General features: G+C 45.4%; 1 protein-coding gene and 1 long non-coding RNA gene across 12 annotated transcripts; one reads left to right on the forward strand and one right to left on the reverse strand.

The window, feature by feature from the left end:
- The first annotated feature begins 36,222 nt into the window (after positions 1-36,222).
- Positions 36,223-36,657, forward strand: LOC141025822 (uncharacterized). Its single transcript, XM_073501748.1, has one exon. The coding sequence runs from the start codon at positions 36,223-36,225 to the stop codon at positions 36,655-36,657; it is 435 nt and encodes a 144-aa protein (XP_073357849.1).
- Positions 36,658-37,014: 357 nt separating this feature from the next.
- Positions 37,015-41,587, reverse strand: LOC141025530 (uncharacterized). Of its 11 annotated transcripts, none has more exons than XR_012187169.1 (9): positions 41,048-41,587; positions 40,888-40,944; positions 40,262-40,445; positions 39,726-39,780; positions 39,152-39,269; positions 38,089-38,169; positions 37,776-37,998; positions 37,526-37,653; positions 37,015-37,371 (listed from the first exon to the last, which is right to left on the reverse strand). It is a non-coding gene; the product is annotated as an uncharacterized lncRNA (long non-coding RNA). The 11 variants fall into 11 exon arrangements; XR_012187170.1 differs by lacking the exon at positions 37,776-37,998 and adding an exon at positions 38,507-38,622; XR_012187173.1 differs by adding an exon at positions 38,507-38,622 and having other exon boundaries at positions 37,526-37,998.
- Positions 41,588-72,089: the final 30,502 nt, after the last annotated feature.

Genomic DNA, 72,089 nt, shown 5'->3' on the forward strand with positions numbered 1-72,089 from the left:
CGGGTCAAATTTGAACTGTAGTTGCCTTGTAGTTTGCTCTTTATTTTTTACAAAAAACATTTCTAGGTACATAAGTATCTATTTAATCAGAGAAACACCAAAAAAATTCCAACATTCAACCACTAGCTAGGAACGGTTATTCCCGTCGTTTTGACCGCATTTTGAAACGGGCATAAAAAATTCCAAAAAAATTAAAAAATTGGGAAACCTTCACATTGTGTCATTATATGTGGCCAAGTTCCCAGGAAAAATAACAAACTTGTAATACGACAATTATTTTAAAAAAGTGTTCTCAGAAACGAGCTATCACGTGTGGAGATCAATGGCTTTCAAGCCAATTGATCAATCTTATGGCCAAATTCATGGCATAGTTTGTTCAAATGATCTCATATTGTGCACAAGGGTGCATATTGGAATGGCAAACAATGTCGCCTATGGAAGTTTTCATTTTCTTTGGACGAAAAAACCATTTTCCATTTTTTGAGTGCCCAAAAGGAGGTTTTTTTTGTGAAGGACCTCCCAAATATTTGTTGCAAAATTGGACCAAATCATTTTTCTAAAATACTAGGCCATATTTAATGCACAATTGACCAAATTGTTGGGTGTCAAAAGTTTTGATCCACCTCTCGTGAAAAAGACAAATTTCCGCCGATTCAGGAGGAAGCGGGTCAAATTTGAACTATGGCTGCCTCATAGTTTGCTATTTATTTTTTCCAAAAATCATTTCTAGGTACAAAAGTATCTATTTAATCAGAGAAACACCAAAAAAATTCCGAGATTCAACCACTAGCTAGGAACGGTCAAGCCCGCCGTTTTGACCGCATTTTGAAACGGGCATCAAAATTCAAAAAAAATCAAAAAATTGGGAAACCTTCGCACTGTGTCATTATATGTGACCAAGTTACCAGGAAAAATAATAAACTTGTAATAGGACAATTATTTTAAAAAGTGTTCTCAGAAATGAGCTATCATGTGTGAAGATTCATGGCTTTCAAGCCAACTGATCAATCTTATGGCCACATTAATGGCATAGTTTGTTCAAATGATCTCATATTGTGTAAAAGGGTGCATCTTGGAATTCCAAACAATTTTGCCTAAGGGAGTTTTCATTTTCTTTGGACAAAAAACCATTTTCCATTTTTTGAGTGCCCAAAAGGAGGTTTTTTTGTGAAGGACCTCCCAAGTAATTGTTGCAAAATTCGACAATATCAATTTTCTAAAATACTAGGACACATTTAATGCACAATTTACAAAATGGTTGGGTGTAAAAAGTTTTGATCCACCTCTCGTGAAAAAGACAAATTTCCGTCGATTCAGCTGGAAGCGGGTCAAATTTGAACTGCAGCTGCCTCATAGTTTGCTATTTATTTTTTCCAAAAATCATTTCTAGGTACATAAGTATCTATTTAATCAGAGAAACACCAAAAAAAATTCTAAGATTCAACCACTAGCTAGGAACGGTCATTCCCACCGTTTTGACCGCATTTTGAAACGGGCATAGAAAATTCAAAAAAAAAATCAAAAAATTGGGAAACCTTCGCATTGTGTCATTATATGTGGCCAAGTTCCCAGGAAAAATAACAAACTTGTAATACAGCAATTATTTTAAAAAAGTGTTCTCAGAAACGAGCTATCACGTGTGGAGATCAATGGCTTTCAAGCCAAATGATCAATCTTATGGCCATATTCATGGCATAGTTTGTTCAAATGATCTCATATTGTGCACAAGGGTGCATATTGGAATGGCAAACAATGTTGCCTAAGGAAGTTTTCATTTTCTTTGGACGAAAAAACCATTTTCCATTTTTCGAGTGCCCAAAAGGAGGTTTTTTTGTGAAGGACCTCCCAAATAATTGTTGCAAAATTGGACCAAATCAATTTTCTAAAATACTAGGACATATTTAATGCACAATTGACAAAATGTTTGGTGTAAAAAATTTTGATCCACCTCTCGTGAAAAAGACAAATTTTTGCCGATTCAGCTGGAAGCGGGTCAAATTTCAACTGCAGCAGCCTCATAGTTTGCTATTTATTTTTCCCAAAAACCATTTCTAGTTACATAAGTACCTATTTAATCATAAATACATGGTTTGGTGGCGATACGTCGAGGTTTGGGCGGTGTCCGAGGGCCCCAACTCTAGAGCGCGTAAACTCGCATGCCCGCTGCGTGGTCACCGCGTGACTGTAGCGTTGCCATGTGTTCTGGGTGGCCTAGGCATGTCTAGTGGGTTGGGCACTCCCCAGGTAGGTGCTAGGAAGAAAATTACAACATAAGATTCTCACGAGGAGACCGATCGATGCTCATACATGAATTAGCAGCCAAGTATTTGATTAGCGGTACGGGAAATGTACATGGCTAATGGGCGTGAGTTTTGGCTGAGGATGATCAGTTACTAAGAAGACCGTCTTCACAAATTTTCAGCTCAAAAGGAGGAGCCTAGGTGGTACTTGCTTTGCAAAGTACCACACTGGACATAAATACGTTGAAGCTGGGCTCAAAATAATGAATGGATTGAGCTGGCATTTGGTGGAGGATGGTAAATTGGGCATAGGAAAGCACTGTAGAAAATGGATACTATTTGGACATGCCAAAGTGGTACTTCCTTCACAAAGTGCTGCTCTGAACAGAATAGGAAAATGAATATTGTTGAATTATTTTTGAACTAGGAAACGAAGGTTTTTGACATATTTGATGAAGATATGATTCAAAAAATTTATGAGAATTTTTTGGGAATTTTTGGAATAACAGAAATATAGGTTGCTTCACAACCTAGGGAAAAAATTGACACATGGACATGACACATAGGCAAAACTGATGAGATGGCGCCTAGTCATCGCAACCCACCACAATTTACAAGGCTATGACCATCTATATTGGTCGTTAACAACTAGAAATAAGGCAGTGGACTAGCGCTATTTGCTTTATGACCATTTCGTGTAAGGAAATTACGACCTTTCTGACCAAAATGGTCGCAATGGTTTAGGGTTTGGAGCCCCCCGAACAACTTTTGACCAATAGGTCTCAAATGGTCATAGATCTATGACCAATTCTTCTAGGGTCACTGAAAGAAGGTCACTAGTTGACATATTTCTTGTAGTGAAAGAGTCTCTTGTGTCCCCAACACACCCAATACAATGGTAAATTGTATAGGTGCACTAGTTCGGCGAAGAGATGGTGATACAAGTGCCATATAGATAGTAGATATAGGTTTTTGTAATCTGAAAATATAAAAACAGCAAGGTAGCAAGCGATAAAAGTGAGCGTAAACGGTATTGCAATGCTAGGAAACAAGGCCTAGGGTTCATACTTTCACCAGTGCAAGTTCTCTCAACAATAATAACATAATTGGATCATACAACTATCCCTCAACATGCAACAAAGAGTCACTCCAAAGTCACTAATAGCGGAGAACAAATGAAGAGATTATTGTAGGGTACGAAACCACCTCAAAGTTATTCTTTCGGATCGGTCTATTCAAGAGTTCGTACTAGAATAACACCTTAAGACACATATCAACCAAAACCCTAATGTCACCTAGATACTCCAATGTCACCTCAAGTATCTGTGGGTATGATTATACGATATGCATCACACAATCTCAGATTCATTTATTCAAACCAACACAAAGTACTTCAAAGAGTGCCCCAAAGTCTCTACCGGAGAGTCAAGACGAAAACATGTGCCAACCCCTATGCATAGGTTCATGGGCGAAACCCGCAAGTTGATCACCAAAACATACATCAAGTGGATCACGTGATATCCCATTGTCACCACAGATAAGGACGGCAAGACATACATCAAGTGTTCTCAAATCCTTAAAGACTCAATCCGATAAGATAACTTCAAAGGGAAAACTCAATCCATTACAAGAGAGTAGAGGGGGAGAAACATCATAAGATCCAGCTATAATAGCAAAGCTCGCGATACATCAAGATCGTATCACCTCAAGAACACGAGAGAGAGAGAGAGATCAAACACATAGCTACTGGTACATACCCTCAGCCCCGAGGGTGAACTACTCCCTCCTCGTCATGGAGAGCGCCGGGACGATGAAGATGGCCACTGGTGAGGGTTCCCCCCTCCGGCAGGGTGCCGGAACAGGGTCCCGATTGGTTTTTGGTGGCTATAGAGGCTTGCGGCGGCGAAACTCCCGATCTATTCTGTTCCCCGAAGGTTTTAGGGTATATGGGAATATATAGGCGAAAGAAGTCGGTAAGGGGAGCCACGAGGGTGGAGGGCGCGACCAGGGGTGGTGGGCGTTCCCCCCTGCCTCGTGCTCTCCTCATTGATCCCCTGACGTGCACTCCAAGTCTCCCGTATTGCTTTCTTTCCAAAAATAACTTTTTCGAAGGTTTCATTCCGTTTGGACTCCGTTTGATATTCCTTTTCTTCGAAACACTGAAACAAGGGAAAAAACAGGAACTGGCACTGGGCTCTGGGTTAATAGGTTAGTCCCAAAAATAATATAAAAGTGTATAATAAAGCCCATAAACATCCAAAACAGAATATATAATAGCATGGAATAATCAAAAATTATAGATACGTTGGAGACGTATCATAGTGTATGGAGTATGTGACAGGTCCGGATGTTATCACTACGTCCGAAGACTATCTTGGAGTTCGGAAAGAAGGGAACCCGCCTTGCAATGCCAAAGATAATCTGCGCGCCGGACTCCTCGTCATTGAAGCCTGGTTCAGGGGCTACTGAGGGAGTCCTGGACTAGGGGGTCCTCGGGCGTCCGGCCTGTCATCCATGGGCCAGACTGGTGGGCTGTGAAGACATGAAGGCCGAAGACTCTACCCGCGTCCGGATTGGACTCTCCTTGGCATGGAAGGCAATCTTGGCGATCAACTATGAAGATTCCTTCCTATGTAACCGACTCTATGTAACCCTAGATCCCTTCGGTGTCTATATAAACCGGAGGGCGTAGTTCGGATGGGATATATTCATTACCATAGTCATACAGGCTAGACTTTTAGGGTTTAGCCATTACGATCTCATGGTAGATCAACTCTTGTAATACTCATATTCATCAAGATCAATCAAGCAGGAAGTAGGGTATTACCTCCACAGACAGGGCCCGAACCTGGGAAAACATCGTGTCCCCCGTCTCCTGTTACCATCGATCCTAGAAGCACAGTTCGGGACCCCCTACCCGAGATCCGCCGGTTTTGACACCGACAGCGCCTGCCCCCTGGGCGCGCCCTCCACCCTCATGGGCCCCTCGCAGCTCCACCGACCTACTTCTTCCTCCTATATATACCCATATACCCTGCAACCATCCAGGAGCACCACGAAAACCCTATTTCCACCGCCGCAACCTTTTGTACCCGTGAGATCCCATCTTGGGGCCTTTTCCGGCGCTCCGCCTGAGGGGGAATCGATCACGGAGGGCTTCTACATCAACAACATAGCCTCTCCGATGATGTGTGAGTAGTTTACCTCAGACCTTCGGGTCCATAATTATTAGCTAGATGGCTTCTTCTCTCTCTTTGGATCTCAATACAAAGTTCTCCTCGATCTTCTTGGAGATCTATTTGATGTAACTCTTTTTTGCGGTGTGTTTGTCGAGATCCGATGAATTGTGGGTTTATGATCAAGATTATCTATGAACAATATTTGAATCTTCTCTGAATTCTTTTATGTATGATTTGTTATCTTTGCAAGTCTCTTCGAATTATCAGTTTGGTTTGGCCTACTAGATTGATCCTTTTGCAATGGGAGAAGTGCTTAGCTTTGGGTTCAACCTTGCGTTGCTCAATCCCAGTGACAGAAAGGGAAACGACACGTATTGTATTGTTGCCATCGAGGATAAAAAGATGGGGTTTATATCATATTGCTTGAGTTTATCCCTCTACATCATGTCATCTTGCCTAATGCGTTACTCTCTTCTTATGAACTTAATACTCTAGATGCATGCTGGATAGCGGTCGATGTGTGGAGTAATAGTAGTAGATGCAGAATCGTTTCGGTCTACTTGTCGTGGACGTGATGCCTATATACATGATCATGCCTAGATATTCTCATAATTATGCACCTTTCTATCAATTGCTCGACAGTAATTTGTTCACCCACCGTAATACTTATGCTATCTTGAGAGAAGCCACTAGTGAAACCTATGGCCCCGGGTCTATTTTCCATCATATTAATCTTCCGTCAACTAGTTATTTCTGTTGCCGTTTATTTTGCAATCTTTACTTTCAATCTTTATCATAAAAATACCAAAAATATTATCTTATCATCTCTATCAGATCTCACTTTTGCAAGTGGCTGTGAAGGGATTGACAACCCCTTTATCGCGTTGGTTGCAAGGTTCTTATTTGTTTGTGTAGGTATGAGGGACTTGCGTGTGGCCTCCTACTGGATTAATACCTTGGTTCTCAAAAACTGAGGGAAATACTTACGCTAGTTTGCTGCATCACCCTTTCCTCTTTAAGGGAAAACCAACGCATGCTCAAGAGATAGCACCTTTCGCCGGTATCATACACCCACCATATACCTTCCTCAAAACAGCCACCATACCTACCTATTATGGCATTTCCATAGCCATTCCGAGATATATTGCCATGCAACTTACCACCGTTCCGTTTGTTATGACACGCTCCATCATTGTCATTTGCTTTGCATGATCATGTAGTTGACATCGTATTTGTGGCAAAGCCACCATTCATAATTCTTTCATACATGTCACTCTTGATTCATTGCATCCCGGTATCCTGCCGGAGGCATTCACATAGAGTCATACTTGGTTCTAAGTATCGAGTTGTAAGTAAATAAAAGTGTGATGACCATCATTATTAGAGCATTGTCCCAAGTGAGGAAAGGATGATGGAGACTATGATTCCCCCACAAGTCGGGATGAGACTCCGGACGAAAAGAAAAAAATATATAAAAAAAGGCCATAAAAAAGAAGAAGAAAAAGGCCCAAATAAAAAAAGAGAAATTTCAGAGAAAAAGAGAGAAGGGACACTGTTACTATCATTTTTACCACACTTGTGCTTCAAAGTAGCACCATGATCTTCATGATAGAGAGTCTCCTATGTTGTCACTTTCATATACTAGTGGGAATTTTACATTATAGAACTTGGCTTGTATATTCCGATGATGGGCTTCCTCAAAATGCCCTAGGTCTTCGTGAGCAAGCGAGTTGGATGCACACCCACTTAGTTTCTTTTGTTGAGCTTTCACACACTTATAGCTCTAGTGCATCCGTTACATGGCAATCCCTACTCACTCACATTGATATCTATTTATGGGCATCTCCATAGCCCATTGATACGCCTAGTTGATGTGGGACTATCTTCTCCTTTTTTTCTTCTCCACAACCACCATTCTATTCCACATATAGTGCTATGTCCATGGCTCACGCTCATGTATTGCGTGAAGATTGAAAAAGTTTGAGAACACCAAAAGTATGAAACAATTGCTTGGCTTGTCATCGGGGTTGTGCATGATTAAATACTTTGTGTGATGAAGATAGAGCATAGCCAGACTATATGATTTTGTTGGGATAACTTTCTTTGGCCATGTTATTTTAAGAAGACATGATTGCTTTGTTAGTATGCTTGAAGTATTATTATTTTCATGTCAATATTAAACTTTTGTCTTGAATCTTTCGGATCTGAACATTCATGCTACAATAAAGAGAATTACTTAGAAAATTATGCTAGCTAGCATTCCACATCAAAAATTCTGTTTTTATCATTTACCTACTCGAGGACGAGCAGGAATTAAGCTTGGGGATGCTTGATACGTCTCCAACGTATCTATAATTTTTTATTGTTCCATGCTATTATATTATCTGTTTTGGATGTTTAATGGGCTTTATTATACACTTTTATATTATTTTTGGGACTAACCTACTAACCCAAGGCCCAGTGCAAATTGCTGTTTTTTTGCCTATTTCAGTGTTTCGCAGAAAAGGAATATGAAATGGAGTCCAAACGGAATGAAACCTTTGGGAGAGTTATTTTTGAAACAAACGTGATCCAGGAGACTTGGAGTGGACATCAAGAAAGAAGCGAGGAGGCCACGAGGTAGGGAGGCGCGCCTGCCCCCTGGGCGCGCCCCCCACCCTCGTGGGCCCCTCGCAGCTCCACCGACCTACTTCTTCCTCCTATATATACCCATATACCCCGAAACCATCCAGGAGCACCACGAAACCCTATTACCACCGCTGCAACCTTCTATACCCGTGAGATCCCATCTTGGGGCCTTTTCCGGCGCTCCGCTGGAGGGAGAATCGATCACGGAGGGCTTCTACATCAACACCATAGCCTCTCCGATGATGTGTGAGTAGTTTACCTCAGACCTTCGGGTCCATAGTTATTAGCTAGATGTCTTCTTCTCTCTCTTTGGATCTCAATACAAAGTTCTCCTCGATCTTCTTGGAGATCTATTCGGTCTAACTCTTTTTTGCGGTGTGTTTATCGACATCCGATGAATTGTGAGTTTATGATCAAGATTATCTATGAACAATATTTGAATCTTCTTTGAATTCTTTTATGTATGATTTGTTATCTTTGCAAGTCTCTTCGAATTATCAGTTTGGTTTGGCCTACTAAATTGATCTTTCTTGCAATGGGAGAAGTGCTTAGCTTTGGGTTCAATCTTGCGTTGCTCGATCCCAGTGACAGAAAGGGAAACGACACGTATTGTATTGTTGCTGCCATCGAGGATAAAAAGATGGGGTTTATATCATATTGCTTGATTTTATCCCTCTACATCATGTCATCTTGCCTAATGCGTTACTCTGTTCTTATGAACTTAATACTCTAGATGCATACTAGATAGCGGTCGATGTGTGGAGTAATAGTAGTAGATGCAGAATCGTTTCGGTCTACTTGTCGCGGACGTGATGCCTATATACATGATCATGCCTAGATATTCTCATAATTATGCACTTTTCTATCAATTGCTCGACAGTAATTTGTTCACCCACCGTAATACTTATGCTATCTTGAGAGAAGCCATTAGTGAAATCTATGGCCCCCGGGTCTATTTTCCATCATATTAATCTTCCGTCAACTAGTTATTTATGTTGCCGTTTATTTTGCAATCTTTACTTTCAATCTTTATCATAAAAATACTAAAAATATTATCTTATCATCTCTATTAGATCTCACTTTTGCAAGTGGCCGTGAAGGGATTGACAACCCCTTTATCGCGTTGGTTGCAAGGTTCTTATTTGTTTGTGTAGGTACGAGGGACTTGCGTGTGGCCTCCTACTGGATTTTTACCTTGGTTCTCAAAAACTGAGGGAAATACTTACGCTACTTTGCTGCATCACCCTTTCATCTTCAAGGGAAAACTAACGCATGCTCAAGAGGTAGCAAGAACATGGATGGATCGGACAACTTCGGCAATGAGCAGATCAGCCCGAATCCGTTCTGCGTCTTTGACCGCTACTGCCACACAGATAATGGAAAGGGCAAAGGCGGTCGTGGATGAACTTCTTTCATTGTCGCTATGTTTGTAGTTTGTAGAGCATGTCAACTTTTGGTAGTACGATGACATGTGTTCAGCTACGTACGTATGTTGCATGAAAACACCATGGATTTGAGGATTCAGTTTGATATATCCGATTATGAAGAATAAAGTTTATGTGATATTCAGTCACTGTCCGCAAATGTACCCGAATGCGTCCGCATCCGTTTATGGGACATGCTTTCCTACTTGCTGTTGTAGATGCTCTAAGGCCTTGTACAATGCAAGGTGCTTAGGAGAGGTGCTTGCATAAATAAACCAGGCTTTCTTTAAGCACCGGTGCTTATTTATACAGGACAGACGCTTAACTAGACGTCTCTTCTATAGAAATAGGCACTGGTGCTTCAAAAAAATCCGGTTTATTTTTCTAAGCATCTTCCTAAGCAACTAGCATTGTACAATGCCTAAATCTTTTCCTCGGACGTGTGCCTTCACTGGTGCAGCTATGTGTCATCGGCTCGCCGCTAGCTCCGGCTAGGTTCACACAACCGCCGTCGCCTCCGTCTCTATGATGTTTTTTCCTCTCCCAATGCCCTCGGTCTTTATTATTTGTATAGACAAAATACGTGAAAAGAGAGTTATGATAAGGCTGGTCATAATGGGAGTAACATAGGTAGTAACATAAATGCCACATAAGCAAAAATAATGATGTGTCAAGTAGTTAATGAGGAGAAAGACAAATAAAGTAACATAATATGTTACAAGCACATAGCGTTTCCCAATGCATAATGAGTCTACAAAGTAATAAATGAAGGCACCTATGTTACCACCCCTATGACACTACCCATTATGAAGGTAGTAATATAGACTACTAACGTATGTATGTTACTTGTCTAAGTTACTCTCCACTATGACTAGCCTAAGAAATCTTGCTTTTGCTACATGTAAAATGGTCCTCTTTCGATAATTCATCCAATTCAATTTTGATATTTCCAAGAGAAGTACATACTTTCCATACATATGAAGAGGTATATAGTGTAATTACATGACTTATGTCAATAAGACCAATGGGTGAATATTAAGTGCTAGGAACTGAAATAGAATGAAAAAGAGTCACTTTGCGATGCACTATGAAATGAGGCATGGAACGAAGTCGCTACCAAGAAATTCTAGGATAGGAAAAAAATTGAAACTTTTATTTTGGTTCGTTATGTGGATGTCCAGACCCTCGCAAAGCTTCCCCATGTTTGTCTCGGATTTGCCGGAAAAAGTACGTCCGGATAGCTCGACTGACCGATACAGGCCCATGTTGGATGGCTTCCGTGGTCCGGACAGATGCGGGAGGTTTGAGGGTCCACCTTCGAGATGCCTTAGCATATTCGCACGTGGAGGTCATCGGGCCTTGAGCGCTTGTTATCTCGGTCGCATGTTGTTTAGGGGTTTGATTGCATGACAAACGGCCGACCACCACAAACGTTTCTCAGTATCTAGCACCATATTTCACCTTCATTTGCACAAAGGTTTTAAAATTACATACGACAATAATAAAAATCCATGTAAAACTTATTTCAAATACAAATGCGACACCATTATTTTTGTGACAAAAATATAAGTTATTATTGTGCTAACTGATGGTAAAATAAATTCTCAAAATAGGACATATTTCGTGTTATGTTATAAACCCATACAACCGGAGTATATATCAGGACAATCATAATTATGTGCCGCGCGTGTAATGTATCCGAGACTACCGAAGCAACAATTTATGCGGAACCTAATCTTCTATATATAAATAATTAGCCCCGCTAACTTATTTCTCTCCACAAGCAAGCATGTCACCTCACCATGCACCATACATGGAACATGCATGGCACACCTCAACATGCAACCCAAAATTGATTAAAAAAGAAAGTTGGTAGAACCAGGGGTCCTACCGGACCGTCTCCTGAGATTGTAGGGGAAGACCGGAGGTGGTTGGGGGCGAGAGCGTGGCTTCCGGCACGCGGGCGCTGTCGCGAGCTCGAGGGAGGGAGGCGGCGGCTGAGAACGGGGCCGGCTAGGGTTTAGGGTCCAGCTCCTCTGGGAGCCGGGAAATAATATTATTCTTATTGCTTAATCTCAAAAATAGTCTTGCAGCTAGTATATATAACCATGATGCGGAAAATAAGATAATTTGTGGGCCAAGCCCCTAACTAAACTTGCCCAGTGGGCCTTCTACGGGCATAAGACAGCCCGATCATAACATCTCTCCCCGCCCGCGCAAACAGCTCGTCCTCGAGCTGAAAGTCTGGATAGTGTTGGCGGAACTCATCATGTTGCTCCCAAGTGGCCTCCTCTGCCGGAAGTCCAGTCCACTGAATCAGCACGTACCACACGCGCGACGGAGCTGGGCCTGCAACACCTTCTCCGGTCCCGAAAGGATGCGTCCGTCGAAGGTCGGAGGGAGCGCTGGAGGGGCCGCAGGTGGCTCCCCTCGGTAAGGCTTCAGCAGCCCCACATGGAAGACGTCGTGGATGCGGGCGCCGGTAGGAAGCTGAAGGCGGTAAGCCACGTTCCCGATGCGCTCCAAGACAGCAAAGGGCCCCGCATAACGAGGGCCCAGTTTGCGCTTCGCGCGTGGGTCCAGTGACTGCGTAGAGCGGTGAAGAAGACGCAGCCACACCCAATCACCCACCGCGTACTCTGCCTCACGATGGTGGTCATCGTAGTAGTGTTTGGCCAGCTGCTGGGCTTGAAGGAGGCGTTGCCGAACTTCGGCGAACATTTTGTCACGGCGCCGCAGAAGCTCACCGACCACCTCCATCCGAGCCGTCGTCGAATCCACCGGAACAATGGGCGGTGGCGGTCAGCCATAGACCACCTCAAAAGGAGTGGCGCGCAGGGCAGAGTGGTAGGAGGTGTTGTAGCAGTACTCCGCCCATGAGAGCCAGTCCACCCAAGCGCGAGGATGATCACCTATCACACAACGCAAATACATGGGAATCACCTTGTTGACAACCTCGGACTGGCCATTCGTTTGAGGATGGAATGCTGTGCTCAGGTGGAGTTTCACGCCCACCAACCGGAAGAGATCGCGCGAGACATGTCCGGTGAATACCGGGTCCTGATCGCTGACGATCGAAGAGGGAAACCCATGGAGACGAACGATACCGTCGAAGAAGGCACGGGCCACGGAGGCAGCAGTGTAGGGATGACCAAGCGTAATGAAGTAAGGATACTTGGAGAAGCGGTCGACCACCGTGAGAATGACCGATTTGCCGCCCACCTTGGGGAGGCCCTCGATGAAGTCCATGGAGATATCTGCCCAGACCTGAGACGGCACCTCCAAGGGCTGTAGTAGACCAGCCGGCTGTAGTATCTCCGTCTTGTTGCGCTGGCATGTCACACAAGACCGAACCCAGTCATGGACCAAGGCCTGATCCCCAGGGATGTAGAAGTCAGCGCGGAGACGATGGAGAGTTTTCTGCACACCCTCATGGCCTGCCGAGTGGGCCAGCAGCAGCACCTGGTGACGGAGATCATCATGCGCCGGCACGAAGACCCGGTGCCCATGAAGTAGCAGGCCGTCGGTGAAGCGCCAAGGCTCCTCCAGCTCACCCGCCGCCAGCTGCTGCTGAAGAAGGAGGGCGTCGGCTGCGGTCGCAGTTGCCCGGCGAATGTTGGTGAAGAGGCCGAAAGTCGGCCCAGAGCGGATGCACAGTACGGCTCCCTCAGAGTCGCCGATGGTGGAGTCGAGGTCGGCGTCGCGGCGAGACAAGGCGTCGGCCACGGTATTAAGACGACCCGGGCGATACTCGATGGAGAAGTCGAAGCCGAAGAGCTTGCTGATCCACTGGTGCCGCGGCACGGTCGAGAGCCTCTGGTCCAGCACGAATTTGAGACTGTAGTGGTCCGTGCGAATCCGGAAAGACCGTCCCCACAGATAGGGCCGCCAATGGCGCACCGCCTGCACCAAGCCAATGAGCTCCCACTCGTACGCCGCGAGCTTAAGATGGCGCGGAGCGAAAGGCCTGCTGAAGAAGGCGAGAGGGCCATCGCCCTGATGAAGCACGGCGCCGAACCCCGCACCTGAGGCGTCACAGTCCACCACGAATGGGCGGTCAAAGTCCGACATCTGAAGAACGGGGCCCGTCGTGAGGGCCCCCTTAAGGGCCTCGAATGCCGCCGTCGCCTCGTCGTCCCATGCGAAGGCGTCGCGGTGCAGCAAACACGTGAGTGGTGATGCGATGAGGCCGAATTCCCGGATAAACTTCCAGTAGAATCCCGCGAGGCCGAGAAAACCGCGAAGAGGCCGCGGTGAGTGCGGCGTCGGCCAGGCCGCGACGGCCGCCACCTTATCGGCATCCATAGCAACCCTGTCGGCTGAGATGACGTGGCCGAGGTAGGCGACTGAAGGCGTCCCGAACGAGCACTTCGAGCGCTTAAGATGAAGATGGTGCGCCCGAAGCTCGTTGAAGATGATGGCGACGTGCTGGAGGTGCTCCGCCCATGAGGCGCTGTAGATAAGAATGTCATCAAAGAAAACAAGCACAAACCGACGTAAGTAGGGCTGGAGGACGTCGTTCATCAGAGCCTGGAAGGTCGCCGGGGCGTTGGAGAGGCTAAAGGGCATCACCAAGAACTCGAAGTGGCCGTGGTGAGTCCGAAACGCCGTCTTGGCGATGTCGTCCAGGTGCATGCGCACCTGGTGGTACCCCGACCGGAGATCGAGCTTGGTGAAGAAGCGCGCCCCATGTAGCTCATCCAGGAGCTCATCGACCACCAGAATAGGAAACTTGTCCTTGAGTGTGACAGCATTAAGGGCTCGGTAGTCGATGCAGAAGCATCATGTGCCGTCCGACTTGCGGACGAGGAGCACCCGCGCGAGAAACGGCGACGTGGAGATCCGAATGATGCCCGCTGCGAGCATGAGTGCACACTGTCGCTCCAACTCGTCCTTCTGCAGCTGCGGATAGCGGTAAGGACGCACTGCCACCGGTGCAGAGCCCGGCAGGAGATGGATACAGTGATCATAAGCCCGGGCGGGCGGAAGTCCCTGCGGCTCGGTGAAGAGGTCGCCGTGCTGCTGCAGAAGGTGCTCCAATAGTGGGTGCTCGGCCTCGGAGGTAGCCGCGGCCAACTGAAGCTGCGGTGGCGCCGGTGCGATGCCCCCAACGCCGTCCCACCGGATGCGGCGGCCCAGCCGCCAGAAGGTCATCATCAGAGCGTCGAAGTCCCAAAGTATGGGACCGAGAGTCCGCAGGAAGTCGACGCCAAGGATGAAGTCGAAGCAGCCCAAGTCGATGCCCGCACATGTGATGGAGAAGCGTTCATTGCCGATGGTGATGGGTACGTCACGTGCGAGGGCATGACACCAGAGGCGATCGCCGTTGGCCACCGTGACCCGAAGTTGCTCCCCGCCCGTCGGCTGAAGCGCTAAGCAACGCATGGTAGCCTTGGGCAGGAAGTTATGGGTGGAGCCTGTAACCACCAAGGCCACCAAGCGCTCGCCGTGGATCATCACCGGCAAGAGCATGGTCCGCTCGTCGCGGATGCCGGCGAGCGCGTGGAGAGATACCACGAGGGTCGTCGCCGGGGCAGCCACGGGTGCGCCCTCAGCAGCCGCTGGGGATGGTAGGGCATCGGCCCCGTCGGCCAGGGCTGTTAGAAATATGCCCTAGAGGCAATAATAAATTGGTTATTATTATATTTCCTTGTTCATGATAATCGTTTATTATCCATGCTAAAATTGTATTGATAGGAAACTCAGATACATGTGTGGATACATAGACAACACCATGTCCCTAGTAAGCCTCTAGGAGACTAGCTCGTTGATCAATAGATGGTTACGGTTTCCTGACCATGGACATTGGATGTCGTTGATAATGGGATCACATCATTAGGAGAATGATGTGATGGATAAGACCCAATCCTAAGCCTAGCACAAGATCATGTAGTTCGTTTGCTAAGAGCTTTTCTAATGTCAAGTATCATTTCCTTAGACCATGAGATTGTGCAACTCCCGGATACCGTAGGAATGCTTTGGGTGTACCAAACGTCACAACATAACTGGGTGGCTATAAAGGTGCACTACAGGTATCTCCGAAAGTGTCTGTTGGGTTGGCACGAATCGAGACTGGGATTTGTCACTCCGTGTAAACGGAGAGGTATCTCTGGGCCCACTCGGTAGGACATCATCATAATGTGCACAATGTGACCAAGGAGTTGATCACGGGATGATGTGTTACGGAACGAGTAAAGAGACTTGCCGGTAACGAGATTGAACAAGGTATCGGGATACCGACGATCGAATCTCGGGCAAGTAACATACCGATTGACAAAGGGAATTGTATACGGGATTGATTGAATCCTTGACATCGTGGTTCATCCGATGAGATCATCGTGGAACATGTGGGAGCCAACATGGGTATCGAGATCCCGCTGTTGATTATTGGCCGGAGAACGTCTCGGTCATGTCTGCATGGTTCGCGAACCCGTAGGGTCTACACACTTAAGGTTCGATGACGCTAGGGTTATAGGGAATAGATATATGTGGTTACCGAATGTTGTTCGGAGTCCCGGATGAGATCCCGGACTTCACGAGGAGTTCCGGAATGGTCCGGAGGTAAAGATTTGTATATGGGAAGTCATCATACGGTCACCAGAATAATTCGGGAGTTGCCGGTATTGTACCGGGACCACCGAAGGGGTCCACCGGGAGGGTCCACCTGCCCCGGAGGGCCCTATGGGCTGTATGTGGAGAGGGACCAGCCCCTTAGTGGGCTGGGCGCCTCCCCCCCCCCCCAGAGCCCATGCGCCTTAGGGTTTGGGGGAACCCTAAGGGGAGGCGCCCCCCTTGCCTTGGGGGGCAAGGCAACCCCCCTGGCCGCCGCCCCCTCCTCAGATTGGATCTGAGGGGGCCGGACCGCCTCTCCCTTGCCCCTATATATATGTGGGGGGGTGGGAGGGCAGCCGCAACCCTAGTTCTGGCGCAGCCCTCCCCCTCTTCCCTCTCCCTCCTCGTCTCTCGCAGTGCTTGGCGAAGCCCTGCTGGAGTGCCACGCTCCTCCATCACCACCATGCCGTTGTGCTGCTGCTGGACGGAGTCTTCCCCAACCTCTCCCTCTCTCCTTGCTGGATCAAGGCGTGGGAGACGTCACCGGGCTGCACGTGTGTTGAATGCGGAGGCGCCGTGGTTCGGCGCTTAGATCGGAATCAACCGCGATCTGAATCGCTACGAGTACGACTCCTTCATCCGCGTTCTTGCAACGCTTCCGCTTAGCGATCTACAATGGTATGTAGATGCACTCCCCTTCCCCTCGGTGCTAGATTACTCCATAGATTGATCTTGGTGATGCGTAGAAAATTTTGAATTTCTGCTACGTTCCCCAACAGTGGCATCATGAGCTAGGTCTATGCGTAGTTTCTATGCACAAGTAGAACACAAAGTAGTTGTGGGCGTCGATTTTGTCAATTTACTTGCCGTTATAGTCTTATGTTGATTCGGCGGCATCGTGGGATGAAGCAGCCCAGACCGACCTTACACGTACACTTACGTGAGACAGGTTCCACCGACTGACATGCACTAGTTGCATAAGGTGGCTAGCGGGTGTCTGTCTCTCCCACTTTAATCGGATCGGATTCAATGAAAAGGGTCCTTATGAAGGGTAAATAGAAATTGGCATATCACATTGTGGCTTTTGCGTAGGTAAGAAACGTTCTTGCTAGAATCCCATAGCAGCCACGTAAAACATGCAACAACAATTAGAGGACGTCTAACTTGTTTTTGCAGGGTATGCTATGTGATGTGATATGGCCAAAAGGATGTGATGAATGATATAAGTGAGGTATGAGATTGATCATGTTCTTGTAATAGGAATCACGACTTGCATGTCGATGAGTATGACAACCGGCAGGAGCCATAGGAGTTGTCTTAATTTATTGTATGACCTGCGTGTCAATGAAAACGCCGTGTAATTACTTTACGGTATTGCTAACCGTTAGCCATAGTAGTATAAGTAATAGTTGGCGAGACAACTTCATGAAGACATGATGATGGAGATCATGATGATGGAGATCATGGTGTCATGCCGGTGACGAAGGTGATCATGCCGCGCCTCGAAGATGGAGATCAAAAGGCGCAAGATGATATTGGCCATATCATGTCACTTTATGATTTGCATGTGATGTTTGTCATGTTTACGTCTTATTTTCTTAGAACGATGGTAGCATAAATAAGATGATCCCTCACTAAAATTTCAAGAGATGTGTTCCCCCTAACTGTGCACCATTGCGAAGGTTCGTTGTTTCGAAGCACCACGTGATGATCGGGTGTGATAGATTCTAACGTTCGAATACAACGGGTGTTGACGAGCCTAGCATGTACAGACATGGCCTCGGAACACATGCGAAACACTTAGGTTGACTTGACGAGCCTAGCATGTACAGACATGGCCTCGGAACACAAGAGATCGAAAGGTCGAGCATGAGTCGTATAGTAGATGCGATCAACATGGAGATGTTCACCGATGATGACTAGTCCGTCTCACGTGATGATCGGACACGGCCTAGTTTGACTCGGATCATGTATCACTTAGATGACTAGAGGGATGTCTATCTGAGTGGGAGTTCATTGAATAATCAGATGAACTTAATTATCATGAACATAGTCAAAAGGTCTTTGCAAATTATGTCATAGCTTACGCTTTAGTTCTACTGTTTAAGATATGTTCCTAGAGAAAATTTAGTTGAAAGTTGATAGTAGCAATTATGCGGACTGGGTCCGTAAACTGAGGATTGTCCTCATTGCTGCACAGAAGGCTTATGTCCTTAATGCACCGCTCGGTGTGCTGAACCTCGAGCGTCGTCTGTAGATGTTACGAAACATCTGACATACACGTTTTGATGACTACGTGATAGTTCAGTGTGTGATGCTAACGGTTTAAAATTGTGGCGACAAGACGGTTTTGAAACGTCGCAGAACATATGAGATGTTCCAAAGACTAAAATTGGGATTTCAGACTAATGCCCACGTCAAGAGGTATGAGGCCTCTGACAAGTTTCTTAAGCCTGCAAGCTAAGGGAGAAAAGCTCAATCGTTGAGCATGTGCTCAGATTGTCTGAGTACTACAATCACTTGAATCGAGTGGGAGTTAATCTTCCAGATGAGATAGTGATGGTTCTCCATAGTCACTGCCACCAAGCTATTAGAGCTTCGTGATGAACTATAACATATCAGGGATAGACATGATGATCCTTGAGCAACTCACGATGTTTGACACCGCGAAAGTAGAAATCAAGAAGGAGCATCAATTGTTGATGGTTAGTAAAACCACTAGTTTCTAGAAGGGCAAGGGCAAAAGGGATACTTCATGAAACAGCAAATCATTTGCTGCTCTAGTGGAGAATCCCAAGGTTGAACCCAAACCCGAGACTAAGTGCTTCTGTAATGAGGGGAACGGTCACTGAAGCAGAACTACCCTAGATACTTGGTAGATGAGAAGGCAGGCAAGGTCGACAGAAGTATATTGGATATACATTATATGAATGTGTACTTTACTAGTACTCCTAGCAGCACCAGGGTATTAGATACCGGTTCGGTTGCTAAGTGTTAGTAACTCGAAATAAAAGCTGCGGAATAAACGGAGACTAGCTAAAGGTGAGATGACGATATGTGTTGGAAGTGTTTCCAAGGTTGATGTGATCAAGCATCGCATGCTCCCTCTACCATCGAGATTGGTGTTAAACCTAAATAATTGTTATTTGGTGTTTGCGTTGAGCATAAACATGATTGGATTATGTTTATCGCAATACGGTTATTCATTTAAGGAGAATAATGGTTACTCTGTTTATTTGAATAATACCTTCAATGGTCTTGCACCTAAAATGAATCTCGATCGCAGTGATACACATGTTCGTGCCAAAAGATATAAAATAGTAATGATAGTACCACATACTTGTGGCACTGCCATTTGAGTCATATTGGTATAGAACGCATGAAGAAGCTCCATGTAGATGGATCTTTGGACTCACTCGTTTTTGAAAAGATTGAGACATGCGAACCATGTCTATTGGTATATATGCATGAAGAAACTCCATGCAGATGGATCGTTTGGACTCACTTGATTTTGAATCACTTGAGACATGCAAATCATACCACATGGGCAAGATGACTGAAAGGCCTCGTTTTCAGTAAGATGGAACAAGAGAGCAACTTGTTGGAAGTAATACATTTGATGTGTGCCGTCCAATGAGTGCTGAGGCACGCAGTGGATATCGATATGTTCTTACTTCACAGATGATTTGAGTAGATGCTGAGAATATTTACTTGATGAAACACAAGTCTAAATTATTGAAAGGTTCAAGTAATTTCAGAGTGAAGTTGAAGATCGTCGTGACAAGAGGATAATATGTCTATGATATGATCATAGAGATATCTGAGTTACGAGTTTGGCACACAATTAAGACATTGTGGAAAGTGTTTCACAATTAATACCGCCTGGAACACCACAATGTGATGGTGTGTCCGAACATCATAACTGCACCCTATTGGATATGGTGCATACCATGATGTCTCTTATCGAATTACCACTATCGTTTATGGGTTAGGCATTAGAGACAACCGCATTCACTTTAAATAGGGCACCACGCAATTCCGTTGAGACGACACCGTTTAGAGAAACCTAAGTTGTCGTTTCTTAAAAGTTTGGGGCTGCGATGCTTATGTGAAAAAGTTTCAGGCTGATAAGCTCGAACCCAAAGCGGATAAATGCATCTTCATAGAATACCCAAAACAGTTGGGTATACCTCCTGTTTCAGATCTGGAAGTAAACAGGTCCTTTCTCGAGAAAAAGTTTCTCTCGAAAGAATTGAGTGGGAGGATGGTGGAGACTTGATGAGGTTATTGAACCATAACTTCAACTAGTGTGTAGCAGGGCACGGGAAGTTGTTCCTGTGGGACCTACACCAATTGAAGTGGAAGCTTATGATAGTGATCATGAAACTTCGGATCAAGTCACTACCAAACCTCGTAGGTCGATAAGGATGCGTACTACTTCAGAGTGGTACGTAATCCTGTCTTGGAAGTCATGTTGCTAGACAACAATGAACCTACGAGCTATGGAGAAGCGATGGTGGGCCCAGATTCCGATGAATGGCTCGAGGCCATAAAATCCAAGAGAGGATCCATGTATAAAACAAGGTATAGACTTTGGAAGAACTACTTGATGGTCGTAAGGCTATTGGGTGCAGATGGATTTTAAAAGGAAGACAGACAATAATGGTAAGTGTCACCATTAAGAAAGCTCGACTTGTCGTTAAGATGTTTTCCGACAAGTTCAAGGAGTTGACTACGATGAGATTTTCTCACTCGTAGCGATGCTAGGAGTCTGTTGGAATTGTATTAGCAGTTACTGCATTATTTATGAAATCTTGCAGATAGGATGTCAAAACACTGTTTCCTCGACGATTTTCTAGAGGAAAGGTTGTATGTGATACAACCAGAAGGTTTTATCAATCCTGAAAGATGCTAACAAGTATGCAATGCTCCAGCAATCCTTCTAAGGACTGGAGTAAGCATCTCGGAGTTGGAATGTACGCTTTGATGAGATGATCAAAGATTTTGGATTTATACAAAGTTTATGAGAAACTTGTATTTCCAAAGAAGTGAGTGGGAGCACTATAGAATATCTGATGAGTATATGTTGTTGACAGATTGTTCATCAGAGATGATGTAGAATTTCTGGAAAGCATACAGGGTTATTTGAAAAGTGTTTTTCAATGGAAAACCTGGATTAAGCTACTTGAACATTAAGCATCAAGATCTATAAGGATAGATCAAAAACGCTAATAGTACTTTCAAATGAATACATACCGTGACAAGTTTTTGAAGGAGTTCAAAATAGATCAGCAAAGGAGTTCTTGGCTGTGTTACAAGGTGTGAGTATTGAGTAAGACTCAAGACCTGACCATAGCAGAAGAGAGAGAAAGGATGAAGGTCGTCCCCTATGCTTTAGACGTAGGTTCTACAGTATGCTATGCTGTGTACCGCACATGAAGTGTGCCTTGCCATGAGTTAGTCAAGGGGTACAATAGTGATCCGGGAATGGATCACATGACAGCGGTCGAACTTATCCTTAGTATCTAGTGGACTAAGGAATTTTCTCGATTATGGAGGTGGAAAAGGAGTTCGTCGTAAAGGGTTACGTCGATGCAAACTTTGACACTAATCCAGATGACTCTGAGTAGTAAACCGGATTCGTATAGTAGAGCAGTTATTTGGAATAGCTCCAAGTAGCGCGTGTTAGGTGCATCTACAAGATGACATAGATATTCGTAAAGCACACACGGATCTGAAAGGTTCAGACCCATTGACTAATAACCTCTCTCACAAGCGAGATATGAACAAACCCCATGGGTGTTGGATTCATTACAATCACATGGTGATGTGAACTAGATTATTGACTCTAGTAAACTCTTGGGTATTAATCACATGGCGATGTGAACTAGATTATTGACTCTAGTGCAAGTGGGAGACTGTTAGAAATATGCCCTAGAGGCAATAATAAATTGGTTATTATTATATTTCCTTGTTCATGATAATCGTTTATTATCCATGCTAAAATTGTATTGATAGGAAACTCAGATACATGTGTGGATACATAGGCAACACCATGTCCCTAGCTAGTAAGCCTCTAGGAGACTAGCTCGTTGATCAATAGATGGTTACGGTTTCCTGACCATGGACATTGGATGTCGTTGATAACGGGATCACATCATTAGGAGAATGATGTGATGGACAAGACCCAATCCTAAGCCTAGCACAAGATCGTGTAGTTCGTTTGCTAAGAGCTTTTCTAATGTCAAGTATCATTTCCTTGGACCATGAGATTGTGCAACTCCCGGATACCGTAGGAATGCTTTGGGTGTACCAAACGTCACAAGGTAACTGGGTGGCTATAAAGGTGCACTACAGGTATCTCCGAAAGTGTCTGTTGGGTTGGCACGAATCGAGACTGGGATTTGTCACTCCGTGTAAACGGAGAGGTATCTCTGGGCCCACTCGGTAGGACATCATCATAATGTGCACAATGTGACCAAGGACTTGATCACGGGATGATGTGTTACGGAACGAGTAAAGAGACTTGTCGGTAACGAGATTGAACAAGGTATCGGGATACCGACGATCGAATCTCGGACAAGTAACATACCGATTGACAAAGGGAATTGTATACGGGATTGATTGAATCCTTGACATCGTGGTTCATCCGATGAGATCATCGTGGAACATGTGGGAGCCAACATGGGTATCGAGATCCCGCTGTTGGTTATTGGCCGGAGAACGTCTCGGTCATGTCTGCATGGTTCCCGAACCCGTAGGGTCTACACACTTAAGGTTCGATGACGCTAGGGTTATAGGGAATAGATATACGTGGTTACCGAATGTTGTTCGGAGTCCCGGATGAGATCCCGGACTTCACGAGGAGTTCCGGAATGGTCCGGAGGTAAAGATTTGTATATGGGAAGTCATCATACGGTCACCGGAATAATTCGGGAGTTGCCGGTATTGTACCGGGACCACCGAAGGGGTCCACCGGGAGGGTCCACCTGCCCCGGAGGGCCCTATGGGCTGTATGTGGAGAGGGACCAGCCCCTTAGTGGGCTGGGCGCCTTCCCCCCCCCCCCCCCAGAGCCCATCCGCCTTAGGGTTTGGGGGAACCCTAAGGGGAGGCGCCCCCCTTGCCTTGGGGGCAAGGCAACCCCCCTGGCCGCCGCCCCCTCCTCAGATTGGATCTGAGGGGGCCGGCCCCCCCTCTCCCTTGCCCCTATATATATGTGGGGGGGGTGGGAGGGCAGCCGCAACCCATGTTCTGGCGCAGCCCTCCCCCTCTTCCCTCTCCCTCCTCGTCTCTCGCAATGCTTGGAGAAGCCCTGCTGGAGTGCCACGCTCCTCCATCACCACCATGCCGTTGTGCTGCTGCTGGACGAGTCTTCCCCAACCTCTCCCTCTCTCCTTGCTGGATCAAGGCGTGGGAGACGTCACCGGGCTGCACGTGTGTTGAACGCGGAGGCGCCGTGGTTCGGCGCTTAGATCGGAATCAACCGCGATCTGAATCGCTACGAGTACGACTCCTTCATCCGCGTTCTTGCAACGCTTCCTCTTAGCGATCTACAATGGTATGTAGATGCACTCCCCTTCCCCTCGGTTCTAGATTACTCCATAGATTGATCTTGGTGATGCGTAGAAAATTTTGAATTTCTGCTACGTTCCCCAACAAGGGCGTGCCCCAACAATGGTATGTCGACCATCTCCAAGTAGAAGAGGTGCGGGCAGAGATGGCTCGGCATATAGGGCTCATCACAGTTAAAGCAGAGGCCCTGGCGCCGCCGCTCCATCTGCTCCGCCGGCGAGAGACGACGGATGGGTCGCGTCGTGGCTGGGGTAATAGTCGCCGGTGCGGCCGGGGGTGGCCGGCCCGGCGCAGGGGACGATCGGGCGGCCTGCCGGCCTCCTCGGGCCGGGGCGGCCGGCTGCATGGCCTGGGCGCGAGCTTCGAAGGCACGGGCGTAATACATGGCCGTCTGGAGATCCTGAGGGCGCGAAGCTCCACGTCCACGCGAATGTGATCCGGAAGGCCACCGACAAAGTGGTCGGCTCACTACTGCGCCGTCACGCCTGACGCATGGCATGCAAGGGCCTGGAAGCGGTCGGCGAAGTCCTGCACCGTAGAGGTGAAGGGAAGGCGGCCGAGCTCCGCCAGGCGGCTCCCGTGAACCAGAGGTCCAAAGCGAAGAAGCATAGCTCGCGGAAGCGCTCCCAAGGGGGCATGGCGCCCTCGTCCTGCTCGAGAGCGTAATACCACGTCTGTGCCGCGCCGCGGAGGTGGTAAGAGGTGAGCCAGGTACGCTCCGATGCGAGGGTGCGCTGCCCGCGAAAGAACTAGTTGCACTGGTTGAGCCAGTTGAGGGGGTCCTACATGCCATCATATGTGGCGAAGTCGATCTGGGCGAACCGCGGCGGTGCCTAGGTCGGAGTGCCGTGTCGAGCTGGCTCGGAGGTGCGGAGTAGCGAGGTGGGTGGCGCCTGGTCGGAGTACTCCGGGTAGGGACCCGCGGAGCCAGATGGCCCGCCGAACTGCGGAAACGGGGTCGGCTGCTCCAGAGCCGTGGTGTACACCGACGATGGTGAAGACCCAGCCGCCCAAGCTGGTAGGGGCGACGGGGAGGGCGGGAACCGGACCTGATGGATCGGAAGTCCGGCCGGCGAGGACGCCCCCGAGCTGGGCAGCGGTGGCGCCGGTGGTTGCAGCGTCGGCTGTGGCGGGTGGGCGGGCGCGTCGGTGGTCGCGGGGAAGATGGCGGCTGCAGATGCCATAGGGGGGCTGCAGCGGGCGGCGGCGGCAGATGCCACAGAGGAGCCGCGGCCGGAGTGGTCCCGCCGGGGTGCCCCGCCTGGAACGGCAGTAGCGGCAGCCCGGTGCAGGCCGGCGCACCCTGGGCCGACCACAGTAGCGCTGGGGGCCCCGCCTGAAAAGGGAGCAGCGGCTGCCCGCTGTATGCATGCGCGCCCTGGGGCGGCCATGGCAGCGTGGGGTGGCCGTAGGCGGTGATCGGCCCAGCCGGCGGAGGTGCGTACGGCCCGACCATATATTGGTGGTACTAGTTCAGATGGAGTCCCTGGACGGCCGTCACGAGACCCCGCAAGGTATTGGTGACCTGTTCCGGCGTGAAGACGGCGGTTGTCGGCGGCGCGGAAGTGATGGGGGCCGGCGGCGGTGAGGAGCCCGCGGTGGTGACCGGGCCCGACAGCGTGGGGGCCCCGGCGGTTGTCAGCGGGGCGAACGACATCAGGGCGGTGGTCATCGGCGCGGAGGTGACGACGGGCAGCGGCGGCGATGGCGTTGAAGAAGACATGATCGAACCTAAGTCTCTGGATACCAAATTGATAGAACTAGGGATCGTACCGGACCGGCTCCTGAGATTGTAAGGGAAGACCGGAGGTGGTTGGGGGCGAGAGCGCGGTTTCCGGTGCGCGGGTGCTGTCACGAGCTCGAGGGAGGGAGGCGGCGGCTGAGAACGGGGGCGGCTAGGGTTTAGGATCTGGCTCCTCTGGGAGCCGGGCAATAATATTATTCTTATTGCTTAATCTCAAAAATAGTCTTACAGCTAGTATATATAACCATGATGCAGAAAATAAGATAACTTGTGGGTCAAGCCTCTAACTAAACTTGCCCTGTGGGCCTCCTACGGGCATAAGACAGCCCGGTCATAACAAAAGTAGTGAGAAGGTAAATCATGTTGGCAATATGACTCTTGCTATGCATACCGTTTGCCGGTTACCACTTCGTTTCTCTTGGAGAGAAAAATATAGCAGGTCGCACCTTTTCTTGGAGAAGATAAACACCTGAATTCAGATAACCGTCGGCCATTTGTGAAGTCATCAGACAAAAGACTTCGTATGACGATCTTTATACTACTCCTGCGTAGAGTATGTAGTTTTTTTTAAGAAGAAGAAAGATCATTATAAATCCGCAAAAAAAAAAAGATGATTATACATCTCCCACTGTCATCTTTGGATTCGTTGTTAGTAGTGCGTTAGTACGTTTGCCAGCTGGACCGACGGAAAGGCTTGATCTTGGGTTAACCGGAGCCACAAAACCACGGATGCAGATGGAATTGGTGCATGGTTTTGCTCTCCTTTGCAGTTGGGTGGGACATCCACCCAACTTTGTATACTCAAAACTTTTTCTTGGAGAAGAGGCTCGGATCCAACCGGCCGGCCGGCTAGCCACCAAGTACGAGTAAAAGATGGCTGATAAGGAGACAGTTGTGTTCACAGGTCAACACATAAAAAGGCACTAGTTTGCAGTGTGGACTGGTAAGTTATTTAGTTTTTTTTTAATTTTTGGTAAGTCGTCTCAATGCTTGATTCGCTACAAAGTACTCCCTCCGTTCCAAAATATAAGTCTTTTAAGAGATTCCAATAAGGGACTACATACGGAGCAAAATGAGTGAATCTATATTCTAAAATATGTCTATATACATCCGTATGTAGTCTCTTAGTGAAATCTCTAGAAAGACTTATATTTAGGAACGGAGGGAGTAGTTCATATAAGAAAAGGGTACATCTAGTCTAATTGGTATATGCATAAGTGATCCACAGTAGCTGGGAAAAGGGTGCATCTAGTTTATGCGGTATATGCATTAGTGATCTACAGTAGGTGGTGATAGTGGGTGATAGTGGCTACTGGATACAGAATTACAAAGCTCTAGTTCTCTTCTTAGACCTGAGGTTAGCAAAAAAGGATTGTTCTTCGTTAACAAACAGAAGATGATGCCAACAATGAGGCTGTCTCAAGACCCCAGTAGCAAGATTCAAAGTAACTGACATATTTATCTAATCACTACCGGTCAGTTCTCATACAACATATATATTGGGAAACACTCAAGAAGACCACATGTACAACTTTAACACAGCTTCCTAGAACAATCAACTGTCTTTTTAGAGAATTCATTAGAATGGATGATATACAATGCGCCAAATCCATAACAGCTCGGCTTCGTGGAACAATCAACTGTCCTTTTAGAGAATTCATTAGCACGGATGATGTCCGATGTGGCAAATCCATAAGAGCTCTGTACATTCTCCAATCAGCAGGATGTATGCAAACATTTGAGGAGCTTTAATATCAAGATTGAAATCTGTAGAAATCCATGTGACCAGACCACACTATCTAAGGACCAAGGAAAATCTCATGATAAAATTCTCAGCTTTATGTAAGATAGCAATGATGCTAGAAATGGGAAGTTCCAGGGGCCTAAGTTTTATACTAATGACGCACGGCATGCCACTCTATACTTAAATCTCAGGGTATTAGAACCTTAGAAACACGGAAAATGCCTTGTGGCCTCAAGAAAACTATCAAGTATGAAATTATAGAAAAAAAAGGAAGAAAATAGATAAGAGTATATAATTAGCAACCTTCCAAAATAAAATCAGATAAATGACATGGAGAAGGCACAAGTTCACTTAGATTTGTAATTACTTCCATTTAGAAAAGGAATTGTACAAACTAATTGCTAGAGCAGCAATGAAGCAGTGACCAAAAAACATGAGAAGATTGTAGGAAATTCCACATAATAAGCAACCTTTAGATATAGATGAGAAAAAGCTAAATCGACCTTGGCTCCCAGAAGTTGTGTAGAGTGTGGTCATTTTTTCCCTGAGTGCAAGAAAGCAAAGAAAATAATAATTCTGAAGTTACCCAAATATCCACAATAGGGTTATTTACTGGCAGTAATTGGTATTGAAAAGGTAGGCGCTAAGTAGCTCTCTAATATATATTTTGTTTGGAGAATCTTATAGGAAATGTTGGTCTATGCTCTGTTACTATTTAACCAGAGCATGCTTATTATAAACAAAAAAAGGTACATGCATATTAGACAATGTGAATCAGTAGGCACTGAATTCGAAGCATGATTAACAAGGGAGAAAGCAAAGTCCTGTTATGCAGCTGTTACTTGGTAATTAGGGCCTAGAATGATTTACAAAAGGAGATGTATAGCCAGGTCAAGCATTTAGGAATCAGCGGATACTCAACTGTAAGCATGATCAATAGGAGAGAAAGCAGTGAGATTATGCAACCATTAATTGGTAATTAAAGACCGGTACGTTTGTAAGCAGCTCTGTTGGTAAGAACAGATCTTATGAGCTCAAGAGACCAAACTGCTACAGTCCAATTCCTAAAGCATTTCTTGCAAAAGAAAATACAAACAATACTACTAAAACATAAAGTCATTGTGCCAATATCTCTGTTTTGCTAAATTGCACTGCACGTAAAGTTATGCCCAAAATGTTATGCTTGACTTGGGAATAATGTAGTGCAGCAGTATATTGCGAATAAAGCATGCTCAGTTGTACTGGAAGCCAATATACTCCACAAGACACATGTCGTCAGAACTAAAGTTGGAAATGTACATAGACATCAAGCTGTAGCATTTCCTCAATACGTCAGTAATGCACATCAAGTGCTTATGTGTTTGAGCAGCATGTGAAATTAAACCAGAATTCCTACCAGGAAATGGAACACAACGTAATGGATAGATCAAGAATAAAAACGATTTATCATACTATATTAGAGATGTAGGTCATGAATTTCTTGCACATGCGGGCAGGAGCTCTGGATCTCAAAATCCATGTACTCCCCACAGACCTGCACACATACCTTATAAACCTTCCGTTTAGACTAATAATCAGTTAGGTATACAATTTTCTGTACTATATGCACCCACCTTCTGATCTGAACTTTTAAGCGATGACAGTTCATCTCCTTGTAAAACGAAACCTTTCTGCAACGACATATCACAACGAAGAGCCAAAAAAAAAAACCTCCAACATGTTTTTTCCCTTACATCAGTAAAAATAGAAGTCTAGAAAATACAATCATCTAAGCTAGTAGTAATAATTACGGTGTGTGTAGTTATATAGATTTGAACAGTAGATGTGAAAAAGAACAAAATGAGGAGCATACCTTAGTGGTGTTGCTGCTGCCAACAAAGTGACGACCAACTGGAGAGCTACCGCCTGAGAGTTGCTAGCTCGCTGCTTGCCGCGTGAGCGACAGAGCCACAGAGGAGGAGTCGAGAGCTCGTGGTGAAAGGAGGGGCGAAACACTGCAGCAGCCCGCTGTAGGCTCGCCTCCGGAGGACAGCAGGCCGTGCAGGCTCGTCCACCGCCGCCGCCAAGTTGGAAGCTGGTGCTGCAGGCTTGCCGAGCAAGGCCGAAGGGCACCGCCTAGGATCAAACTAAGAGCAACGCCGAAAAAAAGAGGAGCAGATCCGTCAGCATCATCCTCTCGCTCGCCCGTACTGGCAGACGACGCGTCGGTTCCCTTCTGCGCTGCCGTGGGGAGAAACATCAGGTGAAACGTCGTCACTCGGGGCATGGGGGATGCGTGGCGGTGATGCAGCTTGCTGGGGCGGCGCTCGCCGGGATGTGCCGAGGACGGCGCTGCACACTCTCGGTCTTGGCTTCACGGGCGCAGCGGACCGCTCTTGCGTGGCGATGGATGGGACGGCAACCCATCCGTGAGGATGCTGGCGAGCACCAACTTGACGCGGTCGTCTCCTCCCCGCGAACCCCCACCGCCTGGTGCCGCCGCCGCCCCTCTGCCCAGTCGCCGTTCCATGACCATGCCGTCCGCGACCGACCACCACAAACGCCCTCCCATCGCCACCTCTTCGCCGAGCGGCGTCACCATCGTCCCTCTCCGCCATCCATCACCGTGGGTTGGCTGTCCCGGTGGTCACCCGCCTCGTCTTGCTCTGCGTTAAACCCGGGCATGGGCAGCCCGGCCCGACGACCCGGCCCGAGCCCGGCCCAAAAAACCCAGGCCGGGCCGGGTCGGGTTTGACATTTGGGCCGGGCTCGGGCTTCAATTTTTCTGTACTTCGCGCCAGGCTTGCATGTGCGCGTACTTAAAAACAGCATTCGGGCCGGGCTTTCGGGCTTCAGGCTCGATTTCGGGCCAGGCTCGGGTTTGAAAAAAAGGAGTATTTCGGGCTTCGGGCCGGGCTCGGGCTTGAGAAATGAAGGTCGGGCTTTTACAAGCCCGGCCCGAAACCCGGCCCGACGTTTGCCCGGGTTTACTCTGCGAGGTGCACGCTAGCCTCCCTTGTGCAGCCGGCTAGGACAAGATGTATGTGAAGAGGGGGTTGGTCCAGCCGAAGCGGAAGGAGGTGCGATGGCTGTGTGCGCCACCACCTCGGCCCGGGAAGGGAAGATGGGAAGCGATTGCTCGGAGAGGATTTGGATGCCGGCAGTTGGGCCTGGCAGAGAGAACGGGAAAGATGGTTGTGGGAGCCACGATATGAGAGATGCACGGGGGCATTTTATAGTCGTCTACAGCGGCGAAGCGGTTTTGATGGGATGCTTGTCGAGAGGTCCAGAGAGACAACTCTAGACGCCTCGATCCACCCGTGTAAATCTGCAACTGCCACGTAATATTAAACGTGCAAAACGCGTAGACAAATAAAGAAAAAGAAAACAGAGAAACTCTCTGGTAGAATCTCCTGCACACGCGTCGATAGACAAGGTCATTTAACTCTGGCAACCACCACGTCAAATCAAACGTGCTAAAGATTTTTTTTTTACTTCACCCAAGAAAATTGTCCTGGACACGCGTCACCCCAATAACCATGGTAAAAAAAGTTCAGAAAAAACAGAAAAATGAATCCCTTACGGGCCTAGTATTCTTAGTATGTATCATCTGTTGGCGGACCTGTTCTCCAATAACATGCCTTCTAGCATGGTCAGATAGTATTTGCAAGGGACACAGGGTCCGTCCCGTGAGTGACGGTTAGGGTTTTTCCTGAGGCGATCGTGAGGCGATCTCTTTCGCCCCCTCGTCTTCCCCAGTAGCCGTCGCCGTTGCTAGGGCTCCGTCCCTGGGTCTTCCCACACATCTTTCCACTGGCCGGAGTTGGGGTGGATCTCAACGATCGCATCCCGGGTCTGGTTCCGTCTTTCCCGAACCCACACAGATCAGCCTTCCGGGTGTTCTAGGGCACCTGGTCGTAAAACCACCAAACCTAGAGTGATCGGATCTGTGCTTTGATCCCTAGTGTGTAGTGATGGAGAAGGTGGAAGGGATGTTGCGGAAGATGAATCTGTCGGAAGCGGAGAAGAAGGGAGTGAAGGTGGGGTGGAGAAGATCCATGCAGAAGCAGAAGGAGGATGCTGACCTGAAGGCGATGGGGAAGCTAATGTCCGACAAGCCGGGATACACGGGAGGGATGGAGGTGGCGCTGGGGAAAGCTTGGTTCCCAATGAAGAGATTGGAAGTGAAGGACATGGGGGAGAATAGATTTCTGTTTGTGTTCCAGGAGGAGATGGGGAGGAGGAAGGCGGTGGAGAATGGTCCCTGGACGTTCAATAAGGATCTGCTTGTGGTAGAGGAATTTGATCCGGCCAAAACCATAGACGAATACACTTTTGAGAAGGTCCCAATTTGGATTCGCATATACAATGTGCCGCTGGGGATGATGTGCAAGGATCTGGCTGAGGACATAGGGGAGCAGATCGGTGACCTGGTGGAGGTGGATACAGGAGAAGATGGTACGGCGGTGGGTCAGTGCCTCCGTGTTAAGGTGCGAGTCAAAGTGGCTGAACCTCTCATGAGGGGTTTATTTCTGGAGGACGAGGAGGATGAGGATGGGGACACTGTAGTGAAAGACTCAAGGAAGAGGAGGGAGGAGGAGGAGAAAAACTGGTGCTATTTCAAGTACGAATTCCTGCCTGATTTTTGCTACATTTGTGGACTGATGGGACATATAGACAGAGAGTGCAAGAAAAAGTTGAAAAGTGGGGAGGAAGCTGAATACGGGAGATGGCTCCGTTATGTACCTGAAGCTAATGTGGGAGCTGATGATAGGAGGAGGGGAGGTGCGGAGTATGGCAGTGGCTATGGCTATGGCAGAAGGCGGTATGGGTGGGGAGGTAGTGAAAATAGGTCGGCCAGTGATGGGCCTAGTTGGAGGAAGTCTGATACATCCTCAGGAGGAGCTGCGGGTAGGAAGAAAGGGGAGGAGGGTGAGGTCACAAGCCCACTAAAACTGAAAGCTAAGGACGAAGAGCACCGGAGCAGCAAGGAGGACTCTGGTAATAGGAAGAAATTGTTTCCGGAGCAAACAAAAGACGGGGAGAAGGGGGGTAACCCACCAAACAAACCACGGGGGGATGATAAGCTTGCTGGAAGTGAACGGGAGGTGGTAGTTGTGAAAGAACCGGAGAAGTCAAGTGCAGAACAGCAGAAGATGGTAAAAACTTCAGACGAAAATGAGGGGCAGGGTGGGGTGGGAGAGAGGGGTGTGATCGGAGAGGGGTCAAAGAAGGGAGTAGTATGGGAGGAGCAGCCGAACAGAAAAGGGGGGAAATTCAAAAGGATCCACAGGGAGGGAAAGTTGACGAAGGGCAGTGCGGTGATGGGTTTGGAGAAGAAAAGGGGGCTGGAGGACATGGAAGAGGAAGAGGAGAGTTCATAGAAAAAGAGCAAAGTGATGGAAGAAGTGATGCAGATGGAGGGCAGTAATGTAACATTAAACGCGGGGCTGTCGGAACAGCTCCGCGAGACCCAATGAGACTAATAACTTGGAATTGCCGGGGGTTAGGGAACGGCCCGGCAATTCGTAGTCTTCTGAGCTCCAGAAGAAGGAGGACCCTGACGTTCTATTTTTATCTGAGACAAGGCTGGAGCAGCAAAGGTTGGAGTGGCTTCGGTGGAAGATGAACATGACATGCATGATGGTTAAGAATTGTGAAGGGAAAGGTGGAGGGCTAGCTTTGTTTTGGAAGAAGGAGGTAAATTTGAGGATTGTTGGTTTCATCTCAAAATATCATATCGATGCAGAAAGCACGGAGGAGGATGGGTTTACGTGGAGGTTCACCGGACTTTATGGGGAACCGAAGATGGATGAGAAGGACAAGACTTGGAGGCTCCTAAGGAATCTTAAGCACCAAAGCCGCAAGCCTTGGCTATGTGCTGGAGACTTCAACGAGGTTCTACACTCTTGGGAGAAGGAAGGGGGCCCTCCAAGGAGCCAAGGCTGTATGGACAGATTCCGCACCGCTTTAGAAGAGTGCGAGTTGGGAGATCTTGGATATGTGGGGGACACATTCACATGGAGGAACAACAACCACATAGCAGCGAAGTATGTCAAAGAGAGGTTGGACAGAGCTGTGGCGACACAGGCATGGCGTGATAGGTTTGTTGCATACCGAGTCACAAATGGAGATCCTCGTCATTCCGACCACAGACCGGTCATTATTGACACGGTTGGACAGGCAGCAACCAGGCGAGCTTCTGTTCACAAGGCCATGCCACGGTTTGAAGCGGGATGGCTGGACGAGGAGGGATGTCGGGAAATAGTGAAGAATGCATGGGAGAGGGAGACATGTATGGAGGGAAAAGATGTGGCGGGGGCTGTGAAGGGAGTCATGAAAGAACTAGTGGATTGGAGTAGAAATATCCCGGGGGATCTTGAGAAGAGAATACATCGTGTGAAGAAGGAGTTGGAAGCGGAGAGAAGGAAGAACATTAGTGAGGAGCAAGTCAGACGAGAACATATCCTCCGCTTTAAACTAAGCCGGCTGGAGGAGCAACTTGAAACATATTGGAAGCAACGGGCTCATGTTAATTTGATGAAAGGAGGAGACCGCAACACAAAATTCTTCCACGCGGCAGCATCGGAGAGAAGGCGGAGGAATAAAATTAAGAGGCTGAGGAAGGAGGATGGTGGTGTTGTGGAGAAGGTGGAGGAGATGAAAGAGGTTGTAACTAACTACTTTTTAAACCTGTTTACATCCCGTGCAGGAGCCCGCCAAGAGGAGTTGCTAGAGTGTGTGGACGCACGTGTGACCCCAGCATGAATGAGATGTTGCAGAAAGAGTACACACGGGGGAAAATTTTCGAGGCTTTACAAAGCATTGGGGATATCAAAGCCCCTGGCCCGGACGGGATGCCCTCAGTCTTCTACAAGAAATGCTGGGACACGGTGGGGGACAAAGTCGTTGCTGAAGTGCTTCAGTTTCTCAATGGGGGTCGGATGCCGGAAGGATGGAATGAGACATGTGTTGTTCTAATCCCCAAGACTAGAAATCCTGAAAGTATGAAGGACCTCCGACCGATCAGCTTATGCAACGTTGTATACAAGCTAATATCCAAGGTACTTGCCAATAGGTTGAAGCAAATCCTCCCGGATATTATTTCTCCTAACCAAAGTGCTTTCGTCCCTGGCCGGATGATTACGGACAACATCCTGCTCGCATACGAGTGCACACATTATATGCAGAATAAGAGGAAAGGGAAGGAAGGGTATGCGGCAGTGAAACTTGATATGAGCAAGGCATATGATAGAGTCGAGTGGCACTTTTTGGAGAAGATGATGGCAAAGCTTGGATTCCAGCAGCAATGGATCGAACGCATCATGATGTGTGTAACTTCGGTATCCTACAAAGTCAGGGTCAATGGAGAACTCACTGATGTCATTGTGCCGCAGAGAGGGCTCCGACAGGGCGACCCTCTCTCTCCATACCTGTTCCTTATCTGTGCGGAAGGTTTCTCTTCTTTGCTGAATAAGGCTGAGGCAACGGGATCCTTAAGTGGTATTCAAATTTGCAGTACAGCCCCTAGTTTCAACCATCTACTGTTTGCGGATGACTCACTAGTGCTCATTAAAGCTTCACGAGAGAGCGCTACGTCACTGCAGAATATCTACAACTATATGAAGTGTGCTCGGGGCAGGTAATCAATCTTGAAAAGCCCTCTGTCATGTTTAGCAAGAATACAAAGGAGGCACAGAAAAAGGAGGTGCTGGATGCGTTACATATTAGAGCTGAGGCGAGGTCGGAAAGATATTTGGGGCTGCCAGTCTATGTTGGACAAGCTAAGAAGCAAGTCTTTGCATATCTGAAGGAGAGGATTTGGCAGAAAATTCAGGGATGGCAAGAGAGACTACTGTCAAAAATGGGCAAGGATGTGCTTATTAAAGCTTGTGCTCAGGCAATACCAACCTTCGCTATGTCTTGTTTTGATATAACAAAACTCTGTGTGAAGAGATTGGCATGATGATATGTAGATTTTGGTGGGCCAAGCAAGAAAAGAAGAACACAATGCACTGGCTGAGTTGGGAGCTTTTGACAAGGCCAAAAAAGGAGGGGGGGATGGGGTTCCGAGACATATATGGCTTCAACCTTGCGATGTTAGCACGGCAGGCCTGGCGTATGTTATCCAACCCCGATTCCCTCTGTGCAAAGGTTCTCAAAGCAAGATACTTCCCACGATCATCGATTCTTGATGCTGCACCGCACCCTGGAATTTCCTATACCTGGCGAAGCATTCTGAAAGGAGTGTCACTTCTGAAAGAAGGCCTTATATTCAGAGTGGGAGATGGAACCTCGGTGCGAATTTGGGACGACCCGTGGCTGAACAGAGAGCATGTGAGAACTGTTTTGACGCCAAGGGGACGATGTTTATTGACCCGAGTTTGTGAACTGGTCGACCCTGAAACCCAACAGTGGGATGAACAGCTAGTGCGTGCAATCTTCAGAGAGGAAGAAGCTAGAATCATCCTTGCTACACCTGTCCGTGAGGAGGTCGAGGACTTCTATGCCTGGTATTATGACAGCAAGGGCCAATTTTCAGTTAAATCTGCCTATAAGTTGTACATCAGTATACGAGACTCAGGTCTGCCTCAAGCATCAAACCACCGGGTAGCAGATTGGGAGTGGAAGGAGATATGGTCCTTACCTTGCCAACCAAAGATTCAGCAGTTCATGTGGCGCCTTGCGCACAACAGCCTACCACTGAAATTGAATATGAAGCGGAGAGGAATAGAATGTGACACTCTCTGTGTTTGCTGCCGGCGACGAGATGAAGATGGGGCACACTTATTCTTGCACTGCAAGCAGGTCAGGAAAGTTTGGTTAGCGATGCAGCTAGAACCAGAGCGGCAGCGAATGTGCACGAGCAGAAATGCTTCTGAACTTATGCATGAGATACTTCAACTACCAGAGCCCAAGAAAGTACTGATTACATGTCTTCTGTGGCGGTGGTGGACCTGGCGAAACAAATTGAATGCGGGAGACAAGGCGGGATCTGCTGAGCGGCTGCCGTCGGAGATCAATCACTGGGCCACGGACTCCCTCGCGCTGTGCAAACCACCTTGTCCCGACAAGCAGCCATGACAAATTCAGGAGTGGAACAAACCTCCGGAGGACTTCCTGAAGATCAATTGTGATGGAGCCTTTTCAGCAGAACAGATGACGGGTGGCTGGGGCTTTGTGGTGCGGGACCACCAGGGTGATATCTGTGGTTCTGGAGCTGGACGGCTGCGCTATGTTGCATCGGCGACTCAGGCAAAAGCGGAAGCCTGTGCGGCAGCCCTGGTGGCGGCATCGAACTGGGGCATGACAAATATTCAGGTCGAACTGGACTGCCAGGTCCTTGTCAAGGCGCTGAAGGGAACAGAGGCGGACCGTGCTCCTGAAGGCCTCCTGTTCAGGGAGATTCGTCAATTCGCTAGGCTAAATTTTAGCACAGTTTCCTTTTCTTTTGCCCCGAGGGCATGTAATAAGCTTGCGCATGCTTTAGCTGCCTATGGTGCTTGCCATGAGGCAAGTGGAGAAACCTGGTCTGGGGATCTCCCTGACGATGGAGCTGTACGTTTGGCCAGCGTCTTGGCTGAGCCGGTGTGAAGTATGGAATCGCTGCGTTCCATTTCAAAAAAAAGATAGTATTTGCAAGGCATGCAACCTAAGGAAGGGGCCATCAAAGAAACTAGATAGGAAGTGCGGCTTGCCGCACCCAGCAGCGATGCTGCCGGCAACAATCATATCTGATCCAGTAAGTCATAGGAGCATTGCAAATAAAAAAAATAAAAAATCATATCCAATCCGGTAATAGTCATATGAGCATTGCAAATATAGAAAATAACAATGATATTGGTTCAGTAAGTGCCATACACCAAATCATTATCTATGAGTAAGATAAGAAATTTAAGATGTGTTTTAGCTGTGGATAACATATTGGATATAATATATTGACAAAGATAATGAACAGTTCAGCCATAAGCATCCTCATAAAGAGAATTCTGGTTTACAACACTGGTAGTCACATGAAAATTTATCCAAAAATGGGCATATATGCTAAGTCAAAGAAGAACAGTACAATGATACATTGAGCTTATATAGCATACAAAAGGCAGGCTATGTAGACATAAAACATCATCGATATAATTATTCATAGATTCAGATATAGACCGGATATGTTCTACATACATAGTACATGACTTAGTTGGTTCATCCTGATCTACTCTCATACGATATGGTAGACAAAAGATAGCACTCGGCGTACATAAGGACCTTGATCGCCGTCATGCCTTCCTGTTGCCTCTTGACTTAATCAATTGCCTTCAAAGAAGCATCAAGGAACCACATTAGTGGCTACATAAGCAAGTAGAGTAAAAGTACTGACCAATATCTAAAGATACTAATCACAATCACAATTCATTCTCGAGTTTACTTCATAATTAGCACGAACATGTGGGAAGAGGTGGCAACTCACCTACGGCAAGGAGCATAAAAATTATTAGGAGCTATTCCTTTCCCGTAGTATGAACATGACGCCGCTGCCTTGCACCTTGATGCGCCGCCATTGCGACCAGCCAATTAAAAGGAGGTACCTATTTGTATCTGCAGCAACACATTTTGTTTAGGCAGCTTCAATAATATCTAAAGAAAGACCATTATGCTGATTACAACAGCAGGAAAGAGTAGTGTTTTGAATCAGATAACGAATCACTTGTATTCTATACCTAAGCCCTTATGATGTGCAGCAAGATGACCAGCCACGACCTAGAGGTCGATAAATTTAGTCAAGGGACATATAGCCTTTCGATTACTTCCTATGTTATCAAAGGGGACATGGATGCGGAGGTGATTGACATGCTGAAGATGCATAATGGATTGACTGATGTAAAATAACGCCCCTCTTGCCACAAACCCCCATTACTTTGAGCATGAGGGATTTTCTTAGGCCTGGTAGCAGCATGATCCTCGGTTAATATGCGAGAAACATACTTTGTGACCATATTAGATACAACTATAATAATGATATGAAACGGATACCTGAAATGAAAAACCACACATGGCATGCTCTATTTCTCGCCTCTGGCTTACCTCCTCCAATGCAACAAATAGATAGGCAATCTGCGTAAAAAATATATAAAAATTTGTAAGAAAATAATGATGCATCTCTGCTGGTATGGATTGAAAATCAAGGAGAGGAAGTGAGCATAAAAACACAAGGAATTATCAATATCAAAGGAGTACACTAACTGGTAGGATAGTGATGTACATGAAAAACTAATACAATGGAGCTACCAAGATTAACCAATAGAAATTTAGTAATCTTACTGGCTGGAAAAGCCATTCACTCATTAGGAAGAGTATATAAGAAGCAATTATGCAAGACAGAGCAGTATCCGCATGATTAAATGACATCACAATTATTTATCGTAAACTCAAAATGTAGGGAGGTTTGTACCAAAACAAAGATCCAGGCAAGCCTGAGTGGCTGAACCATTTAGAATGAATGTTTCTAATTCTCTTACTGTCTTGTTTGGTAAGCAAGCCCGCACGAATTCCATTGTAATTCTCCTACTGTCTTGTTAGGTAAGCAAAACATATGAATAGTTAAAATCTGATTATTACTATGAGCTAATAAAGAAATTCACGGAATATATAGCTAAATCTGAAAAACCAAATATAATCATATATATGAGAAGGTAGGTATATGTATTCTATGACCAAGAACGACCCAGAAAACTGCAAGGAGAATCTACTGAGTTTGCTACGAACGACACTCCTGCAGGAAAAACAGTAGCAACACATGTAGTACTATAAGAAATTTAACTCTGTTAATGGTAACTAACTACCAGAGTCAAAAAATAGTGGGATTCGTAATAAAAACCTGACTTAGTAGGATTTGTAATCAAAACCTGACTTAAAGGTACTAACCACTATTGTTGTTGACAAAGAATTGCAACGTCGGATCATAATAAATGAATTTCAACTTAAAATCATAAAAGATGAATCTCCATCAGTGCCATGTGGGATGTGGCTGCAAAGAGCATGTCAAGAACCGAGTGGAGAGAGAGAGAGAGAGAGAGAGAGAGATGGAGAGATGGACCTGTAGGTCATCGGCAATTAGTACGACGACATCCTTGATGGTACCCTCTTGTACATGGTGATGGTGGTGTCTTCACCAGTTAAGGTAAGCCATGACCTCGTCTGGCTCTAGTGGCGACCTGCAAGCCAAGGCGATGGAAAGAGCATCGATCAGAGAGAGAGAGAGAGAGAGACCAACAACAGAAAAAAGAACAAAGAATATAGGACAATACAAATAAAAAAACTTAATTTATAGTCCGAAAAATTAATCATCAAGTAAATTAACTCAATCAATTAATACTACTTTCGGGCAAAAGACCTGAGCCTTAAGCATAATATAAACACCAAACTATATGGATCACATTCAAGATTCTGGTGCATAATCAGTCATGACTTCGATGTGATTTTGACAGCATGAATCAAACCAAAAGTACATTCATTTACTGAGCTAGCCACCTTTTGTGAATCTTCATAAGGAATCATGCATAAGAAGAGTAGTAGGGGAAACTTGGCAAACATCAATCTTTCCTTATGCTATATTTTGAAGAGTTTGGTCGTCTACGCAGAACAATTAGCAGTGCAATCCTGCAACCAACCTTCTTTTTGATATCCCATGTTGTGCATCCAGCTCCGCCTATTGCTCAGCCTCGGCTGTGCTACCATGGAAAGAGAGCACCCATGTTAGCTTCCCAAGTCAGAGGATGTAAGTTAAAGTTCAGGAGGCAGAACACAATTTGAACTTAGATAGAACAAAAACTATTTATTGAAACAAGGCTCAGTAAATTAGATTGCACGCAGCTTGAGGGAGACATATAAAATTACTTGCCACACACGTGTGCACACACACACACCTAAATAAACTAATAAATGAATACCAATGACATAACTGCTCGGAAATTCTACAAGATCATCACGATTATTTCAGTGCTGGCATGAAACTAAAGAATGTGGTGGTCAACATTTGCATCTTTCAGAACATAAACAGTAAAGTTCGATTGATACTTACTATTTTCATAAATCAACGTGGTGGTCAACATTTGCATCTTTCAGAACATAAATAGTCATAAATCAACATGGTGGTCAACATTTGCATCTTTCAGAACATACACAGTCAAGTTCGATTGATACTTACTATTTTCATAAATCAACGTGGATGCTAGACCATCTAGCTCTGAAACTTCCTCCTGCAAGACTCCTTCCTCATCACCACTTTGCAGGTGCCCACCCGTTCTTTGCATTACAGGCTTCATTATTAAAACTCATCCCCTCTTCCCACATATGAAGATAAATGTCCACCAATGCTAGTACAACAGAAGCTGAAGTTCAAGTAATCAGTTGCTATCAAATCAAACCTTCAATACTGAATTAGAGTACATCTTCATAAAACTTTATGCAGACTCACATGTGAAAGGTAGCAAATAACTGCAATAATAGGTAGCCAATAAAACATCAAATTCCAAGCGTTTCCACTCACAGTTTCACAGACATACAATAGTCCAAAGATGCTATCTAACCATTAAGTAAGTTAAATCTAATAATTAGTCCAACTAACCGAGTCAATCCCTAGGTCTAGGAACCACAGCAACCAAAGCATAAAAACATCTGTAAAATCACCTCTTAGAAGCATCACACAGCAGATCTAACATGGTAAACACTCATTCATGTCTCAGAAAACAAAGAAATGATCTCAGACCGGCTGAAACCCAGTCACGCATTTCATCTAGCAGGTGAGAAGCAGGGGAGCAGGCAGAACCTCACCTCACAAAGAAGGATCACGCAGACACACAAGTAGAGAGCAAACCAGACGCAGTAGCCCTGCAAACAAGAAGAAAGGAGAGGGAACAAACAAGAACATGTCAGTATAGATCAATCAATGACGGGAGCAGCGGGAATCAACCAAATAAAACAAGAACCTCACCCTAGCAAAACGCAACAGCAGAACTCCAGCTCGTCTAGATTGTGGCCAGCAGCTCCCCCACCAGAGAAAGAGAACTCGGGGAGGTCGATGTTGCACAAAGCAGAGGCGGAGCCGGCCGGAGGGAGCCGGCGACCGCGCGGGGGGGCGCTGCAGGCGGCCCGTGGGCGCGCAACCGCTGTAGGGGCGCAGTCAGGGGCGGCGGAGCCAGCGTGGCGCAGGAGGAGGCGCCGCGGCGCGGCGCGGGCTGGACGAAGTGGAGCCGGTGCAAGTGCGGGGGGGGGGGGGGGGCGACGAACTTGGCGCACGCGGACTCGGGCGCGTCCGCGGAGAGGTGGAGTGGGCGGGCCGCCAGTCCTCGGGGCGGGGCGGAGCAAAGGACGCGCGGCCGCGCGAGGGGAAGACGGATCATCGATGGGTGCCCAGGCGAGCGGCGGAGGCCGGCGGCGGGGCAGGGAGGCGAGCGCGGGCTAGGGTTTGGAGGGGGAGAGAGAGGCGGGGCGTGAGGAAGAGGATAAGGAGCGGCGCGAGTGGGAGAGGAGCCAGCTAGGGTTATCTCCACGGGAGCCGCCCCTTTTATACCTCCAGTGCGTGAAATGACGAAAACCCTCGGCGGAGCAGGCTATTTACCCGCGGTGGCACGACCGGGGCATTGCAGCGGTCTCGTTTTCGATCGGACGGCGAGGATCGAACGCCGGATTGATCAGACGGCCAGTACAAGTCGACCCGGAGATCCGACGGCCATTACGCGTCAGGGAGCTCGATCGGACGGTTCAGAATCCAAACGCACGGGGAGGCTTCGTTTTGCTTCGGACTCTAACAATGGGATGAGGCAATGTGGAACTTTACGAGAAGATGTATCTTTTTCTCGTTCTCCGTTTCTCTTTTTCAAGAAGATGTATGGCTGGGTTTAAAAAGGGCGTCGAAGGAAATGAATTAGAGAGAGAAAAAGGAACTTTTGAGAAGTCTAAAAATAATTTAATAACTTTACTAAAAGAACCACTTATATTACATAAGTATTTTCTTTTGTTATTTATACACCGTATACTAGGTTTATCATAAGGCAAATCTTTTGAAGTTTGACCAAAATTACATAATAAAGTACTAGCATTTGCAATACAAAAAATCAATATCATTAGATACATCATGACACATATTTTCATATTGTATTTAACTGATTTTGAATATTTTAATATTTTTAAATATAATATAATGTTGGTTAAACTTTACAAAGTTTGACTTAGGACAAAACCTAATATGTGGAGTAAAACAAATGCGCGGGGGGGGGGGGGTACGTAGCATATAAAAACAGTTTTTAAGATTATATAGAATCATATTATTATTTTTGAACACAGTACAGACGCAAGCGCTCATACATACGCACATACACTCATCCCTATGAACGTATGCACGCACACCCTACCCATATGAGCACCTCCGAAAGACTGAGCCGGCATGTGATTTGTCTTGAAAACTTGCACATAGATTTCCAATATTATTAGGAAACTACAAAAATGATGTTTTCTATAAATACTTACTTTTCAAAAAATATGAATGTATTTTCTTACACGTGAATATATTTTAAATACACGATGAACATTTGACAATACGCGATGACTTTTTAACAAAGACGTGGTGAGCATTTGATAGAAGACATAGTGAACATTTGTCAAATATGCAATGACAAATGTATTTCTTATAAATTAATTTAAAAAATCATTCTTTACTAAATATTTTTTAAATATATGAATATATTTATGTATAAGATTTTTTTTAAATAGATGATGACCATTTTATTTTAGATATAAGAACATTTTTGAATATACATGAACAGTTTCCCATAACATAAGTGTTTCCTTATTTTAATATTTTTTCAACAAATATCCAATAATATTTTTCCAAAATATAAATAAAAAGTGCAAAATGGTTAATGGGTCGGGCGAGAGCTTGTACACTTTCCCTCCACTATCCACGACAATAAGCGCTGATGGTGGATCTTGTTCCGCGCATAATGCGTCGAATCACCAGTGATATATCTCGCCTGCAGGAATTACTGAACTGGGACGGCCAAAAAGTCGAAATCACTAATTAAGGAGTACTCGTTGCAAAAAACACTCCATCTTCCCAGGTCACGACAAGTGGCGCACATGCAGCGCGTCACTTGTCGCAACCTGGGAGTTTTTCCTTTTTTCGTAGATTCGTTTATTCAAAACGTTTTATCTCTTAAACCGCGCATCCAAATCTCAAACCGTTTTCATCATTGGATTCCTCGCGTTGAGATCTTCAAAACTAGATCCCATGTTGATAGGTTTTGACGAACTTTTTTTCATGAAAAAAACGGACGAAAAAGCCAAACCGGGAGCACGGTTTTTTCCCTTTCCGAAAGAGGCATGCCCGTGCCTCTCGTGGAAGCAAAACCGTGCCTCTCGTGGAAAGAAAAAAAACAGAAAACGCGTTTTTTTCCTTTCCGAAAGAGGCATGCCCGTGACTCTCGCGAAAGCACAACCGTGACTCTCACGAAAGAAAAAAAACAGAAAACGCGTATTTTTTTCCCTTTCCGAGAGGCACGGCCGTGACTCTCGCAAAAGCACAACCGTGCCTCTCGCGGAAGGAAAACCGTGACTCTCGTGAAAGAAAGAAAACAGAAAATGCGTTTTGTTTTTCCCTTTTCGAGAGGCACGGCCGTGACTCTCACGAAAGCACAACCGTGCTTCTCGCGGAAGTAAAACCGTGACTCGCGAAAGAAAAAAAAAGAAAAAACGCGTTTTTTTTGTTTCCGAAAGGCACGGACGTGACTCTCGCTAAAGCACAACCGTGGTCTCGCGAAAAAAAACGTGACTTTTCATGAAAGAAAAAAAAAGTAACGCGTTTTTTCGTGCAAATTTTTTTTTTTCAAATTGTTTTTGATCGAAACGCTAAGGAAGACCGGGGAAAAACCAAAACGTCGAAAAAAATCGGGAAAAAACCGTTTAAAAAGCCGAAAACGCGTGCGAAAAAATAAAATAAAAAACAAAATCTGGAGGGAGCGTCCAGAGCGCGACACGTGGCGAATGGCTGAGAGCGTGCCAAGTGGCGCTGATCATTGCGAGGCTCCCGAAGGAGGGCTCGTTAACTAGTTGCTCCCCCAACAAGTAGTTCTGGGAATGTGTGATGAATAAATTAATACTACATTGCATGAACATCTTTTCAACGTGTGTTGAACTAACGTTCATAAAAACTAATGGGCCGACCCACTGCATTGTCGCTCAAAGGTCGCCTATCACATCGCTAGAAGCATTGTCGCTTCCACGTGGAAATGCGAGAGCTATATCTTGCTTATAGCTAGTACCTCTCGTCTCGCCTGAAGGTTTCCTTCCCTCGCGTAGCTGCTAGGCTTGCCCATTTGTCGGGTTTTTTTCATTAGCTGGGATGCTCTTTGGTAGTAATCGATCGATCACTGTACTGTTGTGGTTTGGCATTGTGTGGTTTTCACGTGTTTCTTCTTCTTAGTTGTATTCTGTTTCTTTCTTTCGGTTTTCACAGTTTCTTCACCAGTTTTCTTCTGTTTTCTGCTTTTTCTTTGTTTCCTTCATGTTTTTTTCTTTCTCACTTTTTTTTTCATTTTTTTCGTTTTCACTACCTTTTTATTTTCTTTTTTCTCTGTTTTTTCTTTGTATTCTTGTTTCTCTCTTGGTTTTCATCGATTTTCTCGCTTTCATTTTTTTTCATTTCTTCAGTTTTATAGTTTTTTTTTTGTTTTTTTCCTTTTTATCTTCAACACACTTCTACATTTTTTATACATATGTATACATTTTTTGTGTACATCAGGAACATTTTCTTATACATATTTAACATTTTTGGTACTTAATTAATAATTAAAAAAATATTTTTGACGAATGCTTTTTCTCCTACATATTGTACATTTTAAGTATATACCAAGCACATTTTCCAATACATGTTTAACATTTTTTAAATAGATAATTATAACTTTTTATACAGGATCAACATATTTGGACAATTTTATGTTCAATTTTTTAATGCAACTTCTGTATTTTACGTATGCATCAAGAATCATCTTTTTATACTTGTCTAATATTTTCCCAAATACATGATTAAAACATTATTCAATGGCTACTTTTTTCACACACATTGTACATTTCCGGTATATATGAAGACCATTTCTTAAAACATTTTTTTTTAAATTGTTTGGTGACGACTTTTCATACAATTGTGTATTTTTGGTATATACTAGGAATATTATATATATATATATGTTTAAGATTTGTGAAATGTATGATTGACATTTCTTGATTAATATTTTTTATACATACTCGATCAATGTTTTCATACATATTGTACATAGAACTATTTTTTCTATACACATTAAAAAATTTTCAAATGCTAGATTAAAATTTAAAATTTTAATTGAAGTTTTTGTAATATATATGTATATATTTATAATATTTTGGAACTATAAACGAAAGTAAAAAAAAGAGCAAAAACGTGAAAAAAAAGAAAAAAAAAACGAGGCTGTAGCCTCCCGCGAGCTGGCCTGGCCTAGTATGGCGCTTCCTCGGGCGAGGCTAGTATCCCAAGTAGCATGGAGCGATGTATAGCTGCACCCACGTTGAATAGCGATTAGTCCGACTTATATCTTCCCATTTTTCTGTTTCAGTTTTCTCTTACTTTTTTCCTTTTCCATTTTCTTTTCTGCCTTTTCATTTCACTAGCGCATATGCCCGTGTGTTGCAACGGGAGAAAAAACAATATGCATTTAAAGATAGTAGGAATTATATGTGCAAGCAAAATGCTGTGTGCACCTGAAAAAAGAACATTTAGCTTTCCGGTTTCGCCGGGTTTGAAGTAATCAATCTGCTATTTTTCCATTCATTGATAAAGGGCATTTAACAGTTTTGTTACGCCATCGTAGGCCAGAGAAGGCCCATGAATTATTCAATCTATTTTTCCTTTCAATCGAGGAGATTAAGGTATGAAGTTTCTGAATATTGTAGAAAACATGAACCATTTTTTAGAACCTGAACAGGGTTAAAATTTATGTACTCTTTCAAAAAACGCGAACAAAACTTGAAACATGAACATCTTTTAAAATTCACAAACATTTTTTTGAAAAGAATCATCTTTTTTTATAAAAATATGAACAATATTTGAATTTGTGATTTTTTTTTAAAATGGGAACATGTAAATTCATAACATTTTTCAAAAATGTTTATCTTTTATATGCAAACATTATTTTGAATTGTGAAAATTTCACTAAACCAAAACTATTTTTTCGTACTTGAGAATTTTGTAAAATGACATTTTATTTTTTGAAATCATGAATTTTTAAAAACAATAAATCTTTTTGAAAAAATGGGAATTTTTTTTCAAGTTACGAATATTTTTCGAAATAGCAGTTTTTTCTGTAATTATGAACATTTTCTAAATTTTTTTAAAACAATTCTGAACGTTTTTTGAGGATTTTGAATTTATGAAATAAATTTTGTAAGAAAAATAAGTTTGGAAGGGAAAAAAGAAATTGGGGAAGGATAATAAAAATAGAATTAGAACAGAGAAACAAAAAAAATGGGCCAGCCAATTATTGGTTGTCCTGTGCGATGCTCCGACTATTTGCCGCGTTGTGCGAAAACTAGAATTTTCACAGCTGCGTGGGCAGAAAATTAAGTGGGTTGGCTTCACTGGGCCACATAAGAATTTAGTCGAAATCACTAGTTGGAGTACTCGTTGCAAAGATCGCTCCCACCCAGTGGCGATTCTACTAGTGAGGCTTTAACAGGCTTAAGCCTACCCTCCAATAATGATACTGTTACTTAGTTAGCTAACTATTTCACTTGAAAAGTTATATTGAAGTATTTTACACGCAACAATTTATGTTTTGAGCCTACCCTCCATTGTTACGCTAGATTCGCCACTGCTCCCACCTCCTCAAGTTGCGACAAGTGGCGTGTTGCATGTGTGCCATTTGTCACAACCTGGGAGTTTCCCCCCTTTCCGTAGATTCATTTGTCCAAAACGTTTTATCTCTTAAACCATGCATCCAAATCTCGAATCGAGATGTTCAAAACTAGATCCCATGTTGATATGTTTTGACGTACTTTTTTTTCACTAAATAAATCGGACGAAAAAACCTAACCGGGAGCACGAGGTTTTTCCATTTCCGAAAGAGGCACGCCCGTGCCTCTCGCGGAAGCAAAACCGTGCCTCTCGCGGAAGGACAAAAAGAAGATAAAACGCGTTTTTTCCGTTTCCGAGGAGGCACGGCCGTGCCTCTTGCGAAAGCAGAACCATGACTCTCACGGAAGCAAAACCGTGCCTCTCGCGAAAGAAAAAAAAATAGAAAACGCGTTTTTTCCCGTTTCCTAGAGGCACGGCCGTGCCTCTCGCGGAAGCAAAACCATGCCTCTCTTGGAAGGAAAAAAAACAGAAAACACGTTTTTTTATTCGTTTCCGAGAGGCACGACCGTGCCTCTTGCGAAAGCACAACCATGTCTCTCTCGAAAGCAAAACCGTGCCTCTCGCGGAAGGAAAAAACAACAGAAAACACGTTTTTTTTCCGTTTCCGAGAGTCACGGCCGCGACTCTCGCGAAAGCAAAACCGTGCCTCTCGTGGAAGCAAAACCGTGACTCTTGCGAAAAAAAGAAAAACGTGTTTTTTCGTGCAAAATATTTTTTTCGTTTTTTTCTTCCAAAAGTTAAGGAAGACCGGTAGAAAACCGAAACGTTGAAAAAACCCGGGAAAAACCGTTTAAAAAGCCGAAAACGCGGGTGAAAAAAAAAAGAAAATTCGGAGAGAGCGCCCAGAGCGCGACACATGGCGGACGGCTGAGGGCGCGCCAAGTGGCGCTAATTGTTGTGAGCCTCCCGAAGAAGCGCTCGTTAACTAGTTGCTCTCGAATTTAGTACCACCTCGGATAGAAAAAAAATTTCTTTTTGGCGGTGAACGGGTGAAAAAGTTAGCAAAGCGCACCTTGCTGTATTAGTAGGCATAGATTTTTTGTTTTCCCCAAATTCTTTGAAGTTCTTTTCGACAGTTTTACATTTTTTCTTTTTGAAGAATCATGAATAATTTCTTAACAATTCCTACACATTTTATAAAATCTTGACTATTTTTAATCTTTGCATATTTTTAAATTCATGAATGAATTTTTGATTATTTTTTACATTCATTATTTTTTAAGGAATAGAAGAATATTTTAATTTTTTGAAATCTGTATAGTTGTTTTAATATTTCGTGAACATTTCTTTAAGATATAACTGTTTCGAATTTTGATCATCTTTACAAAATTCATTTATAAGCTTTTAAAAATTGCATGATTTTTTTACATTCCGTATTTTTTATGTTTACAAAATAATTTGAATTCACGAATACACATTAAATCCACATACATTTTTTTCTTCAAAATTCATGATTCTTTTTCGAATTGTCGAACATATTCTGTTCCATTGAGCTGACTAGTTTTTGGTCACCGAGCGTTCATCAAACAATTTAATTTTCCCTTTGATTTTTAGGTGACCACTTTATGGTGTTCACATATTTTAATTTTAGTTTCAGAAATATTCATGTAAATAGAAAAACGTATGCACGTCTTTTACAAATCTTCTTGCAGTTTTGAGTTAATTTTACAAAGAATGTTCCTGTGGTTTTTCTTCAAGATAGTACGGAAGCAGATGCTCATGCCTGAAATAAATCTAGGAAATGCGAGAACTGGTGTCAAGTCTAAGTCTAGGAATAGATATGAACTATAAGTTTCTTGAATTGTTTTCTAAAACAGGCGGATACTATTTTTTTAATGAATTATAAGTTGCGTGAACTTTTTTTTTCTAAAACACGTGCATAACTTTTGCTATTTACATGAATATTTCAAATTTAAAATAAAATATGGGAAAGCAAAACAAGGCCAACTAAACACTGAAGGGAAAATGCGAGCACCGGTGTCAAGTCTAAGTCTAGTGTTTACATGAACACACCGACGATGGTAAGGATGATATACGTACAAACAATATGCTAACTTTGACCAGGCTAGGGGGGGGGGGGGGTTGTTGAAGTATACATTTCTATGCAAATAGCATGATAATTTACGCATTATAGACTTGATAAATTACGTGTGAACATCGTGGTAACTTTGACCCCGGGGGAGGGGGATTTGTTGAAAACACTAAGGAGATTGAGAGACTAGACGAAGTCTCCAAAACATGTCGATTTAGGCATACTCAACCAATATGTTCTCCGTGTCAGCAAGGTCCTCTAGATGATGGAAAATCATGGCGTTGCTCGGTCCGAGAGAAACATCATGTGAAAACTAGTTCCATTTGCAATGTGTGGGTGAAGGTTGAAGTTGGATGTCAAACCTTTTCCCTTGAGGTCCTTGGTATCCCGGGATTGCTCGCTCTATCCCACGTGACATCAGACCAATTTTGGTGTCCATGACCCATGTAGGGTATTTGTGGCCATTAAGGGCAAGTTCCTCAAATTCTTTAGCCCTCGGTTACTTACATGGGTAAACCGGAAATAATTAATTCATGGGCATTTTAAGGAACATCATGGTTGATGTTGTAATGAACTTTGCAAAATTAATGAAATTTCAAGAAGTTGGCTTGAAATCATTAGTGTGAACTTCAAATCGTTAACCATGACATTTTGTAGATAATCTCTAAAAGAAATCTTGGAGTAGATCTAACAACATTAGAGGAGTATAATCCAATGAAATTAGTAGATACTCACACTTCAAATGTATGGAAGAGCACTTTACAATCATAATGTCAAATTGACAAAATGTAGGCTTAAACAGTAAAGGTAGATAATATGCAATGCAGTAGATCTACACTCTACCCGGTGATCCCAAACACAAATTTAAAGAAATCACTTAGAAATTTGCATATAAATTCTTGCTTGTATTAATCAAGCCAAAAGGCTCAATTAAGATGAATTGATTTTTAATTGCAAGAAATTGAAAATCTCAATTGCAAATAGTGGATGCAAATAATATCAACATGTAGAATAACATGGAAATATATTGCGTCATAGTTTATTATGCAATACAAGGTACTCTACAGATATACAATACTAATGTAACTTTTATTTTTGCAGTGACAATACTAATGTAACTAATAGTAATAATGTTGCAAACTTGATGCTCAAGTGAAAAACTTGAATTGTATAGAATTGAAATTAGGTGATAGTGTATCACATTGCAAGATAATTCAACCTAGTGAATTGATATTTTGCGAGAGAAAAGTAATATGAGTCACGATGAGATTGTTTGGCATGAGAAAATAAAAATTCTCAATCGCAAATATACTATTGTTGTACCGATAGAACTATGTAGTAATACCAGCGAGTTCAAGCTGCAAGTTATGACAAGCGTGAAGGCTTTGCATGCATTACAGGAAGGCTTATTTGCACAAACAACACTCAATCCAGAGGCTTATCTGCTCGTAATAGGAAGTTATACGTAACCGAAACAACAGGGGGCTGCCATCCCGGTATCGCCACTATACAATGCCGGAGCCGCTTCCTCGTCGGGAGGAGTCAGGCTGAGGGCCGTGGTCGTAGACGCCGCCGTCCTTGCCATGACGCGTTCGGGATTCGTCGATGCACATGAAGAATGCGTCAAACACGAGATGATTTGTTCTGTGCTTAGTTAGAATGAACAAAATTAAACCAGCACTACAGGAATCAGGAACTTTGCTGCCATGGCTGACGGCAAAGGCCTTTGCCGTCAGCCAGCAGACGGCAACACATCCGGCTGAACAAACTACGGCAAAGGGCACTTTACCGTCTGCTAGCAGACGACAAAGATGCAAAGGCCTTTGCCGTCTGCAGCCTAGACGGCACACGTGGTAGCTTAGGTCCGTTAAGGGGTTAACGACGTGCTTTGCTGGCAGACGGCAAAGATGCAAAGGTCTTTGCCGTCTACCAGCAGACGGCAACGCAACCATATAGGCCAGCCCAGTGCCCCCCAGGTTGCACAGGTAGCTGCCACGTGGCAGCTTTGCCGTCTGCTGGCAGATGGCAAAGAGCCTGTATAGCCCCTGTTTTTTCTTAAATTCATTCAATTTAATAGAATTTCACACACACACACACATATATATCCAACAACAAGTTTCGAACACATATCCAACAACAAGTTTTCAACAACAAAGTTCATCGTACTAAATCAAAACAAAAAGGAAGCACAAGGAGAAGAGTAGACTCCATAAACGCAAGCTTCCTCATCTAAAGCAAATTTGCAAATTGGGAAAGAAGAAAGTTAGAAGAAGAAGAAGAAGACTAGCTAGAAGAAGAAAAAGAAGAAGAAGAAGAATTTTTCTTCTATTTCCTTTTCTCCTCTCCTCTTCTTCTAACTAAGGTAGGTAGAAATGCTATTTTTAGCTAAGCTAGGTAAAAATGCTAAGTGTAGGTCATTTTAGAGCTAATTTAGGTAAATATCTCATTTTGGAGCTTAGTAAGGTTATTTTGTCATTTTGGAGGAAAATAAGGTAAGTCTATGTCATTTTGGAGCTAAACCAAGGTTATCATGCCATTTTTTACCTAACTAGGCTAATTATGTCATAAATGAACTGAAGAAGCTAAGTATAGGTTAGTTTTGAGCTAACCTAGGTAGTTATGCCATTTTTCAGCTAACTAAGCATATTTATTCATTTTGAAGGACAAAATGGCAAGTATAGGTCATTTTAGAGCTATCCTAGTTAAAATCGGTCATTTTGGAGGCACGTAAGGTTATTTTGTCATTTTGAAGGAAAATAAGCTAAGTCTATCTCATTTTGGAGCTAAACCAAGGTTATCATGCCATTTTTTACCTAAGTATGCTAAGTATGTCATAAATGAACTAAAAAAGCTAAGTATACACTACTGGAATCAGCTAATTTGCCATCTGCCAGCTCTTTGCAGTCTGCTAGCTGACGGCAAAGAAGCTCTTTGTCATCAGCTACCCAAAAGCAGACAGCAAAGAAATGGCAGACGACAAAACAGGTCTTTGCCATCTGCGAGCTCTTTGCCGTCTGCTAGCAGACGGCAAAGAATCTTTGCCGTCCGCTGGCAGACGACAAAGAGAGAGGTGGCCCCCACCCCCCGCCCGTTTGGAAAAAACTTAACGCCCCACCTCTTTGCCGTGTGCTAGCAGACGGCAAAGAGACATAAAGGCGGATGGCAAAGAATGGCGGACGACAAAGAGGAGAGTACCTAACGGCCCGTACCCCCCCGCCCGTTACTCTCTCTTCTCCCTCTCTCCTCCCCGACGCGCCCCGCCACCACATCCCACCCCACCGCCGCCGCCCCCGCCCGCCGCCGCCGCCCGCCGCCGCCCCGTCGCCCCGCCACCCGCCGCCCGGCGCCGCCCCGTCGCCCCCACCCGCCGCCCGCCGCCGCCCCGTCGCCCCCTCCGCCCCGTCGCCCCCCACCCCTCCGCCTCGTCGCCCCCTCCGCCCCGTCGCCCCCACCCCTCCGCCCGGCCAGCGCCATCCCGCCGCCCCAGAGCTGTGGCCCCGTCGCCACCATCGCCCGGCCAGCGCCTCTCCGTCGGCGAGCAACCCCACCGCCCGGCCAGCGCCCCTCCCACCCCTGCCGCAGGTGAGCCCCGGTCGCACCCCTCTTCTCCTTTTTTTCCTTCTGTTTTTTCTGTTTTTTAGTTTAGATTACTTTTAGTTTAGTTTTAGATTTAGTTTAGTTTAGATTACTTTTAGTTCGGTTTTATATTTAGTTTAGTTTAGATTACTTTTAGTTTGGTCTTAGGTTTAGTTTAGTTTTAGGTTTATGTTTAGTAATGAAAAAACTAAGAATAATTAGAAGAAGAGGAGGAGAAGAAGAATAGCTAGGTTTAGGTGTAGTTTTTTCCTGTTTTGTTTTAGGTTACTTAGTGCTAGGTTTAAGAAGAGGAAAAAGGAGAAGAAGAAGAAGAAGAAGAAGAGGAGGAGGAGGAGGAGGAGGAGGAGAAGAAAGAAGAAGAAGAAGAAGAAGAAGAAGAAGAAGAAGAAGAAAGAGGAGAGGAGGAGGAGGAGGAGAAAGCTAGAGGAGAGGAGGAGAAGAAGAAGACCACCGACACCCCGACCCCGACCACCGACACCCCGACACCTGACACCCCGACCACCGACACCCCTACCTCGACGACCGACACCCCCACCCCGACGCGACACCCCGACACGACACCCCGACCCCGACACGACACCCCGGCACAACACCCCGACACGACACGACACGACACCCCGACACGACACGACACCCCGACCCCGACACGACACCCCGACACGACACCCCGGCACGACACCCCGACCCCGACACCCTGACACCACACCCACCCTTACCCCGACCACCGACACCCTGACACCACACCCCGACCCACACCCCGACCCCGACCCCGACACCCTGACAGGGTCATATATTTGTGAATTATTAGTTAGGTCATATATTTTTCGATTTTGTTATGAAAACATCATATATAATTGTGTTGATCGGGTAGATTTAAATGTGCAGTTGTTTCATCGCTGCGAGGTTTGGTGGTCGACGACCTCGCCGTGCGTTTGACGAGCTCTGCCCCTTCGTTCGTGGGTGAGCACAAATGACATGTCCTCCTCCACCGTTAATTATTTGCTCTGTTCCGGTGTTCGTGCCGATGAAACTTGATAGCTAGCTATATATGTGTCTTGAATCATCAGTATGCGTAACCAATATGTGTCTCCCGTTCGAAAGCGTCATAGTTATAAATATGCATGCATTTGCATATTTATAACCTTGATTCTTTCGAATTGTCCAACGCTATCCATGGACAGCCCGAGTATGTTTAGATTGGGTTCGTTTTCCCATATGCTTTGCTCCGGATCTGACGCGTAAGTTTCGTCAGTGCCTCCCCTGTTGTTCTCCGGGTACACATCCTCTCTGTTTATTGCAGAGACGTGTATCAGGAGAACAGCGGGGAGGTGCTGCCGAAATTTTGCGTAGGATCCGGAGCATAGCATGGGAAAATGAACCCAATCTAAACATACTCAGGTGGGATTAGGACCTATCATTACCTATTAGAGTGTAGGTTGCATGGACGTAATAAAATTGACAAAGTAGATCAACCGATGAATATATACATGGTGAATTATATATATATATTTGTTGTGTGTCTAGTAGCTCTGAAAGTCAAGATGAGTGATCGTGCGTGGATGTACACCGGTCACACTGGTCAGAACAAATGGAGCACTGAATGGTTCACAAAAACCAAGGGGTTTGTGCGAGCCGCATTTGCAAATGGCCAGAGGAAAACCTGGTGCCCCTGTTTATGGTGCGGCAATTGGGAAAAGAGGACAGAGGCTGAAATGGGCAAACACCTGCAGAAGAGTGGTTTTACGCCCGATTATACGGTGTGGACATTTCATGGTGAGTCTGCCCAACGTGACCGAGCTGAGGTGGATCGTCGTCGCACCGACGAGCATGGTACCGGGATGGAAAACATGGTGCAAGACTTCGATGATGCTCGGGATTCAGACGAGGAGATGGAGGAATCTGCAAAGGCCTTCAATGAAATGTTGGAGTCTTCAAAACGTCCGCTCCATGAGCACACTGAGCTTTGTCAGTTGGATGCCATCTCACAAGTAATGGCTCTGAAGGCTCAGTTCAACTTGGGCAGAGAATGCTACGATGCAATGATGACAGTATTTGGACGCTTTCTACCCAAAGGCCATGTAATGCCTGCAAATCTGTACCAGTCGGACAAAATCCTCCGTGCACTGAAGATGCCCTATGATAAGATACATGCCTGTGAGAAAGGATGTGTCTTGTTTAGGCTTGACTATGCGGACTTGAACTATTGTCCCATTTGCAAGTCTTCCAGGTATGTTGTGGTAGACAACGGTATGGGTGAGAAGACACAGACCAAAATGGTCGAAGAGACGGCCAGACAGATGACAAATGTCCTGTTAGTGTTCTTCGGTATATGCCAATCGTACCAAGACTTCAACGTCTTTTCATGGTCGAAGAGATGGCCAGACAGATGACATGGCACAAAACGGGCAAAAGAACCGAACTAGATGCAGATGGGAATCTGATGATTGTACACACATCGGATGGTGTTGCGTGGAAAAAGTTTGATGAATTACATGCTGACAAAGCGGCAGATCCGAGGCATCCTCGAGTCGGCATCAGCACGGATGGGTTCAGTGTGTTTGGTATGACGGCAACCCAATACAGTTGTTGGCCCGTATTTGTCTTTCCACTCAATCTCCCCCCGGACAGATTATGCAAAGAAAGAACATTTTCCTGACGTTGATAATTCCAGGGCCCAACTATCCGGGGAAAAATATGAATGTGTACATGCAGCCGCTTAAGGACGAATTGCAAGAAGCCTGGGATAATGGGTTCAAGACATACGACGCCTATAGAAAACGGAACTTCATAATGCGTGTCTGGTACATGTACTCGACGCATGACTTGCCAGCGTATGCGCTATTCGTTGGCTGGTGTGTGCATGGAAGGTTCCCGTGCCCCACATGCAAGGGAGCTCTTGAGTTTCATTGGCTTCAGGCCGGTCGCAAGTTTTCTTGCTTCGACATGCATAGACAGTTCCTGAATCCTCGCCATAAGTTCAGGAAAGACAAGAAGAACTTCATCAGAGGTAGAGTTGTCAAAAACTCTGCACCACCTGCATTGACAGGCCTACAGACCCTGGATCAGTTAAACGCTCTTGAGCCAGATCCAGAGCGTCCATGGTACTTCAAGGGGTATAATTCTAAGCACGCCTGGACTCACAAAACATGCTTATGGGATCTGCCTTACTTCAAAGACCTCCTTTGCCCACACAACATCGATGTGATGCACACTAAGAAGAATATCGCCGAGGCACTTTTTGGTACATTGTTCGGCATAGATGGGAAGTCAAAGGATAATACTAAGGCTAGAGTCGATCTGGAGGCGCTATGTGATAGGCCGTTACAAAACATGAAAGAACCGAAAGGAAAGCAGAACTGGACGAAGCCAAAGGCATGGTTCAATCTTGGAAGGCCAGCTATGAGGGAAATTATCTTGTGGGTGAAAATGCAGTTGATGTTCCCCGATGGGTATGCAGCGAATCTAAAGAGGGGAGCCAGTCTTGATAAATTGAAGATATTTGGTCTCAAGAGTCATGATTGGCACATATGGATTGAGCGGGTAATGCCGGTGATGTTGCGTGGCTTCATCCCTGAGGATGAATGGCTAGTACTGGCAGAACTCAGCTATTTCTTCCGTGTTCTTTGTGCGAAAGAACTATCGCCTGGCGTGCTAGAAGAAATGGAAGAGTTGGCGCCGGAGTTGATCTGCAAGTTAGAGAAGATCTTTCCACCGGGCTTCTTTAATCCAATGCAACATTTGATTTTGCATCTCCCGACTGAGGCAAGATTGGGGGGGCCCATGCAAAATCGTTGGTGCTACCCAACTGAGAGGATGCAGAAGACGCTTCGACAAAAATGTAAAAATAAACGTAGAATTGAAGCATCGATGGCTGAGGCATTCATCACTGAGGAGGTGGCAAACTTCGTGACAGCACACTACGAAGCCAAAAATCGTCATTTGCATAATTCGAAGCCTCGGTACAATGCTGACGACCCCAAAAAGGGTGGATCCAACCTCAGCCTATTCAAAGGGAATCTCGCACCGGCCAGTGTTTCAAATCCAGTATCTTTGGATAACGAACAATGGCGGACCATTTCGTTGTATATCTTCAACAACCTGATAGAAGTGCGGCCGTACATCGAGTAAGTTCTCGGTACATTGTTTCGCAACTTCTATTTCCTTTGAACTGCTCTTATTCCTGGATATTTCATACAGTCGATACGTCGCCTTATTCTCGTATGGAGCGGTGATCCAAAAGGATTCTGTCGAAGAGTATGAGCTTCTCGCAAAGCAAGGAGGCGGCTATCCCGGTTTCATCTCTTGGTTCAAACAAACGGTAATTTCTATTAGACAATTTCATTTCATTCACTAATTTGTGCGTAATGCAACAATCCTTTCATATTAAACTTGTAGGCTAATTCAGAGTCTATGGACGCCGAATTGAGACAAGTCGCTAATGGTTTTGACTATAAGGTCCGTTCATTTGACAAATACGACATCAACGGGTATCGCTTTCGTACATATGGCAAAGAGCTATCTATGGCCGACCGAAAGTCTACAAATTGTTGTGTATCTGCTATCGGCGAAGGAGGTACCGAGTATTATGGGAGAGTTGAAGCAATTTATGAACTTCTATTCTATGGTGAAAACCCACCGAATGTCATAGTCTTCAAATGTTATTGGTTTCAGCCGAAGGAGACTAGAAGGACTCATGAACATATAGGGCTAGTTGAAATCAACCAAAGCACCCATTTAGATGTTCCTGATGTCTATATTACGGCTCAACAGGCGACCCAAGTATTCTATCTACCGTGGGCCTGCCAAACTAATCCAAATCTGAAAGGTTGGGATGTCGTTTATGAAGTGCCGCCACGTGCTAGAATTTCTCCCCCAAAGGAAGGGGATTATGAACCTCACATTAACCCAGACACATATGAAGGAGAATTCTTCCAAGAGACACGTCTTTCCAAAAAGCGTTTCAAGAACCGCTGTACTTCACCCCAAAACATTGAAGTAGACAGCGACAGTGAATCCGACATCACCCCAGAGGAGGAACAAGAAGAGCCGGAACAAGAAGAGGTTACTGCTGCGGATGACCTGTCATTGCTTGACCGATTATGTCAAGGTGGCCTTCCACATGTTGATGCCACTGAACCCTATGAGCCCGTCATTGATTATAGTGATGATGATGATTATGCATTTATTAATGATACTGATCGAGATTATTAGTAGTGTCAGGTATTAAATTTTTTTATGTTGTACTTGATGATGATACACTTAAGTGATACACATATTATTATTCATGTCGGTCTTTTTTTTATGTTGTACTAATTTCGTTTACTGTTTGTCATGGCAGGTGTTGAAAGATGGTGGGCGCTGGTCGGGAGCGCGCCAAGGCCCCTTCTTCGTCGGTGCGTGGTCTGAGGTCTTCCATTCCAGACGCACCTCTCCGCCGAGCGTTGCTGGACAGTATGGTGACACCGCCAGGCCCTTCTTCGTCGACCGCGGAGCCCAGTAGGGGACAAGGTAGGAAGAGAGGAGGTGGGGCACGTGGTCGCGGGAGAGGAGGTAGGGTGACTGCTACGGCGCCTTCCTCGCCGCCACCCCCAGCTGTTTCACCCGAGCATGTGACTGCTAGGGTGGACTCGTCCGAGGAGGAGGCTACACGGACTCCGGTCCACGAGCCTCCGGTCCACGGGTCTTAGGCCCACGAGCCTCGGGTCGACTGGCCTTCGGCCCACGAGACCCCGGAGGAGCACACGTCCGGATGGGGTACCTGGCCGGATCAGCCCGAGGAGCCGAGTGGCCATGCTGATGATGGCGGGGAGCCGACTGATATTGAGGAGGAGGGGGGCACCATCTACCAGCGTGGTGCTACACGGCTCCCGTCCGTGCCGGCGACCCGCGAGCAGAGGTGGTTGATTTTCCCTGATGGGGAGAGGTACATAAGTGCATTTAATATTTTTGTACCTTCTGCATTCACGTTTCTTCAAATAACTAATGCGTTGGCCTTGTCATGCTGCAGGGGTTGGGACCACCATCATAGTGTCCGCCGGCCCAACTCCGTCCTTGGAGTTCTTTGCCGGCAAAACTTCCCGGGGTTTGTCACGTGGCCTGGTGAGGGTCGGCTTCCAGAGCTTGGATTGAGCTGGGAGCACTACTTGGCTGCCCCGGCCCCGCCGGATGAGATTATCGACGGTGTCTTGTGCGACACGAGGGCAGACATGGTGATCAGAAAGTTCTGGGTAATTTCTCCTTTACACATTTAAAAATCTTCAACTAGCTAGTTATTAATTGTACTAATCAATATTGTCTCATTTGATTGCAGACATTCTACAGGTGTGAGGAGGGATACGAGGATGACGCGGCACATGTTATCGAGAACGTCTGCAAGCGCCTACTACAGAACTTACGGCACGAGGCTCGGGTGCAGGCTGTTCGAGACTACTACGCCTTGCGTGGTATCAAGAAGACCAAGCCGGCGTGCCGCGATAAGTTCCTGAGTAAGGAGCAGTACATGAAGGTAATTCTTAAGGCCTTCTACTTAAGTTCCTTCATTTAGTAATTCTTAGCCGTAGCGCTCAAGTTTCTATTTGCTAACTTAGGCGCCTCCGAGATGGTGTGCGGATCGGATGGATTGTTGGGAGGTGTTGGTCAATGAGTGGTGCTCAAAAGAATGGCTAGCCCTCCACAACGAGGCCAAGGACAAACATGCCCAAATGGAAGGTGTGCCACACCATCAAGGCAACTCCAACTTATATCAGTTCGGGCGGAACTGGGTATGTGGTTTGCTTCATGATTCATGCAATTCATTCATCATGCTAGCTTGAGCCCTTTAATTACTAATTTACATTGTTTCTCTCTTCCAGGCACGCCACAATAAGGTGGATACGGTGCTAGAGGTGTACGACCTGTATGCCATGGCCCACACTGCCTCTTTCAAGAAAGTCAAGGCTTTCTCTCAGTCTGACCTCGATGATGCAAACAACTTCACCAACATCTCCTCCCACAACAAGCTCGTGAGATATAGAGATGAGGGGAAGGCGAGGAAAGGGGAGGACTTTAACCTGAGCCAGGGTCCCATTGATCCAGAGCTGGTGATGATATCTGGTGGCGGGAGGTCCCATGGCTCCATAGCCATTGGAGATGGACTTATCCGTTGTCCTAGCACTCTCCCGGAGATCAAGGGGCGCCAGTCGAGCTCCGCTCCTGAGATAAGGCCTCGTGAACGGCCAGTGCAACTCGCCATCAAGGTTAGTGATACGTACTCAGCTATCTTTCTCCATTACATTGTGTGCGCTTCCATCAATGATTACAAATGGTCATGTGAGTGGTGTTGCAGGCTGCTATACAGAGTGAGAGAGATAGAACGGAGAAACTTCTGGCGGAGGCGGCGGAGAAGCAGCGGGAGTTGGAGGAGAGGACGACAAAGATGTTGGAGGAGGAGAGGGCACGGAATGACATGCATGCAAGGGCCATGTACGAGCTCCTTGTGGTAAGTTTCTTCTGCAGATTAGCCAAAACATTCATGTAGTGTTTGTCTCATTACTAACTAGTATGACCGAGTCGTCAAAACCAAATGTGCAGTCTGTGTGCGAGAAGACCAGTCAGACCGCTCCGCCGATGCCAGTGATTGCTCCTGGGACCACGGTGAGTTTAATTTGAATGGACATTACTTGCTAGTCTTAACATTTGAGTGTCATCATGCTAACAAGACATTGGAAATGATCTTTGGTGCAGCGTAACTCCAGACAAGCATCGCACGATCCTTCTCCAGCTACCGACACGAGCCAGCCCGCTCCTACACTTCCTGGATCATGGTAAGTTTATCTAGTTTTTGCTTAACACATGCATAAAGACCTAGACTTAGCTTTATTTCCTCCAATGCTTACCATAATGACCTAGACTTAGCTTCTTCTCCTCCAAAATGACTTAATAAGCTTACTGACCTCCAAAACCATCCATTTTACCTAAGTTAGCTCTAAAACGATCTGTACTTAGCTTACTTATGTCAAAAATTGCATAATTAGCTTAGTTAGCTCATAAACGATCCATTTTACCTAAGTTAGCTCTAAAATGACCCATTTTACCTTGGTTAGCTTATAAATGATCCAGTTCATCCAAGTTAGCTAAAAAATGACCCATTTTACCTAGATTAGCTCCTAAATGATCCATTTTACCTACGTTAGCTTTAAAATGACCCATTTCACCTAGGTTAACTCCAAAATGACCCATCTTACCTAGGTTATCTCATAAACGATCCATTTCAACTAATTTAGCTCATAAACGATCCATTTCACCAAGTTAGCTAAAAAACGATCCATTTCACCTAAATTAGCTCTTAAATGATCCATTTCACCTAAGTTAGCTCAAAAAGATCCATTTCAACTAAATTAGCACATAAATGATCCATTTCAACTAAGTTAGCTAAAAAATGATCCATTACAACTAAGTTAGCTCATAAATGATCCATTTCACCTAAGTTAGCTAAAAAACGATCCATTTCACCTTAGTTACCTCAAAAACGATCCATTTGACCTTAGTTAGCTCATAAACGACCCATTTCAACTAAGTTAGCTCATAAATGATCCATTTCACCTTAGCTAGCTCATAAACGACCCATTTCAACTTAGTTAGCTCATATATGATCCATTTCACGTAAGTTAGCTCATAAATGACATACTCTTCTTGTTCTAGTCTTCTTCTTGTTCTACTCTTCTTGTTCTAGTCTTCTTATTCTAGTCACCTATTTCTAACTTTCTTATTTTGCCATTTTGCAGATTTCAATCACTTCATGGAAGCTAGCTTGCTATGGAGTGCTTGTTTATGTATGGATGGAACTTGTTTATGTATGAATTGATGGATGGAACTTGCTTATGTAATATGTATGGATGGAACTTGCTTATGTATGAATGGATTGAACTTGCTTATGTATGAATGTATGGAACTTATGTGCTGGATATATGTGATATGAATGCCTGTGAAATATATCTATATTATGTCATATATATTTGCTGTGAAAATTGTTGGATTTAATAAAAAACAGAAAAAGAGCCAATATGCAGGCTCTTTGCCGTCTGCCACCGATGGCAACGGGCTCTTTGCCATCTGCCGCGGACGGCAAAGAAGCCACGTGGCATCCAGCTGTGCTTCCTGGGAGCTGACCCATTTGGTCAGTTTGCCTACAGTGGCAGACGACAAAGAGTAAACAATTTTGCCGTCAGCGGCGGACGGCAAAGGCCTGCCATGTAGTGACGTATAGATGACATCATAAGGCGGACGACAAAGACACTAGAAAGTTTGCCGTCTGCCGCAGACGGCAAAGGCCTGCCGTTAGCCACTTAACGGACTGACAGCACAATTATTGCCGTCCACTCTCTTTGCCATCCGCGGCAGACGGCAAAGGGCCTTTGCCGTCAGCCGCCCGAAAGCAGACAGCAAAGTAGCTGTCTACCGTAGCCTACTTTGCCGGAGCCTTTTGCCGTCCACGGCTGACGGCAAAGGCCTTTGCCGTCCGCCGTTCATGCCTTTGCCGTCCGCCGTGGCAGACGGCAAAATAGCTGATTCCTGTAGTGATAGGTCATTTTTGAGCTAACATAGTTATGCCATTTTTAGCTAACTAAGCATATTTATTCATTTTGGAGGACAAAATGCCAAGTGTAGGTCATTTTAGAGCTATTCTAGTTAAAATCGGTCATTTTGGAGGTAGGTAAGGTTATTTTGTCATTTTGGAGGAAAAAAATGCTAAGTATAGGTCATTTTATAGCTATCCTAGGTAAAGTATGTCGGTTTGGTGCTAAGTAAGGTTATTATGTCATTTTCAAGGAAAATAAGCTAAGTATAGGTCATTTTGGAGCTAAAGCAAGGTTATTATGCCTTTTTTTACCTAAGTGAGGTAACTATGTCATAAATGAACTAGCTAAGCTAAGTATAGATCATTATTGAGCTATCCTAGGTAGTTATGCCATTTTGTACCTAACTAAGCATATCAAGTCATTTTGGAGGGAAAAATGCTAAGTATAGGTCATTTTATAGCTATCCTAGGTAAATTATGTCATTTTGGAGCTAAGTAAGGTTATTATGTCATTTTCGAGGAAAATAAGCTAAGTATAGGTCATTTTGGAGCTAAGTAGGTCATTTCTTAAGCTAAATATGAATTTGTTAAGCAAAACACTTGGGAAAACTTACCATCATCATGGAGGTGAAAGACCGGCCGGGTTTGCGCCAGTGCCAGACGGAGAAGGACCGGTCGGGGTTGCGCCAGTGCGAGACGGAGAAGGATCGGTTGATTCTTGTCGGGAGGCATGCTGCACCAAAGATCATTTGCAATGTCTCGTTAGCATAATGCAATTGAAATGTGAATACTAGTAACTAATGACCATTCAAATGAAACTCAGCGTGTCCGCTATACCAATCTGGGGCATCGACGGAGGGGTCTGACCGTTTTTCTCGCACATGGACTGAACATTTTGTTTTCACGAGTCAGTCATATTAGTTAGTAATGAAACACACATTACGTGCATGATTTGGCTAATATGCAGGAGAAACTTACCACGAGGAGCTCGTATAGGGCCCGGTGAGACGTGTCGTTCCGGTTCCTCTCCGCTTCCAACAGACTACACAACAAAAAAAGACACTTCCGTGATGATACGTGTTTGTCACAGTAGGTCACGTTTTCTGTCATGCATGTACATGCATGACAATTTTATGATGATATGTCTCCAACGTATCTATAATTTTTGATTGTTCCATGCTATTATATTATCTGTTTTGGATGTTTAATGGGATTTAATATACTCTTTTATATTATTTTTGGGACTAACCTATTAACCGAAGGCCCACTACAAATTGCTGTTTTTTTGCCTATTTCAGTGTTTCGCAGAAAAGGAATATCAAACGGAATCCAAACGGAATGAAACCTTCGCGAGGATCTTTCTTGGAACAAACGCAATCCAGGAGACTTGGAGTGGAAGTCAGAGACGCAACGAGGCGGCCACGAGGCAGGAGGGCGCGCCCAAGGGGGGTAGGCGTGCCCCCACCCTCATGGGCCCCTCGTAGCTCCACCGACCTACTTCTTTCGCCTATATATACTCTTGTACCCTGAAAACATCCAGAGGAGCCACGAAACCACTTTTCCACCGCCGCAACCTTCTATACCCGTGAGATCCCATCTTGGGGCCTTCTCCGGTGATCTGCCGAAGGGGGATTCGATCACGGAGGGCTTCCACATCAACACCATAGCCTCTCCGATGATGTGTGAGTAGTTTACCACAGACCTTCAGGTCCATAGTTATTAGCTAGATGGCTTGTTCTCTCTCTTTGGTTCTCAATACAAAGTTCTCCACGATGTTCTTGGAGATCTATTCGATGTAATACTTATTGCGGTGTGTTTGCCGAGATCCGATGAATTGTGGGTTTATGATCAAGATCATCTATGAAAAATATTTGATTCTTCTCTGAATTCTTATATGCATGATTTGATATCTTTGCAAGTCTCTTCGAATTATCGGTTTAGTTTGGCCTACTAGATTGATCTTTCTTGCAATGGGAGAAGTGCTTAGCTTTTGGTTCAATCTTGCGGTGCTCGATCCCAGTGACAGAAAGGGAACCGACACGTATTGTATTGTTGCCATCAAGGATAAAAAGATGGGGTTTATATCATATTGCTTGAGTTTATCCCTCTACATCATGTCATCTTGCCTAATGCGTTACTCTGTTCTTATGAACTTAATACTCTAGATGCATGTTGGATAGCGGTCGATGTGTGGAGTAATAGTAGTAGATGCAAAATTGTTTCGGTCTACTTGACACGGACGTGATGCCTATGTTCATGATCATGCCTAGATATTCTCATAACTATGCACTTTTCTATCAATGTCTCGGCAGTAATTTGTTCACCCACCGTAATATATGCTATCTTGAGAGAAGCCACTAGTGAAACCTATGGCCCCCGGGTCTACTTTACATTATATAAGTTTCCGATCTATAATTCTAGTTTACTATTTATTTTGCAATCTTTATTTTCCAATCTATACAACAAAAATACCAAAAATATTTATCTTATTATCTTTAACAGATCTCACTTTTGCAAGTGGCCGTGAAGGGATTGACATCCCCTTTATCGCGTTGGTTGCAAGGTTCTTGATTGTTTGTGCAGGTACTAGGCTGTAACACCCCGGATGTAACTTTCTATATTTGTAACTCCAACTCTTGCCATTTTCGGCTATGTGTTATGATATTCCCTTCGTTGTCGGGTTTTGTTTTTCTTTTTTGCATTTTGTTCATGCCATGCATCTCATATCATGTCATCATGTGCATCTCATTTGCATACGTGTTCGTCTCATGCATCTGAGCATTTTCCCCGTTGTCCGTTTTGCAATCTGGCACTCCCACATGCACCGGCGCACCCCCTCTTGTTTCTTTTCGTGAGCGGGTGTTGAACGTTCTTGGAATGGATCGAGTCTTGCCAAGTGGCCTTGGTACACCACCGGTAGACCACCTGTCAAGTTTCGTTCCATTTGGAGGTCGGTTGATGCTCCAACGGTTAATTGGGTAACCGCAAAGTCCTTTTGCGTGTTGCAGCAAAACCCCCCTTCAAACAGTCCAATAACCCATCTAAGTCACCTCCATGCTCTCGGCCGTTCGATCACGATCGTGTGGGCGAAGACCGCACTCCATTTGGAGCCTCCTGGCTCCCTCTACCTATATAAATGTGCACCCCTCCTCCAAATTCCGGGTCCCGAAACCCTAGCCTCGTTCCCTCCGCGCGCCGGACACGTCTGCCCGGCGCCGGACAAAAGCCGCCGCCGCCCGCAGCCAACCAGGGCGCGACACGTGGCACCCCGGCCACCCGCGCCCCGCCGACCCGCCGAGCCCGCTTCCGGCCCCTGCGGCCCGTCTCTCCCGCGCTGCCGCTCGACCGCGCCCGATCCCCGTCGCCGACGCCGGCCGCCGGCTCCGCCCCGTCGCCGCCGCCGGCCGCCGCCTCCGCCCCGTCGCCGTCTGCCCGCGTTCGCCCGCCGACCGCCGCCGCCACTTCCGCTGGTCGCCGTCGCCGCCGCGCCCGTCCCCGCACCACTCCGGCGACCGCACCCCGTCTCCCCGCCGGCGCCTCCTCCTCTTCCCTCGCCCGATCTCCGGCGAGCTCGCTCCGCTGCCTCGGATTGCACGCCCGATCCAGATCCAAACCGCACGGTTGACTTTCTACCCCCCCGAAATTCCTCCAAGTCCCGTAGTTTCACTTTCTGTTGCATTGTTCATTGCATCATATCTCATTGCATACTGCTCTGATTTGTGCATATAATAAATCGAAATGTTCGTCTCGAGATGCTCTTCATTTTGTTCCATTTGTGCCATGCCCGTTTGAGTTCATCTCGATGCCCAAATCTCTGGTGCAAGAATGCTATATGATGTTTACTGCTGTTACTTATCAGAACTTGGTGATTTGTTATTTTTGTTGCAATTGATGTGTGCGTCTTATGGGCATGAGCTATACAGGTGTTTTGATCTATGCCATGCCATGTTTACAGAGGTGTATGCCACGTATTTTTGTGATCTATGTGGTGACTAGCACAAGCATGCAAACTAGGCTTCGTGACGTTTCTGTTTTCAGGGACACAATTTTGCTGTGTGTGACTGCTGTTATTTTGTTGCCATGTATCCATGTGTCTACAGAGAGATCCATGCTTCTTTTGGGCATGTTCAGTAAGGATGTTTGGTAGATATTGTTGTGCTCTATCCATCCATGCCCCTGTTTGCAATTATGGAGTGACATAGCATGTCTTAATCTTGCTCTACTTTTGCTATAAAATATTTCTGGCAGATTGTTAACATGATATTCAATTTTGCCAAGGTTGTTGTAGTTGTTTCATATATGCTATGAACTTGCTCTTGCCATGGATAGCTTCATAAGCATGCCATCTTGCTGTAGGTATGCTTGTTTCGTCATGCATTACCTTATGATGAGTGAATCAAGCTCACCAAGATGCCTTCATAATTCTGTTTACTGCCATGCTCTGTTTTCTGCCAAGTCTGGAACCTGTTAACGAAACTTGCTATATTTACATGGGTTCCATCATATCTTCTGCTCCTTTATGGCTCATGGTCAGTAAGGGACTTTTATTCTATGAATTTAGTGTATTCATACCATGCCTTTCTTTGCTATGTTAGGTTCCTGTAGCATGTGTTTTTCTTCCTCTGAACATTGCTACCTGATGCTGTTTCAGCCATGTCCAGTAATTTCACCAAGTCTGTGATCCTGATATCTTTTGCACTTTTGCCATGCTTGTTTGAACCTGTTATTGTGTGATCTAGCCGTAGCTCAGTGTTCATCTTTTGTCAAGCATATCCTGTAGATTACTTCCATATGCTTTGTTGCTATGTTGGAGTGCTGTAGCATAGTTACTTGATGTATTCTAAGTGCTATCATGCTGTTAATCGTAGAATCGTGTCATTCTTGTTTTGCTTGCCATTTGCAAACTGTGCCTCCGTTTCCGGTGATCTTTATATCGATTTCGACCGAAATCATCTCATCTTTCTAGTGGCATACTTGGTTTGCCAAGTTACTGCCTTGTTCATCCTTTTTCTTCCGGAGCACGCATACGCATCGCATACCACATCTCGCATATCATGCATGTTTTGCATTATGTTGCTTGTGCATGTCCCGTGATTGATTGTGGTTCCGTTGCTTGTGTTCTTGTTTTGGGTAGAGCCGGGAGACTAGTTCGTGAACGAGGAACCTGTTGAGCACGCTTACGAGGATCAAACTTTCGACAACTCTGAGAACCTTGCACGCAAGATGACCATACCCTCGAAATCACTTCTATCTTTGCTTTGCTAGTTGTTCGTTCTATTGCTATGCTGCGCTACCTACCACTTGCTATATCATGCCTCCCATATTGCCATGTCAAGCCTCTAACCATCCTTTCCTAGCAAACCGTTGTTTGGCTAAGTTACCGCTTTTGCTCAGCCCTTCTTATAGCGTTGCTAGTTGCAGGTGAAGTTGAAGTTGGTTCCATGTTGGAACATGGATATTTTGGAATGTCACAATATCTCTTATTTAATTAATGCAGATATATATTTGGTAAAGGGTGGAAGGCTCGGCCTTATGCCTGGTGTTTTGTTCCACTCTTGCCGCCTTAGTTTTCGTCATACCGGTATTATGTTCCTTGAGTTTGCGTTCCTTACGCGGTTGGGTGATTTATGGGACCCCCTTGACAGTTCGCCTTGAATAAAACTCCTCTAGCAAGGCCCAACCTTGGTTTTACCATTTGCCACCTAAGCCTTTTTCCCTTGGGTTTTTGCGAGCTCGAGGGTCATCTTTATTTAAACCCCCGGACCAGTGCTCCTTCGAGTGCTGGCCCAAACTGGGCGATGTCCGGTGTCCCCTAGGCAACCAGGGTCTATGCCAACCCGACGTCTTGCCCATCCGGTGTGCCCTGAGAACGAGATATGTGCAGCTCCTATCGGGATTTGTCGGCACATTCGGGTGGCTTTGCTGGTCCTGTTTTACCATTGTCGAAATGTCTTGTAAACCGGGATTCCGAGACTGATCGGGTCTTCCCGGGAGAAGGTTTATCCTTTGTTGACCGTGAGAGCTTATAATGGGCTAAGTTGGGACACCCCTGCAGGGTATTATCTTTCGAAAGCCGTGCCCGCGGTTATGAGGCAGATGGAATTTGTTAATGTCCGGTTGTAGAGAACTTGACACTTGACTTAAATTAAAATACATCAACCGTGTGTGTAGCCGTGATGGTCTCTTCTCAGCGGAGTCCGGGAAGTGAACACGGTTTGAGTTATGCATGAACGTAATTAGTTTCAGGATCACTTCTTGATCATTCCTAGCTTCGCGATCGTTGCGTTGCTTCTCTTCTCGCTCTCTTTTGCGTATGTTAGCCACCATATATGCTTAGTGCCTGCTGCAGCTCCACCTCATTACACCATCCTTTCCTATAAGCTTAAATAGTCTTGATCTCACGGGTGTGAGATTGCTGAGTCCTCGTGACTCACAGATTCTACCAAAACAGTTGCAGGTGCCGACGATGCCAGTGCAGATGACGCAACCGAGCTCAAGTGGGAGTTCGACGAGGAACGTGGTTGTTACTATGTTTCTTTTCCTGATGATCAGTAGTGGAGCCCAGTTGGGACGATCGGGGATCTAGCATTTGGGGTTATCTTATTTCATTTGGATTTGACCATAGTCGGTCTATGTCTGGATTTTGGATGATGTATGAATTATTTATGTATTGTGTGAAGTGGCGATTGTAAGCCAACTCTCGTTATCCCTTTCTTGTTCATTACACGGGATTGTGTGAAGATAACCCTTCTTGCGACAATACCACAATGTGGTTATGCCTCTAAGTCGTGCCTCGACACGTGGGAGATATAGCCGCATCGTGGGCGTTACAAGTTGGTAATCAGAGCCATCCCCGACTTAGGAGCCCCCTGCTTGATCGAATCACTGGCGTTGTTGAGTCTAAAAAAATGTTTTGAGTCTTAGGATTATATATATCGGAGACTAGGATTCTTTTTACTCCTCAGTCGCTTCGTCGCTCTGGTGAGGCCTCCTGACGTAGAAGTTTTGACTCTTCTCTCCTCAAATTTCACTAATTTTTTAGGATCACGCGGGATCTTAGAATCGTTCCGATGGTTTTGTGACGAGAACATTGTTCTTGGTGCCTCCTGACATTTAGGGGTTGTGGCAGTGTCCCGGGGAGTTGAGCTCCGAGGTGTTGTCGTCACAATTTTATCGTTGCAGTTCTGGAATACCCGAGTTTCGCCGACAACGAAAATCTCTTTTATGCAGTTGTTGGTGAGATCACCTCGACGCCACCCAGTACTGGGGCGGGAGTTCGGGAGTATTGCCATAACTCGTATAACAGATGCTTTTCGAAGGTTGAGGTACACGATTTCCGAAGGTTTCTTGGTTATGTGTTGACGGATGGATACAACTGGATCTAGGGATTTCTAGTTTGGGTGATATATTTTGTGTCCCCTGTATCCCCAACACCAGATTGCATAACCAGAAAGTTTCAGGAGTTTATAGGTGGGATTCAAGTAGCTCTTAGCATTTCTTTCCGCAGATATTTGGTTTGTGATTGGGTAATCCTTACCACTTATTTGTTCCAGTCGTACCTTTTCATTTTATTCATCAATTCTTTATCAAGTGGCTTCTCACCTTAATGGAAGTGTGATGATTTACTATGGAATCCATTCATTCATCCTCGTTCGAATGTTTATTGTGAAGACTATATGTTGCAATTTCTATCCGTTGATTCAACTTGTCTATTTGTCTATCAAGATGCAAACGGATGTCACCCTCTTCAGGATGGCTCCGCCAACGCGTCAGAATCCGGAACGCAATGAAGGGAGTCAGGCGAACCCTCCGCCACCACCTCCGCCTCCGGAGGCATGGCAAGCTATCATGGCAGCCACCAACGCCAATGCTCAGATGATTTTGCAACTCTTGCAAGAACGCACCCAAGGGCAAGGCAATCAAGGAAATCAAGGCCAAGGCAACAATCAGCCTCACTTCGCTACCCTCAACCAGTTCCTCGCAAATCAGCCCAAGTCTTTTAGCTACTGTGCCGAGGCCATAGATGCCGATGATTGGCTCGTGGACATCAACAAGCATTTTGAATGTAGCAATGTCAGGCCTGAGGACTTTGTCAAGTTCGCTTCTTTTCAACTCAAGGATCAAGCTGCCGAGTGGTATCAACAATACAAAGATTCCAGAGGAGGTCGTGTGATTACCTGGGATGATTTCCGCCGAGACTTCAAAGCTCACCACATTCCACAAAGTGTTGTTGAGAGTAAGCGTGAGGAGTTCCGCAATCTCAAGCAAGGCAGCATGTCCGTGTATCAATACAATACTCAGTTTCAGAAACTCGCTCGCTTTGCTAAGCAAGACGTTCCTGATGAAAAGAGCATGATCTACCAATTTAGAGGTGGCCTCAGAGAAGATCTGCAATTACCTCTCGTGCTTTTTGAGCTGACCAAGTATGATGATTTCTACAATATGGCTCTGAAGCAAGAGGCTGCTCAGCTCAAGTGTGAGGCTTCTAAGAAGAGAGTCAGGGACGCAGTTCAGTCTTCTTCTTCCTCACTAGTGGCTGCTAAGCAACAGAAGTTCTGGTTGCCTCCTCCTCCGTTTCGTCAGCCTTTCCAGCAGAAGAACAAAGGTGGCCATGGATCTTCCCACTCACCCAACCCTGGCTATCAGAACAAGTGTCAGAATCAAGCTCCAAAGTCGAATGCTCCTTATCATCGTCTGCTCTCAGAGGTGACTTGCAACAAGTGTTAGCAGAAAGGTCAGTATGCTAACAAGTGCTTCAACCAAAGGCGCCTTCCGCCTCCTCCTCCTGTGAGATCTTCCAGCAATGCAATTGTCAAGCATAATCCCAAGTCTGCAAAGGTGAACATGATGAATGCAGCTCAAGCAGAGGAATCTACTGATGTGATAATGGGTAATCTCTCAGTTAATGATATTCCTGCAAAAGTTCTTTTTGATACTGGTGCATCTATTTCTTTCATATCAAGACCTTTTGCATCCATGAAAAATTTGCATACTGTCGATCTGTCTAAGCCGATAGCGGTTTCCTCTCCGGGCTTGTTCATGAATACCAAAATGATGGCTCCGGATGTTTCTATCAAGATGGGCAACTATAAATTTTTATCTTATCCAATGGTTCTTGGTGACTCAGATATTGATCTAATTCTCGGGATGGGCTGTCTTTCTAAGCACAAGGCTCAACTTGATTGTGCTGCCAGGGAAATTCAATTGACACACTCTTCTGAGGATGTGATTATCTATGCCACTCATGATGAAACCATTCGGTTGTTTTCTCTCAATGAGAAGGGCGAGTTGAATGCCATCTCTCAGATTCCAGTCGTTTGTGAGTATCAAGATGTCTTTCCAGAAGAGCTTCCGGGTAGGCCTCTGCACCGGCCAGTTGAGTTCGTTATCGATCTTGAGCCTGGCACGGAACCCTTTTGCAAGCGTCCTTACAAGCTTGGACCCAAGGAGCTGAAAGAATTGAAGAAACAACTCGATGAACAAGAGCGTCTGGGTTTGATCAGACCGAGTTCATCTCCAAGGGGTTGTGGTGTTCTTTTTGTCCAGAAGAAGGATGGCACGGACCGACTTTGTGTCGACTACCGTCCATTGAACAAGAAGACAATCAAGAACAATATCCACTTCCCAACATCAATGAGCTATTCGAGCAACTCAAGGGTGCTAAAGTATTCTCCAAGCTTGACCTTCGTATGGGTTATCATCAGATTCGCATTTGTGAAGAAGATATTCCCAAGACAGCATTCAGAACAAGCTTTGGTTCTTACGAATATTCTGTCATGTCTTTCGGCCTTGTCAATGCTCCTCCAACATTCTCTCGGATGATGAATTGCATCTTCAACCCCTATACCAATGAATTCGTCCTGGTGTATCTCGATGATATTTTGGTCTTCTCCAAGAATAAGAAGGAT

Source organism: Aegilops tauschii, chromosome 6 (assembly GCF_002575655.3).
Source record: "Aegilops tauschii subsp. strangulata cultivar AL8/78 chromosome 6, Aet v6.0, whole genome shotgun sequence".
NCBI classification, from domain to species: domain Eukaryota; kingdom Viridiplantae; phylum Streptophyta; class Magnoliopsida; order Poales; family Poaceae; genus Aegilops; species Aegilops tauschii.

Coding starts and splice junctions, on each gene's coding strand:
- LOC141025822 (XM_073501748.1), top strand. CDS start 36,223: ATGACGGGTGGCTGGGGCTTTGTGGTGCGGGACCACCAGGGTGATATC.